Source organism: Notamacropus eugenii, chromosome 2 (genome assembly GCF_028372415.1).
Source record: "Notamacropus eugenii isolate mMacEug1 chromosome 2, mMacEug1.pri_v2, whole genome shotgun sequence".
Lineage (NCBI taxonomy): Eukaryota > Metazoa > Chordata > Mammalia > Diprotodontia > Macropodidae > Notamacropus > Notamacropus eugenii.
This window is the reverse complement of record NC_092873.1, coordinates 325779162-325830081: the sequence shown is the minus strand read 5'-3', so window position 1 is coordinate 325830081 and position 50920 is coordinate 325779162. Positions and strand designations below refer to the sequence as shown.

Genomic DNA, 50920 nt, shown 5'->3' with positions numbered 1-50920 from the left:
ATACAGAACCCTCTGAGGGGGTGGGGACTTTGAGGCTTGGAGTAACTCAGAGTTAAGGAAGGAATAAGAAAGGCCTGGAGAGGATAAAGTAGGTATAAAAGCAGGCTGTCCTTTATTAGGTAAATCTTTCTGAAGGTTGCATCTGAGAAATAGCTGGTGCAGAGAACCCTCGCCCTTCCATGGTTTCTGGGAGGTGGGACACTGACCTTGCTAGCCAGGGGCTTGATGGTGAAGCTCTTGTTTAGCAAAGGCAAATCTCTGGCTCTGAGATGGGGAAAGAGGGCCAGTTTGCCAGTTGGGAGCAAGTCAAGAACTACTTGGCTCTCAGATAGACATGAAAAGGACTGTCATAGAGTCCCGTGCTTGGCAAAACAAAACATCAAAGTCTGCATGCCAAGATTGGTAAGAAAATCTCTTAAAGTGTGCCATGCTCAAAACAACTTCAGCCTTGTTCTTTAGTTCAGAAGAGAGAAGGCATATGATGGATGTTGACATGCCCCTACAAACAACCATATATAGGAAAGGTGTTCTGGAATTCTGTTACTGATTCCTTCATGGCTCCTGAACCTAAAGGTGAGCACCTTTGATGGTTCAATCCTGTTCTTTCCAGCCCCCAAATCCTTTGGCCAGACCATGTCTAGGAATCAATGCAGATGAAGATCTTATCCCACTCTCCCTCAAGGCTTTTTCAAATCCTAGCCTTGGAAGAACAAAAGGTCAAGAGTTTAAAAGGAATTAACCTTAAAAAAAGTAAAGGAAGAAAGTTTAGCAGTACCAGATCTTAAACTATTATAAGGTGGTAATTGTCAAAACTATCTGGTACTGACCAAGAAATATAAAGGTAGATCAGTATAACAGAGTAAACATACCATACACAGTAGTAAATGATTAAAGTAACCTTGTATTTGACAAATATCACATGGATTTAAGCTTTTGGGATAAAAATTTACTATTTGGTAAAAAATTGTTGGAAAAACTTAGAAAGCAGTCTGGCAGAAACTAGGTGTAGACCAATATCTGACACCATTTATCAAGATAAGGTCAAAATGGATACATGACCTATATATGAAAGGAGATATCATAAATAAATTAAAACATAGAATATTTTGCCTATAAGACTTATGGATAGGAGAAGAATTTATGAATAAACAAGAGACACAGAGCATCATGAGATATAAAATGGATAATTCTGATTATATTAAGTTTAAAAAGTTTTGTACAAAGAAAATGTAGTCAAGATTAGAAAGAAAGCAGAAATTTAGGGGAAAAGTTATAGACATTTTCTTGGAAAAAAGTCTCATCTCAAATGTATAGGGAATTTTGTCAAATTTATAAGAATATGAGTCATTTCCCACTTGATGAATTGGGGATAGATTGCTAGATTTGGAGCAAGGAAAACCTGAGTTCAAATACTGCCTCAGATAATTACTAGCTGTGTAACAAATCACTCAGCCTCTCTCAGAATCAGTTTAAAAAATTTGATAAATGGTCAAAGGGTATGTTTTTTGATGAAGAAATCAAAGCTATATATGTAGTCATATGAAAAAAATGCTTCAAATCACTATCATATCTAAATCACTAGAGAAATGCAAATTAAAACATCTTTGAGATATTATCTCACACCCGTCAGATTGGCTAAAATGATAGAAAGGGAAAATGACAAATATTGAAGGGGATGTGGGAAAATTAGAACCCAAATATACTGTTGGTGGAATGGATCCAATAATTTTGGAAAGCAATCTGGAATTATGCCCGAAGAGTTATAAAACAGTGTACGTGTACCCTTTGACTCAGAAATACCACTATTAGGTCTGTTTCCCAAGGTGAGCAGAGAAAAGGGAAAAGAATCTGTATGTTCCAAAATATTTATAGCAGCTCTCTTTGTGATGGCAAAGAATGAAATTGAGGGGATATCCATCAATTGGGGAATGGCTAAACAAGTTGTGGTATATGACTGTGATGGAATACTAGTGAGCTATAAGAAATGATGAGCAGGTGAATTTTAGAAAAACATGGAAAGATATGTAAGAAATAATAAAGAGTGAAATGAGCAGAACTGAGAGAACATTGTATACAATAACAGCTGTATTATTCAAAGAATAACTATAAATGATGAAGCTATTCTGAGTATTATAAATATTCAAATTAACTACAAGAGACCTATGAAGGAAGATGCCCTCTATCTCCAGAGAAAGAACTGATAAATAGAATATAAAATATGACTTTACTACATATCTATATCTGTCTATGTATATTTGTATCAAATGGTGACTTTCTCTAGTGCAGGGTTGGGAGGGAGGGATGGAGACAGTTTGGAACTTAAAATATAACAAAGAGAATAAATAAAATTTAATTAAAAAAAAACCCCTAGCCTTGCAGCTTGTACCTTAGCTCATTAGGAGGACTTTCCAGGGTAAACCACATTACAGGATTAATGGTCACCAAAATTCAGTTGTATGTGCCTTTCTTATAGCAAGTAGAGCCATTGGGTGAACCAGGTAAAAAAATACTCTTCATACTTAAGACCAGCAGAAGAGACAGGGCATTAAGCCTAGGATGGGAGACTTCAGTTTCTGATAGAGTTTCAATCTGCTCCTGAAACAGTGCCTAATACTTAAGGTACCTGTACAAGCATGTTTTGACTGTACTAGTTCCATTAGATCATAGAAGCCTGCTGCACCCTACTCATCTTGTTAGAGGGACCATTACAACAAGCAGCTCTAGATGAAAGGTGTCATCCATTCGATGGCAATGAAGGCCCAGTAACAGTTGAACAATTGCTTTTCAAAAGTGGTACAGAGAGTGGCCACTTTGAAATGTTGCAGCTTTATAAACTTAATGGTCATTTGGCCTGGCCACCCTTAGATGCCTGCCGAAGGTTCTACTTATGCTTCTTTTTGTGAAGAGACTTCCACAAATGGGAACTTCATGGTATCGTAAGGTTGTAGGAGGAGAGACTGCTAGATGGTCCACTTTAGGTCTTCTGGGGCTGAAGACTATTCTAGGCCCCACTCAAAAAAAGCAAACTTGCAGTAGCTTGATCCATGGAGGCCATTAGGATACTCAGAGGAAGAATATTGGTTCTCTAAAACTCAAAGAGTTCAGTAAATCTCTGGACTTCCTTTTTAGACTATGGGGAAGTGATTGTCAGAACCTCTTTCTGGGCTGTGTCTAGAATATCTGGGTTTTCCATAATCTTGATTCTCTATTTTCTGAAGATTGTTCTTCTACCTCTTGCTGGAATAACTTCAGGTTTTAACTATGGGTCCCTACTCTACCAATTAATCTAGGTTCTCTGGCACCTTGACACAGCCAGCATTATGTCATCAATAAAGTGGGACATCAACATCCTCAGGAAGTTAGGTCTTTCTCAGGTCTTTAAGCCCTCTCACTTGATTTTATTCTAATCATTTTGGATAGCAATCTTTCTGAAATACATACCTGCTTTCTTACATAGATCATGTCCCAATCTTTAGTGATGATTGTTTAGTCATGTCCAACTCTTTGTGACCCAAATTGAGGTTTTCTTGGCAAAGATAACTGGAATGGCTTGCCATTTCCTTCTTCAGTCCATTTTACAGATGAGGAAACTAAGACAAACAGGGCTAAATGACTTGCCCAGGGTCACACAGCTAGTAAGTGTCTGAGGCTGGATTTTAACTCAGGAAGAGCAGTCTTCCTTATTCTGACTCTACTGCTTCTGACTTTTACCCAGGCTCCCAAGTCATTACCAACAACATGGACTCTTGTTATTGCCTCTAAGTTTCTTGTTTTTTTCTCCATCACTCTCTTCTTCTTCTAACCCATCCCTTGGATCACTGCCAGAAAAATCTTTCTTACACATAGATCTGAGTGTGTCACTCTTCTGTCCCAAAATTTTGAGGTATCTAATATGTTGTTGGTGGTCTTACCGAAACTGGTATATTAGTAATATATTGAATATCATGATTCTGTAAAAATAATAAATATGAAGGACATAAGGAAATATGAAAAAGCCCCAACCCTTTGTGAAGTGATGTAACGTGAGGTCAGTACAACTCTAACCATGTATAGTCAATCCTCAGCTTTTGTGGGGGTAGCATTTTTAGAAAATGGCATGAAAGTCAAACATGTAAATCCCAATACATCGCACCTGTGGTGCAATGGGGCTAGGTTCCTGTGACCACCAAAGACTGCAGCCTTTCACTAGAGATTGCTGAGAATATACTTTTCTGCATACAATTCTTTATAACAAAAAGCTAATTCTGATAATATGCACTTTTCCTAACATGAAATAACCCCTAACATGCAGCACACAAAATAAAACTGATAACATGCAAACATTTTTTCTCACTAGTAATTCCCTAGAATTTTGTGAACTTTTCCGCTAACATCTTTGTAAAGAAAACAAAAAACGAAAAAACCCCAAACCATTGATTTCAGACAATATTCACTTTTCATAATAGATGTACCATATGGCACCATAAATATTCTACAACAAATAAAATTCTTAAAACTGAAACATTTTTTGACCTGAATCTTACCTTCTCTGTGTCAGATGGTGGTGTATGTGTTATACTGCATACTATATTTCTTTTCTTTGTTTTTTGGGCTTTCCCCCCCACCCCAAGGCAATCGGGGTTAAGTGAGTTGCCCAGGATCACACAGTGTCAAGTGTCTGGGGTCAGATTTGAACTTAGGTCCTCCTGACTCCAGAGCAGGTACTCTATCTACTGCACCACCTAGCTACCCCCTTATACTATACTTCTGTAAATCTCTCTGTCTTGGTCACCCTCTGAAAACCAGTGAAGAGGTTGCTGGGATTTAAGTCTTGCTTTTGGAAGATGCCAAGATCGATGTGATCTCAGCATCACCTTAGAGTCCAAAGAACTTGAACTACGCTTTAGGGGGCAAAATTGCAACATAAAATTTGAATTTTAAAGGCAAATAATGAAAATATGCAATGAATGCAGGGAGAGCTCTTTACTGCAGCAGGATGAACAAGACCAGTGAAATGCCAAGTAGGATACCAGCTGCTCCATACACTTACCCACGTTGTGTTTCATTTTTCTCTATTGTGCAAAGCCAGGAAGGTGCATGGTTGCCAACTCAAAAATGAAAATGAGATTACTAATAAAATCACACAAATGTCTGAAATTTCAAAAGTTTAAAATGGGAATATTGAAGATTGACTGTACCTATCTCTTCTCTGTGGTTGGTTGGTTGGTTGGTTGTTGCTCTTCATTCTCAAAGAGGACCAAAATGGCATCACTATGTTAGAGTCAAGGTACAGGGTGTCTGACTGTGGCTGATCAGACCAATAAGAGCTCAGAAAGCTCTACCACAGGTTGGTCACAAAATTACAAAGAGAAACATTTTGGTTTGATGTCAGGAGAAACTTTTTCATGATTAGAACTCTCCAAAAGGAAAAGGTTGGGGAGGGACAAGTTGGAGATGTTTGAGTGGATGATGGATGACTTCTTGTCTTGGGTATGTTTCTGGATAAGGGTCAAACTAGACAGCCACTGAAGTTCATCACATTAAAATTCTGTGATTTGGACGTAGACAAAGATAAGAAAGTAGAAGCAACTGTGGTCAGGGAACAGAGAGTTGTCCAATTTGGCCAGAGTTGAATTACTAGGGGAGGAGAGGAGTAGTATGAGATATGGCTACTAGCTTTACTAAGGCATGATAATGCCATATTGTACAGGGCCTTCACTACCAGGCAAAGGAACCTGACCTTCAATAAATGAGATATAGAACCTCACAGAAGATTTTATTTTTAATATTGTATTGGAAATGTAATAACCGCTAATAAAGACATAATCAAATAAACATACAAAATGAACAAAATATTGCACAGAATCTTTAGCATTAAATGGGGTAGAACCAAATAGATTAACAGACAACAAACAAGAAATGCCCATGCTGCGTCCCCTTCAGCAGTTCTAAAGCTCTATTACCTTTAGCTTTATTTTCTTTTTAGCTATGAGAATTATGAACTATTTGTGGCCAACCTGTGGTAGAGCCTTCTGAGCTCATATTGGTCTGATCAGCCACAGTCAGACACCCTGTACCTTGACTCTAACGTAGTGATGCCATTTTGGTCTTCTTTGAGAATGAAGGGCAACAACCAACCAACTAACCAACTAACTAGACAGAAAAGATAGGTACAGTTAATCTTCAACATTCCCACTTTAAACTTTTGAAATTTCAGATATTTGTATGATTTTATTAGTAACCTCATTTTCACTTTTGAGTTGGTAACCATGAACCTTCCTGGCTTTGCACAATAAGGAAAAATGAGACACAAATGTGTCCAATGTGTGGAGTCACTGGTATCCTGCTTGATTGTAGTTTTATGTTCTGGGGCCAAACAGAACAATTTCCAATATGATGATCCCAGAAATACTTAAAGGGTGCTGTCAGATCCTTCCAGTCTTTTCTATTTTATGCTACACAGTCGCAATTCTCTCAACTTTTAGTTAGCCAGATTCTTGACCTCATTTTAATCCTCATCTCCTTGTAGAGAGGGACCTCATTTCTGGAGGATGATATACCTTACCTCATGTATTCAACTGGTTGCCAGTTCTTGTAATTTCTTCTCTACGTCTCTTGCATGTGTTTCTTCTCTCTACTTACATATAGTCCACCAGCCTAGTTCAGGCTTTCATTACCACTCCCCTTGACTATTGCAAAAGCTTCCTAATTGTTCTGCCAGCCTCAAGTCATCCCATTCCAGTTCTTCTTCTGTGCAACTGGCAAGTAATTTTCCTAAAGGAAGGGGTCTGCCTATGTCAATCTTCAACTCCTCCTCAATAAACTCTACAGGTGATTTATAACCTCTAGGATCAAATAACTAAAAACTCCTCTGATTGATATTTAAAGATCCCTTTCTATCTTTCCAATCTTCTACTCTTGACTACCAAACCTACTCTATGGTATGGTCTTATTGTATACTTCCTGCTCCTTGAATTTCCTATCTCTAGAACTTTGGGCTGGCTGTTCCCCCCACCCCCTGCACCTTCCCCTCATTCCTGAAATGTTCTGCCTCCTCATCTCCAGCTCTTAGAATACTTGTCTTCCTTCAAAACTCAAATTAAACACTTCCTTCCATGTAAGACCTTTCCTGGTGCCCCCTTCCCCTCCTCTAGCTTCTAGTGCCTTCACTACTAAGGCTGTCTTCTACTCTGTGTATATTTGATAAATACATATTTATGTACATATTATCTTCCCCATTAGAATGTAAGCTCCTTGAGAACAGGAACTATTTTTCCTTTTTCTTTTTATTACAGTTTTTAACATATGCCTGGAACATTGCAAAAATAAATGCTTGAAGACTGATTAATTGAACTTATCTTCTTGTGATGTAGACTCAAGGTCCCTCACTTTCTCATTGCTTTCATTTTATGACTATCCTTCTCAAACAACAGTGTCCTGAACTGAAAACAATATTCTAGATGACATCTGAGGAGGGCAGAGTACAGCGGAACTACCTAGAAACTATGTCTCTCTGAAGGCAGGCCAGGATTACATTAGTTTTTTCAGCTGCCACATCACACAGCTGACTTTCAGAAGGCTAAAAGCTCTAGATCTTTTTCAGGCAAACTGCAGTCTAACCTTGTCCCTACCTCACCCGGAGGCTTTACATTTATTCCTACTGAATTTCCTCTTATTAGATGCCGGTCAATGTGCTAGCTTGTCAAGCTCTCTTTGGAATCTGACTCTAAAATCCAGTGTGTTAGCTATCCTGCCCAACTTGGCTTTGGCATCATAGACAAGTTTAATCTTGCCTTTATCCAGGTTATTTTCCAGGTGAAAATGTGAAACAGCACAGGGCCAAGCACAGATCCCCAGGGTATTCCAATGGAGCTCTCCTGTCATGTTGACTTTGAATCATTATTGGATACTCTTTTGAGTCTAACCATCCAATCCATTCTGAATCTATAAAGCTGATTTATCATTGGGTCTGTATCTCTCTGTCTTTTCCATAAGAATAATATGAGATAGATCCTTTATCAAACCTTTTGCTAAAATCTAGGTAAACCATATCCACATCATTTGTTGTTGTCATTTTTCAGTTGTGTCCAACTCTGCATGACCCCATTTGGTGTTTTCTTGGCAGAGACTAGAGTAGTTTGCCATTTCCTTCTCCAGCTCATCTTACAGTTGAGGAAACTGAGGCAAACAAGTTGAGTGACTTGCCCAGGGTCACACAGCTAGTAAGTATCTGAGACTGGATTTGAACTCAGGAAGATGATTCTTGGTGACTCCAAGCCCAGTGCTCTATACACTATACAACCTAGCTGTCCCTATCCACAACATACTCCTCATCAGTCTATTTATTCACCCTGTCAAAAATGGAGTCTTTATGACATCTTTATGACCCCATATGGCAAAGATACTGGTGTGGTTTGTCATTTTTTTCTCCAGTTCATTTTACAGATGAAGAAACCAAGGCAAACTTGTCCAGGGTCACACAGCTAGTAAGGAAATGGAGTCCAAAAAGGAAATAGGGTTGGTTTGGTTATATCTTATTTTGATGAAGCCATGCTGGTTCTTATATTATAATCATTACCTCCCTTTCTAGATCTTCACCAGCTGTCTCTTAAATGATCTGGTTTAGAATTTTCCCATGATTTAAGTCAAGGCCAATGGCCTATAATTTGCTGATTCTAGTCTCTTCCCCCTCTCCCTTTTTAAAATTGGGACTTGCCCTTCTCCAGTCTTGGAGTACAGCTCTCATTTCCCATGCTCTTTCAAATATCAATGACGGTGTCTTAGTAATCACATCTGCCCATTATTTCAGCACCCAAAGATGACTTTCTGGGCCAGGTGGCTTAAATTCATCAAGGGTACCTAGCCACCTTCTTACTGTCTCCTGACTTACCTAGGGTCTCAATTGGCTATTTCTACTCTGCCATTTCTAGGCAAAGGTTATTTTCCTTGGAAGAGGAAATGGAAGCAAAAAATAAGAATTAAGTGTCTATTCTTTCTCTCTATCGATAGTTAACATCTTCCCATCCACCCAAGTCCTATTCCTTCTGGGTTCCTTCTCTTCTCACCATGGTTTAAAAATACCTTTTATGTTGATCTTGGCTTTTCTTGCTAATCTCAGCTCATTCTGAGTATTAGTACTCCAGATGCTATTTTTACAAGATTGTACTATGCTCATGTATTAATGCTCTGTTCGTTGCTCTGATGGTGCAATGGACAGAGCACAGGCTTGGAATCAGGAAGACCTGAATTCAGCCTTTGACGTTAAGGCTTTGAACCCAGTTGACAAGAAGAATGTTAGCACAGACAGTAACACTGGGTAAGTTAGGAAGGAAAGCTAATTTGGTGGAAAGAAGTTTAGTTTGGGGAGCAACTAAGTGGTGCAGTGGATAAAGCACTAGCCTTGGAATCAGGAAGACATCCTTATGAATTCAAATCCAACCTTAGATACTTACTAGCTGTGTGACCCTGGGCAAGCTTGCCTTGGTTTCTTCATCTGTAAAATGAGCTAGAGAAGAAAATGGCAAATCATACCAGTATCTTTGCCATGTGGAGTCATAAAGAGTCAGACAAAACTGAACAGCAGTGATAAAGCTCACCTTGCTTCCATTTTCTTTATAAATTTTTTAAAAAGCTAATTTGGTTGGTAGCTTCCTACGCACCCACATGTCTTCAGACAACTTCTGTTTCTCCTCCTCATTGGGATATTAGACTAGATTACTACTTTAGAGCTGAAGGGAACTTCATCTAGTTCAACTCTTTTCCTTTATTTTATATTATTTACTTGATACTGGGTCTTCCTCTCTCTCAGGATAGAAATGCAACAGCCACTCACAAGCCAGAGCCCGATACTGATTGACTTTAACCTGCTTTATTTTCCACTTCAGCTGGTTCATCTCTCCATACAAAACCTGCACCCCTCCAACATCTCAAGGCTTATCCTATTGGTGCCAGACTTAGTACAGACATCTGATCCACTTTGCCTGCTCTGGCTTAGAACTCGAGAGCTCAAACAATTCATCACCCTCAGCTCCTTCCCATTTTATGGGTAGCAGGCATTATATGCATAGGACACTGTACTTGGCTTTCCCTCATTTTACAGATGTAGAAACTGAGGCTCAGAGAAGTCAAGTGGCTTGGCCAACGTCAAAAAGGCAGGATTTGAATTTAGGTCTTCTGAGTCTAAGGTCAGCAACCTGACATTTTGCATTGTATCATCAGATTTCATTTCTGAGAATTTCTAATCTTTCCTGGGCTGAATTAACTTGAAGAATTGAAATTCATGGGCGTTCTATACTTCTATACTTTTCCTATACTTTCTCTAAACTCTGAAATTCATTTTTAAAAAAACTGAGGTACATATTAGACTATGCCTAGCTTTTCTTTTTCTTCTGTGTCACAAATTCTACAGTGGAGTGGTTCCCATCATTTCTATCCCATCAAAGAGTTTTTCTCATTTGGTGGAAATCATATCCAGTATGGAACTTCCTCTTACTGATTCCTCCACCTTTTAAAGAATAAAATTAACATGAAGGCAAGTCAAGATGTTTTTAGCTTCTCTCCTTTTTTTTAAGAAAATTCTACCAGATATCTGGATAAATCACAACAAGCCTTTATTAAGGACCTATTAAGTGCCAATCACTGTCTCTGTGTCTCTGTGTTAGGTATTGGGGGTGCAAAGACAAAACAGAAGCACCACCCCCTTCTCTTTACACTCTGTGGAGGGAACAAAATGTACACATATGCGTGCATAAACAATATACACATAATAAATACAAAATAATTTCTGTGGGGAGGCTGGAAGGGTCAGGAAAGAAGCATCTAGAAGGTGGCATTTGGTTAGAAGGAAACGAGAGTCTAAGAGACGGAGGTAAAAAGGGAGTTCCTCCAACATACAGTGAAAAGGCAAGGAGATGAGATACAAAATGTTGTAATTTGAGAAACAGCAAGAATACCAACTTGGTTGAACAGAAGAGTGCATGAAAAAGGAAGAGAGCCATTGGAGATTATTGAGCAGGGGAGTGACCTGGTTAGACCTATGCTCTAGGAATATCATTTTGACAGCTATGTGAAGAATGGCTTGGAGAGGCGAGAGCAGTTAGGAAGTTATTGAGTTAATCCAAGTGTGAGGTGATGAGTGGAGCTTGGAACAGTGTAGTGGCATTGTAAGCAGAAAAAAGGGGAACAGATGTGAGGGATGTAGTGAAGGTAGAACTGGCCAAACTTGGCAACTGATTAGATAACTAATCTAATAAGAAAAAGGGAGGAAGGAGTTGGGGATTACTCCAAAGCTGTCAACCTGAGAGACTCAAAGGATGGCAGTGCCCTGAACAGAAATGGAGAAGTTTTAAAGAAGGGGAAAGATAATGAAATTTGTTTTAGACATGTTGAATTTGGGATACCTATAGGAATCCAGTTTTAAAGATTCAATAGGCAGTTGATGATACAGAATTAGAACTCAGGAGAGAGATTAGGGCTGGATATGCTGATCTGAGAATAATTTTTGCAGAATTGATATCTAAGAGTGCTAATAAAATCATAGAGAAAGAGAGGATGTGGAGACATGTGAGAAGAGAGTCCAATATGAGAAATGCAGTCTATTTCCATTAGACATCCTTCTGTGATGTATGTGATCTGTTCATCCATCCATATAAACGCACATATGTATATGCATATACAGTTATGTATATGGCAAGACACACACAAAGATGCTGCTAATAGGTGAAGGGCATCCCTCTTATGTAAATCCTCCCCCACAAATAAGTTGCGGGGCATACTCAAAAAGGGGAGATTCTCATGTGATACCAGGAAAGTCCAAAAATGGGATCCACACGATCCATACGGTGATTTTCCTATTCCTACTTATCTTTGATATATTTACATATTTAAAAATTCACTTTAGTTTATTACTCTTTTCTTGCTTTCAATATATCCTGGAAATCAACTCGAGCTGGCTTCACGATACAATTGCAAAGGAAACCTGGTGTTTGTGACCTTCCGTGAGAGTTTACTACCTCCCCATTTAATATTGAGGAGGGATGTCTCATTTTCTATCCAGACTCACACATTTCCCCTCAAATCTCTACCCTAGCTACTATTGTTAATTACACAAGATGGATTGGTGGTTACCACTTTTCTTTATGTGAAGGGGAAATAGACGGTAGCAATGGAAAAAAAAAAAAGGAGTGCTAAGGAGATGGGGATACTGTTCACTGATATATGAGCAATCAAGAAAGTCAAGTCACCAGGCATTTATTAAGCACTTACTGTGTTCCATGCACTATGCTAAACAAAGAAAGGCAAAAAACAGTCCCTGCTCTCAAGAGTCTAATGGTGGAGACAACTTGCCAATAACTATGTACCAACAAGGTAAATTCAGGATAAACTGCAGATAATCTTAGGGGGAAGGCACTAGCATTAAGAGGGATTGGGAAAAGCTTCTTGCAGATGGTGGAATTTTAGATCAAACTTGAAAGAAGTCAAGAGGAGAAGATGAGGAGGGAGAGAATTCTGCAGGGAAATTACATGGAGTTCAGAGTTGGATTATAGGGAGAGGGAGCATCTCATTGGTGGAACAGCAAAGTCAGTGTCACTTGAATCTAGAGTGTGTGGAGGGAAGTAAGGTATGAGAAAGAAGACTGGGAGGACTGAAAGGAGTGAGATTACAAGGGCTCAGAAAAGCAAACAGGATTTTCTATTTGAGCCTGGAGCTAATAGGAAGCCACTGGCGTTTATTGAATTGAGGGAATGGGGGTGTGATATGATCCTACCTGAACTTTAGGAAGATCAGTTTGACAGATGAATGGAGGATGGGCTGGAGTGGGGAGAGCCTTCAACTCCAGGCCATACCACTAGTGGAGCAGAAATCAAGTTTTTCTGCTTGTTTCCTTCATAGGGAAGAGGGGGAGGCAAAAACTCAAAAGATTGGTCCAGAAAATAAATGGTTTGGTTCTTCCCCACTAGACTTTCCTTTCCCAATTTATTGTTGTCTTTTGTCCTTAGTTTTCAAACAATGACATCGCGGGCAATGTCTTGACTTCTACGTGGATTTGATTTAAGTGAGGCACAGTCAGAGTCATCGGGAAAGAAATTATCTCTGAAGGTGCTTGGGTTAGCTCACCAACCATGGTCTGCACCAGTCCAGCAACTCACTTAGTGGCTAAAGTAGCAGTAACAACAACCTTAGTTCCTGGTATCAGTGTCTCTGGAGGAGCAAATCAAGGGTGCACAAACTGGACCTTGCAACTCCTCTTTCAGACTCTGGATATTTCTGAAAGTTGGTGCATCTGTCTGCCAGTCCCTGAGGCCCTGAAGGCCTTTTCTATACCTTCCACATCCTCATTCAGCCCCTTTGGCCTACAGGGTCCCTCCATCCTTGATGTTCCTCCTTCCAGGTTCCTCAGTTCCAGCATTGTGAAAGGGGCTCTAATGAGGCAGGAGCTGGTGCCACCTCCTTGATACTTCAGTTGTTTCTCCTTTTCCCCAAATGATTCAGGGATGGGGAACCTGCAGCCTGAAGGCCACAGGTGGCCTTCTAGGTCCTTGGGTATGGTCTTTTGACTGAGTCCAAGTTTTACAGAACAAATCTCTTTACTAAGGGGATTTGTTCTGTGAAGTTTGGATTCAGTCAAAGGACTGTACTTGAGGACCTAAAGGGCTACATATGGCCTCGAGGCCACAGGTTCCTCACCCCTGACAGGCTATTGAGTGAAGCTTGGCATGAACCCCCATTGTCAGCCTCTGTTCTGCTCTTCTGAGCTTGGTATTGTTATAATGATACCAGTCTAACTTTAGCCTGAAATAGAGAGTGAAGATTCTTCTTTTCATCCGAAGTCACCATCCCTTATCCTCCTTCTACCCTCACCCCCAGGAAAGCAAGGAAAGTGCAGATCAGGAAGAACTGTGGGAGTTATTTATTTTGCAGCATACACAACCCACATGCATGCAGGAACATATACATGAAGACAACATACATGCATAAAAACATACACAGACATCATACACAACATATTGACTCTCCCCCTCCCTCATCCCCCCTCCACCATGGGCCTGGCTCTGATCCCTAAATGCTCATTGGAATCCAGGGCTTTCTTCTCCTTGTATGTATGCAAGGTCTATCTGTCATCTACTTTTCCCCAGATGACTGGTCGACATTCTCTGCTCAACTATACAGAGATCGATTGGATGATTCCTGGGATCTGGGGCACAGTTTGTCATGGCATCAGGGAAGGAGGAAGTAATGCAGATAAGGGAGTTGGTCTTTCACAGACTTAATCACAGAAAAAAGGGCCAGTGGTATTGAAACTAGGTGTAAAAATTTGGCCTTGCTGCGCAGTCCCTTTATGAGGTACAAATTGTGAGGTCCCTTGAATGAATCAGGAAGGAAGCAACATGATAGTATGAAGAATGATAGGCCACACCACTGGGTGACATTTAGAAGTCAGTTCATTGAGTCCGGAAAATAGTCTTGAAAGGCCCCATTTTGTGAAGGGACCAGGAGAAAACTCATGAAGCTGGAGAAAGAGAAGGTGTAAGAAACCATGTAGAGCTAGGGAGAGAAGAGTATGGGTAAAGGCAACCACCATGAAGAAAGGAACCAGAACTCTGGAAATGAAGCTTCTTGGGCAAGAGGTATGTCAGGACAGAGGCTGCATTGCTGAAACCTCCAGTTTCCCAAACCTCTCCCTTCACCATTACTGACTCCAAGGCAGTAATCCTATATTCCCTCGTGCTCTCTTGCATGAGCCCAGAGTTTTTCCACTGGGCATGAGGAAAATCTGTTTACTTTTCTTTGTTTTAAACCTTTATTTTTGTCTTTATAAAGACAACAAATTGTCTCTATATGTTAATTGCCTTAATTATGTTAATATATTGTCCTCTTATGTTAATCACCTCATCTGCTAGTCGAGGTACTGGGAATATAGCTGTGAGGAAGCTATTGAGGAGGAAATGTCCCCAGGAAAGATACGGAGGTAAATATAACACTGAGGTGCTTTGCCAGAAGTGCTGTCTTTGGCTGGGGACTTGGAGCTTAGCAAAAAGATACGGAGAGTTACAAATCCTTTGATGCTACTTCCCAGAATAGAAAGGAACATTTACACTAGAAAACCTGTCTGGGTAACAGGTCAGTAGCAGGGTAAGGGGGAAATAAGAGTGGTTAAATACCGCACTATCCCTTTCACGCTACTACACAGATATGGCTCCATGCAGAGAGTCCACATTCCCTGTGAGCCTGCTCTCTTCTGCCGGGAAGGGAGCAAACACTAGAGAAAGCACAGATAGCATTGCTTGGTCCCCAGGCAGGGGGGTACCAGGGCACATGTTCTGCTTTTCTTCTCCTACCACTCCTCACTCCATCTGCCAGGCTTTCTCTCAGTCTCAGACACTGATCTCCATATTCTGAGCTGCAGATTCTAGAATCTAGATTTATAAGATGTTAGAGCTGAAGGGAACCTTGGAAATCACTTAATCCATTTACAAATGTGGAAAACAAAATTCAGAGCGGGGAAAATATTTGTCTAAAGTCACAAAACTAGTTAACCAGAATGAGAACCTGAACTGAGTGGTCTTTTCACAGTGCCATGTTACCTCCCAGTCCTTTGGGTAATGTTCCCTCTCTCTAACTGAGCTACCTTGGCTTTCTAGGTTTCAGATGGTAGTATTCTCTTTTTCCTGACTTGCTGCTCCAGCTTCCAGGTTCCAGACTCTAGGTTCTAGGTTCTGGGTCCAGAAGCCTTTCCTGACAGAGAAGGCTCAGAAGTTGCTCTCTGCCACCCCAGGGAAGGTAAAACAGTGGATTCCCTTGCCCTCAGTGCCTGGATCACTAGGGCTGGCCCCAGTCTTCTCAAGGTAGGAGCTTTGGGTTAGAGCATTTGCCTGACTGCTGCCTGCCCCGTTGCTGGTGCTGCTACAGCTTACCAGCTGACGCTTCTCACCAGGGCAGGTGGACCCAGGCCGACCAGTGCTCATGTGGCTGCATGTGTGGCGATGCTCCTCTTCTAGGGCCCTCCCGAGTTGCCAACGGTGCCAGCTTTTCAGCAGCTCTGCCTGAACCTGCCAGACAGTGATTAGGCATACTCACATATATATATTCAGAGGCAAAAACATGTCATGCCACAACTATGGGACTGGAAGAGGATAATTTCAGCAGGAATACATATGAGCACAAGTATGTACATTGACATGTATTCAGTGCAATAGGAGTTTGTTTAGAAGAGAACAGCTGGCATGGGCAGAGGGAGGTTTGGGAGGGTGAGGTCAGGGTAAACCAGAGCTGGGATTTTATTGAAAGCCATTGTATGTTGGAGTACCACCTAAGTCTCTTTCCCTCTCTGGGTCTCTATTTCTTCCTCTGTACGAGGGGCCTGGGATAAGTTCTCTCTTCCATCTCTATGAGCTACTTGAACTTAAAAGATCTATGCTCATACACATCAGGACCAGCACCCAGACTCAGGGTGAGATGCCAAAACTGGCACTCAGCTTTATTCCTTTGGCTCTCCCTGACTCCTTACCCATCAGGGTGGATACAGACACTTAGACTGGCTTCACATAGGGGACATGGAAAGTGGGGAAGGTCTCCAGATTGAGACTATCACACTTACCTCCTTGTTGACAAAGCAATAGAGAATAGCCACTAACATGCCCTAGGGTAGAAGAGAGAGCCAGATCAGGGGAGAGAGGAGCAGCACCCACCTCCCTCCACTGTCACCAGCATCGATTCTCTGGAGAAAAGGACTCTAGCAGTTCCAGGACAGGAGAGAGAGCATCAGTCCTGAATTGGGCATGGTCCTCATGCTGGGGACATTAGGGCTCTGAGTGTCAAGAGGCATATTCACCTGAAATGAGCTCAGAAAAAGGTCAAAGAAGAGCTTGACTGAGCGTAAGGTACCCTGGGCATGCTCGTCTGTCACGAAGGCAAACACCACCTCGTGGATGCCCAGAAGAGGGATCAGTGTCAGCGTTGACTTGGCCAGCCTGCCAGAAGGGATACTAAGTTACTCCCAGGATGTAGCCACAGACACACTCTGTGGACAGTGGTGTAGAACAGGGCAGGCAGAAAAGATAGGAGTGGGATCCTAAGGGCTAAGTCAGATCTGGATCTCTCCACCTCCCCAACAGCTACCCCCCAACTCAATATCCTCACCTTGGGGTTGATTGAATGCTTTCCTGAGGCATTAATAAGTGTCTACTTATTGTCTAAATCCTTGGGCACCTCCCTAAACCTCTCTGAAAAAACTTAATTTTCTCACCTATAAAATGAGAATAATAAGATGTCCACTATCTACTTAATAGGATTTTTTTGAGGAAAGCACTATGAATAAACTGTAAAGTGCTACAAATGTGTGGAAGGTGGTAGTGGTGGTGGCTGAGAAGTAGGGTGCCATAGTATATAATTTGCCTCAACACCGGAAAGACCTGAGTTCAAGTTCCACCTTTGACATGTGATGGCTATGTGACCTGGAGGCAAATCACTTAACTTTTCATTACCCTAGTGTACCTCAGTGCTGTCCAACTCAAATAGAAATGGGCACCATTAATCCATTCACAAGCATCCCAGAGGTCACAGATTGATTTAGTTTTAAAATTTGATATTATCTACATTTTACTGAATTTTACTTAGTTTGCTAAGCATTTCCCAATTATACTTTTAAGGGTTGCTTTGTTTCATGTCTGATACCTCTAAGATCTATCACAAGCAGCAGAGAAGGTGTTGACCTGTATTGAATAAGGGAGTTTCCTCTCCCTGGAGTTCCCTAAACCAATGAAAGCAAAAGTCTACTCCCCATCCTTATCACCATCATCATCATTCTAATCAATTTCATTATCAGTGCTACTACATTAGCCCCTTGTCCATGTGGAAGGCAGGGAATGAGCAATGAGCTGGGGTCTAGTAAGTTATGGACATTCATATCTCCAGCCACATACTCACACATACCCACCCTCCACCAGCTACTCACCGAAACTTGTAGTCAGTGTATCGCATCTGATGTGCCTGAAGTTTGGAGACAAGGATTTGAATGATACGGATGAAGATGAAGAAATTGATCTGTAGAGAAGGGTAGTAGCAACTCAGAGGGGGAGAATGGGCTACAGCCCACTCTCAATTCTGATACTTGCAGGATTCTACAAGCTGGAAGGGGTAGTTGATACATCTGCTCCAGTGGATGGAGGCCTGGATCTAAAGTCAGGAAGACCTCAGTGCAAATCTGACCTCAGACACTAGCTATATGACCCCAGAGAAGTCATTTAACCCATTTTGCCTCATTTTCCTCACTTACCTTGCAGGGTTGTTATGAGGATAAAATGAGATCATATTTGTAAGAAGTGCTTATCATAGAGTAGGCCTCTATGGAAATGCATATTCCCTTCCTTTCCCTAGAAACTATAAATAATCATAGTTCTCTAACTTGACGGTTAACCTGTATCTTATGAAATTCCCCTCTCTATGCCTTAATCAGAACAGATTTCCACTCTATAAAACCAGTATAAGCATAAGAAGAGAGCATTAGGTAATTCTCCCTCACCTGAACCTGGGTGGGAATTCTTGAAGAACTTTACTAAAGGAACCACAAGAATGGGGCAAAAAGGTTGAATATAGCTTTGAAAAAATGACTAGAAAGGGACTCATCCAACATTAGTGGCAAGGCATTTTAAAATAATGTAAACATTAACCTAGCATTCTTTCCCATGATGCTGGCAGGCATCTATTTTAAGAGGATATTCACTTGTCATGATACATGTTTATGAATACCAACATTTAACTGATCATATGTGAGACTTAGCATTTGCATCTTGGAATCCATTAGTGCAAGAGTTAATGCACTTGTTTGTGTGCATGCATATTCTGCCCTTTAAAAGAAGGAAGTAAAATCTGAACCTAACCGGCTCTTAGGCTTATGGGTTGAGTATCTAAAGGACTGGTGTCTACAGTAATATATTCAAAGGAAGTTATATACAAGATAAATAGGAATAATTAACAGAAGCTAACAGTAATTAACGGAAGACGCTGGAATTAAGAGGGGTCAAGGGAGGTTTCCAGTAAAAGAAAGGATTTTAGTTGGGACTTCAAGGAAGCTAGGAAGGATGGTATGCAGAGCAGAGAAGGAGTGTTTCAGGCATGGGGGAAAGCCAGAGAAATGCCTGGAGTCAAGAGATAGAGTGTTTTGTCTGTGTAAAAGCCAGGAAACGGGTATCACTGGATCAAAAAAGTATTTGCAAGCGAGTAAGGTGTAAGAAGACTGGAAAGCTGAGTCAAATTTATAAGAATACAAGTCATTCCCCAATTGATAAATGGTCAAAGGATGTAAGCAGGCAGTTTTCAGAGGAAGAAATTAAAGCTATCTATAGTCATATGAAAAAATGCTCTAAATCACTGTTGATTAGGGAGATGCAAATCAAAACAACTCTGAGATATCATGTCACACCTTTCAGATTGGCTAACATGACGAAATAGGAAGATGATAAATGTTGGAGAAGATGAGGGAGAGTTGGAACACTAATTCATTGTTGTAGGAGCTGTGAACTGATCCAACCATTCTGGAGAGCAATTTGGAACTATGCCCAAAGGGCTACAAAAATGTGCATACCCTTTGACCCAGCAATATTGCTTCTCCGACTATATCCCAAAGAGATCATAAAAATGGGAAAGGGTCCCACATGCACAAAAATGTTTATAGTAGCTCTCTTTGTGGTGACCAAAAACTGAAAATCAAAGGGATACTCATCAAATGGCTGAATAAATTATGGTATATGAATTTAATGGAATGCTATTGTGCTACAAGAAATGACGAGCAGAAAGACTTCAGAGAGGCCTGGAAGGACTTATATGAACTGATGTTGTGTGAAAGGAGCAGAACCAGGAGAACTTTGCACACAGCAACAACCACAGGTGTGTGAGGAATTTTTCTGGTAGACTTAGTCCTTCATAGCAATCCAAGAACCTAAAACATTCCCAATGGACTCTTGAGGCAAAATGCCTTCCACATCCAGGGAAAGAACTATGGAACTGGATCGCAGAATGAAGCAGAATGTTTTATGTTTTGGTTTGTTTTATGATTTCTCCCATTCATTTTAATTCTTCTATGCAACATGACTAAGGTGCAGATGTATTTAATAGGAATGTTTGTGTAGAACGTATATAAGACCCTGTCTTGGGGAGGGAGGGGGGAGGAGAGAAGGCAAGGGAGAGAGGGGGAACAATCTAAGATACAAGGAAGTGATTGTAGAAAACCGAAAACAAATAAAATAATTTTTAAAAAAAGAAGACTGGAAAGGTATGTACATATGTGGGGAGGAGCAGGTTATGAAGAACTTTGAATGCCAAACAGAAAGTTTTGTATTTGATCCTGGAGGTAAGAGGGAGTCACTGGAGTTTACTAAGTAGGGAGTGACATGGTTGGACCTGTACTTTAAGAAAATCACTTTGGTGACTGCATGGAGGATGAATTGGAGTGGGGAGAGACTTGAGGCAAACAGACATACCAGAGATTTACAATTAGACTTACAATAAGTAACAGTCCGGACATGAAGTGATGAGGGCCTGCATTAGAATGGGGGGCAGTGTCAAAGGAGAGAAGGTGGTGTAGTCAAAACATTTTGCAAAGGTATAATCGAAAAATCTTGGCAACAAGTTGGATATGGGGGTGAGAGATAAACCAGATAGTCAATTGCCTTTGACTAACTAAGTGCCTCGGAGTAACTGATCAACTGACTGATCATAAACTAAGAGCCAAATGATCAGCCAAACAAATGGATTGTTTCTAACGAGGAATAAAGAGGTTAAGTCAATAGGAAGTGTAAGATGGATCTCTTTAAAGCATACCACTGGAATGGTGAAATGAGAGGAACTAAAAAAGAGCGGACTACTTGTATATATAAGTTAGTAGGGACTTCTTTATAGCATTTGAGCTTAAGCTAATCAGCTGACTGATAGATCAACTAATCAACTAATGAACTCAATTGTCAAACAATTGGTTGGTTGTCTGGTCAACCAACTGATGGACTAACCAACTGACCCATCAACCAACTTGACTGACCAGTTTATTAACTGATCAAAAATTCAACTGATAAGTTAACCTACTAACTAACTAAAATGATTAACCATCTGAAAACCTGACCAAACAATCAGCTTAATGATTACTTGGCCACATGACTGCTTGGCCAACCAATTAACTGACTGACTGACTGTCAGATAGTATGTGATTCAGATGGTAGGTGTTGACAAATTCAGACAAGATCAGTTGGGAATGGGGTAGTCATGAGTTTTATATAGAAGTAAGACCTTTAATGATAAGGAAGATTTGAACAGGGATAGTGCAAGCAGTAGTATAAGGTTGGGAAACAGAATGAAAAAAGATTGTAAAGAATGAACACGAGGAATTTGACCTGTAATCTTTAAGTAATGGGGAGCTGGCATGAGTATAGTCTTGAGTAAGGATGTGATAAGCAAAAATAACTGTCAAATGAATTTGAGATTGGGCAAGGATGTAGTGGAGATGAGAGGCTAATGGTGAGAAAGTCAGTCAGGACAGTATTCATTTCAGTAGTCCAGGAGTGGGACAAAGGCATGACAGTTAAAATAGAAAGGGACAGACTTGAAAGACATCTTGAAGGAAGAATTGATAGGACTGAGTGATTGTATATAAGGAGGGAAGGGGAAGGAGTGAAATATTATTCTGTAGTGTCAAGCCTTGATGGCTGATGGCACCATTGATGGAAATAGGGAAGTTGGGAATAGGTTTGATACAATCGCTTCTCTCTGCCCTAATTTTCTCATCAATATTTTAGGAGCTTAGACTAGATGATCTATAAATTTTCATCTAACTCTAACATTCTATGATCTTATGATTAGTTGACCAAAATGATTGAACAAACCATTGATTGACCAACTAACAAAAGTGATGGAGGAAAAGCACAGAATCAGTTAGAGGGTTTGGTAGTTGGAGGATGTTATCACTCACCAGGATAGCTAGGAAGACAGGGAATCGGAGGATCCACCAGAAACCCATGTTATTATTGCTGGTCCAGCACCTGAGAAAAGGGATAAGTATCTCTGGGGTGACATATATCTATTTTAAGCCCTGTCCCTCTTCAACCCAGCAATGAATAAACATGGATCCAATTCATTTCACAGGACAATAACAAATCATAACCTACTTTCCCCCTCCCATAGCTACAGGACCCAGGGACACACATCCTATGGCCAGACCATCTAAGAAGCACATAGCTGGAGGGGAGGGTTAAAGGAGAAATCAAGACTAAATGTTACACATGCATGCAGAAACCAGTTCTTTTTGGGGACTGAAACAGACAATATATTTGCTGTCACTGGATGACCAACGAGACACCAACACAGTTACATACCTAATCACAAATAAACTCAGTCACACATACTTAGAGCCTGAGGTTAAGGTGCCCCCACACAAATACACACACACAGAAACTTTCACTACCAGAGACACCAGCTAAAGTCTTACTAACCACACTTCAACATTCCTAGAGTTATAGGATGCAGACACTATACAAACACAAAAGCATATACCCAGAGTAAAGTAGATAAAGAAAAGCAGTCTAGAAATTGGAGGGGTGGAGAGATTCCTACAGGATGGTAGGTAAAAAGCCCTGGCACCCTACCCAAGAGGCCTCCCAAGGCAGAGCTCATTGTGGGGATCCCCTTCTGGAGACATATCTCCTGAATTTATCTTTACCCCTCACCATTCCAGGATAAAATCTTACCCTATCCTCTATCTCCCAGAAGTCTTATGGTCCCTCTCCCTCTGCTCTCCACCTCTATCCCCCATTAGTTTCTGGTACTTACTGGATATTCTCATAGAAAAATTTCACCACGACCCAGGGGATGACAAATAGGATGGGGGCTCCTGTGGAGAGAGTTGATAAGACAAGATTTGCACCCCTCCACCCCACCCACAGAAGCCAGGGCTCAACAACAGTAGAACCCTCACCATAACCTCCCAGCCCCCGGCTCCTGGCCCCTTGCCCCATTTTCTATCCACCTCCCTCAAGTGACCCCTGGCTTGCTCACCCCAGCCAATGCCCAGGTAGAGCTTGAAGTAACTCTTCTCTGAGAAGACAGCCAGCACCAGCAGGTTGTGCAGGTAGACACCTTCCACCAGTAGCCAACAGTAATTGGCCACGATGCCGTACTGCATGAACACTGTGGCCACTCGGCACCCCGCCACCGCCTGGCACATATACGGACATGGGAGTGGGCCCCAGGGATCCCCCAAACCACCCTCTGGGCTGGAGTTTCCTGGGTGAGAGGGATACTCACTTGGGGACCAGACTGGGGGCAGGTCTCAGAGAAGAGAGGTGATTGTGGAAGTTGGTGTAGGACAAAAGAGAAAATGGGAGCTTGGGGAAATGGAGAATCTGAAAGGCCAAGTTGATCCCTTAGCTGGAGCTTCTTATATGATGGGGAGGATGGGAGAGATTCTTAAGGTAGGAATTCCTGATTTGCATCAAGGAAAGGAAGCAATTCTAATGGAATGTAAGGTCCATGAGAGCAGGGACTGTTTCCTTTGTATCCCCAGCATCTAATACGGCATTTGGCTTACAGTAGGTGCTTAATAATTGCTTGCTGATTGAATAGTTTGTATTTGGATTGAAGGAATTCTGGGGTTAAGCTGACCAGAGGAGAAGGGAAAGGCTTGGGAGAGTACATAACTTATTAAGCAACTACTATGGGTTATGTACTAGGTTTATAAAGGCAAAATTGAAATATTCCCTGGCTTTATGGTGCTTACAGCCTAGTGAATAAGACAACATAAGACATATTGTCTCTCCTCTCTCTCTCTCTTTCCTCTCTCTTTCTCTCTCTCTCTCTCTCTTTCTCATCTGTGTCCGTGTGTGTGTGTGTGTGTGTGTATGTGTGTGTGTGTGTGTATGTGTATGTATTTGAAACATATAAAGTAGATCCAAGGTAACCTTGGAAGGGAAGGCACTCGCAGCTATAAGGACCAGTAAAGGCCTCATGCAGAAGTCGGTGTTTGAGCTGAATCTTGTAGGAAACTGAGGATTCCAAGAAAAAGGAAAACATTCCAGTTATGAGGGACAGGCAATGCAAAGGCAAATGAGAGATGGGGTGACATGTGTGAACAAGAAGAGGTAGGGGGTATATTTGGAAGATGTTGTGGAGAAAGAAATGATGAAATTTGGCAAATGATTGGCTATGTAGGGTGAAGACTAAGGAGCATGATATCTAAGTGCAAACCTAGCATGCAAACCTGGATGAATGGAAGGATAGTCGTGCCTTGTTTCTAACAGGGAAACTTGGTAGAGGGATGGGTTTGGGGAAAGGATAATGAGTTCTGTTTTGGGCATGTGGAGTCTGAGACATCTCCAGGACATCTGATTGCAGATGTCTAATAGGCAAGTGGTGACACAAGACTGGAACTCCACAAAAGAGACTAGCTGGTTATGTAGATATGGGAGTCATCTGCGTAGAGATGATAAATGAACCTGGAAGAGCCAATGAGGTCACCAAGGGAAAGAGAACAGAGGGGAAAGAGAAGGGCAGAGCCTCGGGTCACATTCACAAGTAGGGATCATGACACAGATCATAATCCACCAAACAAGACTGAACAGAAGTGATCAGAAGAAGAGAGAGAAAGGCTGGTGTGGGCTGCTCTAGGCTCGGCTGGGCTGGGCTGGGCCAGAGATACTGACCTCATCACTTAACCAGATGCTCACACTGAGGTCATCTCCGATCTTCTGACTGTATCGAGTCTTGAGCAGGGCATCAATGACCAGCACAGAGCTGGCCTTGAGAATGAAGGAGACAAACAGGTTCATGTGTATATAGTTCCGAGTACAGTGCAGCTTGCTGTGGGGGAAGAACAAGAATGAAAGAACCCTACCCACCCCTGCAAACTGGATGCCCAGCCATTCTCCAGGACACTCAATGCTCACCCCTCCTAACATCTGCTCCATCTTCCTTGCTCTGCACTCCGTCCCTACAAACATGCCTCCAAATGCAGAAACTCCTCTGTTGGCTTTTCCACCCTATGATTCCCACAGAGGACAGCTAGGTGGCACAGTGGGTAGAGTGCCAGGCCTGGAGTCAGGAAGACTTGAGTTCAAATCTGGCCTCAGACACTTACTAGCTGTGTAACCTTGGGCAAGTCATTTCACCCTCTTTGCCTCAGTTTGCTCATCTGTAAAATGAGCTGGAGAAGGAAAAGGCAAACCAGTCCAGCATCTCTGCCAAGAAAATCTCAAATAGGGTCACAAAGAGTGGGATACAACCGAAAAAGGACTGAACGACAACAATGACAAACTCCCATAGAATCATAGTTAGAGCCAGAAAAGGTCTTAGTGGTCATTTAAGTTCCTAAATTCACAGGAAAGGAAACTGAGACCTACAGAGACCTGGAAAGTGACCAACTTTGAACCCCGGTCTAGATTTGAACTTCAGAACCATGGTTTTCCCTGATACTGTTGGCATTTCCCCCCCAATCCTCCCATTGTCTCGATCTCCCCACCCCTAGAACTTCTATGACAACCAGAAAACCCAAGACTACTCCTTGGAAACTTCCTATAGGTCCTGAGACCTCATAGAGATGCAAGTCACTTAACAGTTCTGTGCCTCAGTTTCCCCACCTGTACGTGGGGTGTGATAGTAGTATCATTAGCACTATTTACAATGTTTGTTTGAGCTTTTAGTAATATATGTAAAGTGTTTTGCAAATCTGAAGCTGTCACTTATTTATCCCAGCCTCCTGGGATTTCCCAGGCTCTCATACCATTTCCCATATGGGCCCCTGAGAGCCCTTGCCCTCTCCACCCCATGTTCCCAGGTCATCTTTCCCTAGGTACCTGAAGCCCAGCAGGATGAGGAGGGCAAGGAGAAGGGCTCCCAGGGACATCGAGTAGCCCACAGTGTACATCATCTGGAAACTGTTGTACATCTGAGCAGACTTGTTCTGGGAAGTAAGAATGTCATCAAGAACCTGTCTCATCTGGGCTGATCACCTTGCCCAACCAAGACTCCCCACTGACCTGTGACCAGATCTCATTGGTGTCCATCTGGCACTGAGAGGCATTGCGCCAGGCCTGGCCTTGGGGCCCCTTGACCCATTGCCCATCAGGTCCACATTTCTTGAAGACAAATCGGTGCTGCACTAGAAGAGGGAGGGCACACCAGCAAGGTAAAGCCCCTTTCGACTGAGACCTTTCACCCAACATATCCATGCCCCCTCAGCCCCTCAATCCCCTTGTCCCTCCCTAGGTTCCTAAAGTTTACCTTTATGATGCCAAGGTAGGTACCAAGGGCAGGAGATGTTGGCTGTGGTGTTGGGGAGGGTGTCCGGCCAGCAGGAGTATTTGTCAAAGGTCCTATTACAGACCAGCTCTGCTTGTGGGGCAGGGCAGAGAAAGAGGAGGAGAAAGGGGGTGGCTCTGGCCCTGCACCCCCCTTATTCTTAAGCCACCCAGTTGTCCTGCTTTGATGCTGTTAACCTTCTTCATCTGAGACATGGCCCAGCCCTGACCCCAAAGCCCCCAACACTGCTTTCTTCTAAGACCAGGAACCTGGATGAAGAAGGTGAGTATGGAGAAGGTGGGGGTCTTTCTTTTTTTTCTTTAATTTCTTGTAGTGCTATTGGGGATTTCATACTTAGCCCTAATTTGTGTGGTAAATATTTGTGTCCATATCTTATCTCCTCTACTAGATGATACTCCTTGAAGGTAGAGACTGAGTCCATTTTCATTTTTTGTACCACAGCCAAGCCCTAAGCATGATTCCTTGCCCATAGCAAGTGCTAAATAAATGTTTTTCCTATTTTATTTTTAAATATTATTTGTGTTGCTGTCCTTTCACATTGGGGGCAGCTAAGCGGTTCAGTGGATACAGTGCCAGGCCTGGAGTCAGGAAGACTCTACTTCCTCAATTCAAACATAGCCTCAGACACTTACTAGCTGTGTGACCCTGGGCAAGTCACTTAACCTTATTTGCCTTAGTTTCCTCATCTGTAAAATGAGCTAGAGAAAGAAATGGCTAACCACTCCAGTACCTTTGCCAAGAAAAACTCAAATGAGGTCATGAAGAATTAGACATGATTAAAAAAAGACTGAAACCTTTAATATCATCTTTATCCAGTTATATTCTTCCCCATCCCCTTACCTAGGGAACTATCCCTTGTAATGCTGATCTTTAAAAGAAAATAAATATATGTTGCCTTGCCAAGTGGCTTTCTGAAGGGGCTGGCAGGGCAGAAAGCTTGAGAATCAGGGAAGGCCCGGGGTCATGCTGGAGAGATGGCCCTGGAGCAGGGGTGCCTCACCCGTGGGAGGGGGCAGTAGGCTCAGGTTGTAATGGCACTCATCACTGTAACTCTTCCATTTTTCAAAGAGGAAATCCATCACCTGGGCAGAAGGAGCCTGCAGCTGAGGGGCAGGAACAGAGAGAGAGATGAATGGTAAAGGAAACCAGACTAGGAATCAAGAGAAAGGGGTCCAGGGTATGGAGGGAGGGCAGGGGGAGGGCAGGGCTCACCTGACAGGAGATCAATAGTAGTAGCAGTGAGACATGAATGAGACACATGCCTCTGGACAGCTGTCCCCCACATCTGGATGGGGGTCAGAGGTCTTGTGGGCACTATTCACTGAAATTCCCCAAGGGTGTCTAGGCTCCTGTTGGGGACTAGAGGAAATAGTTTTTAGGGGAAAGATCACAGGTTTATCAGAACCTGTGTTTATATAATAACAAAAAACTTATATAATAAAAATATTGTAAAGACAAACAACTTTTGAAACCCTTTGGAATCTGTCCAACAACACAGTGGCCATCTACAATTCCAGTGAACTCATGATGAAACGTGTTACTCACCTCCAGATAGAAGGGGAACGAACTCAGAGTGCAGGCTGAGAGACTGAGGTATATATGTAGACCTGAAAATAAAATTGAATTAAAATGAAAAAAAATAATCATAGGTTCCGAGTCAGAAGACTTGTCTTAATCCCTGCTTTGCTACTGGATAAGCTGTGTATGCCCTGATCTTTCAGGGATTCTTTTTTATTTTAAAAATGTATTTAATTTTTAATTTATAGGGTAAAACAAGCATTTCCATAACCCAGTATAATAAAAAAAAGATGAATATACAAAAAACTGCAAACTTATTATGTACAACTTACCATTTCTTTTAAATGTGGTTATCATGTAAATATTATATAATATATGTAAAATTATTCTACACATATTTCTATTTATCAGTTCTTTCTCTAGGTATAGATAGTGTCTTTCTGTAATTGTCCTTTATTTTTAATTTGTGTATTTGTAATAGTCAGAATGACTTAGTCACTCAAAGTCATTCTTTAAAACAATATTGCTGTTACGATATCCAATGTTCTCTTGGTTCTGCTGACTTTGTCCTTCACCATTTTGGGCAGCCTGGGGTCTGCACGCTATTTAGTCTGTGGGTGGATTTCAAGGAGTCTGTGAACTTAAATTAGGGGGAAAATGCACCTTTATTCTCATTTACCTCTGACAGAAATTTAGCCTTTCTTTCAATGATAAATGTAGCTAACAAACCCCAGTTAGTTATCACCGGTGTCGACAGCTTTGTCATCAATAGAAATTGCAGCTCTTTTCACATCTTTTCTTATCAAATTATGGTTGTTGCAGTTCCCAAAATATCATTTATGTTCATTACTACTTCAAAATTCCTGTAATTATATTAGGCAGAAACCTAAATATATCACAAATTGGATTTTAAAAAATATTTTAATAATTATATTTCAATATAACTGGCTTCCTTTGTGATTCTATGTATTTTATGTATTTGGAAACAATATTCTGAGAAGGGGTCTACAGGCTTCCCCAGACTGCCAGAGGGGTCTGTGTTACAAACAAGACTAAGAATCCCTGCTTTAAGACACAGTCTAAACTTGCACTCCCTAACTCTCCTCATTCATAAAAGAGAAGAGCACTTTCCCTACCTATCTTGTGGGGTTACTGTGAATGAGCAAAGACAAATTAAAAATACTTTCTACATGCTGCTATTATTATATTGGAGAGGCACTTCTGTCTCTCCCAGGTCTCTCTTCTTGCCTTCAGTACCTCCCTAGAGATGGAAGTCACTTCATGTTTTGTGCCTCAGTTTCTCCCTCTGTAAATGGGATAGGTCTGGATGACCAGTGGGAAGTTACTGAGCTTTCCCTATCGTCTTCCAATGCCTGACCTATTCACTAGATGTCAGTACTTGGTGGGTCACCTACACTCTTTGGGATCTGCCAAGGAAAGCACAAATCCCCACCTCAAAAAACCAGTTAATTCCGTTACAGCTGGTTCAGGCCTTGGGATTTGTCTTTTAACTAACAAAGAGTCCATTCAGTTCACAGTTTCCCCCTACCTCCCACCCCCTAGGCTGAAACATAGCTCTGAATGCCCTCCTCAGGCTCTGACTTCCCCTTGGCAGGGGGAAAGAAGGTTTCAGAAGCTGTTGCTAGTCTTCCCTCCCATTTTCTCCACACATACCTCAAAGGAGAGCTATCCCTGTGCTAAATGCCTCTCAGGCTGGTCTCATCTGCTATGGCAGGGACTGGGAGGTATCAACCATACTCCTGAATTCCTTATCAAGGGCTCCTATGTTATTCTGAAAGGACTGTGCCACCCCCCCCCCCCTTCCCTTGTCTAGGACAGCAGCAGAAACAGTTTCTTCTCTGATGCCCCAAACACAGACACTCCCTTCCAATCTCCTCTTTGAAGTCAGAGAGGGCACCAGGACAATTTTCTCTCCTTGCTCCTGTCCCTTAGGGTGATGCCAGGGTCTGGGTGCCTGACTGGAAGCTTCCCTCTCCCTGTTCCTTCCCTTCCTATTTTTAGCCCTTGGTTAGATGACTATGCCCTCCAGGAGCAAGCAGCCATAGGAGGCCTCCCAGGGAGGATGTCTCATTGATCACAGAATCCTAGCTGTCTTTCAGGGCCTGCAGTTGGACAGCCACTTCTCCCTTCACTGCCAAGGTAGAAGCTAGAGTCTGTGTTGGGACTTCCCAGTCAGGAGCAGAGGAACTCCAAAACTGCACTTTTTGTCCTCCCTGGCTATAGAAGGGATATGGGCAACCAAGTCGTCAGGTATGGAAACAGGAGGAGAGCTATTGTTTCTATGTATCCCCAGAACAGGCAACTAGGTGACTGAATGGATAGAGCACCAGGCCTGGAGTCAGGAAGACCTGAGTTCAAATCTGGCCTCAGATACTTCCTAGCTGTGTGACCCTGGGCAAGTCACTTAACTCTGTTTGCCTCAGTTTCTTCATCTATTAAATGAGCTGGAGAAGAAAATGGCAAACCATCTCCAGTATCTTTGCCAAGAAAACCCCAAATGGGGTCACATGATTGAAAACAACTGAGCAAGAACAAAAATCCCCATGTTAGCATACACACACGCACACACATACACACATACATACATACATATACACACACATACACACACACAGAGTGTATTGTATTCTAAGTACAGAGACCCTCTCTCTCCAACTCATCACACCCTGCTAACTAGGGGAGAACCCACAGGGCAGGACATGAATGCCAGGGCTGCCAGGATGGCATAGAAGTCCAAACCCTCTCCATCCCATAAGGGAAGAGAAGAGGCAAAGGAGAAGGAAAAAGAGAAAAATGAAAAAAGACTCTTTTTTCTTTTCGGGACAGGAGAGTCCTGTGTTTAGCCAAAGGCTGTGAATCATTCCCAGAGGAACCTCTGGTCTGGGGCTGGCCCAGCCTAAGCCCCATCAGCCCTCCCCTCAGAAGACAGCATCTGTGGGATGCCAGTGCATCTGAACCATAATTGTCAACAGCCACCCTGGGAGGTGCTGCACCAGCTAGATTTGGTGCCACGTTGTTTTCTAGTCGAAGCAACGTGACACAGGGAAAAGAGTTCTAGATCGGAAGATATGTGACCTGGATTAAATCTTTGTTCTCCTACTTACTACTGATGGGAAGTGATTTAGTTGCTTTCTCTGGGTTTCAGTTTCCTCATCTGTAAAGTGATCAATCAGTCCACAAATAAACTAATGAAATTTTTAAAAATTTTAATCAATTTTAATATTAAAAATATTTAGTATTAAAATTTATTAAAATGATAAAAATAGCTAGCATTTATAAGGGCCGCAAAGTGCTTTGCAAATATCTCATTCTATTTACAACAACCACAGGAGGGAAATAATTAGTTTCTCTCTAAATCTATGATCCTTTATAGTCATGAACCCTTCATCCCCGTGGCCCCAGGGACCTCTCATTTCCCTAGGAACTCTGCCCCTATGCCCCAACTAGCAGAGCTGAGTGAGAAACAGGACCCAAGCATCCTTAGTTCCAGTCCTAAACACCAAAGATGTGTGTGTTCGTCCTTCATTGCTGAAGAAGACCATGCCATCAGAGAAATGATGACATGACTTGCTCTTGACTTTTTTCTGAGTGAGGGAGGGCTGTGCAGGTCTCCAGCCTCACTTCTCCTCCAAAGCTCTCTGAATCTAGTGACCAGATATTCATCAGGATGACTGGAGATGAGCCAGGATGAGGCAATTGGGGTTAAGTGACTTGCCCAAGGTCACACAGCTAGTGAGTGTCAAGTGTCTGAGGTGAGATTTGAACTCAGGTCCTCCTGACTCCTGCACTGGTGCTCTATCCACTGAACCACCTAGTTGCCAAACATCAAAGATATTTCCATAGAGAATGCAGAGGGTTGATGGGGGAAGGATATTAAGAAGACTCCCCAATGGAACAGGTTGGGAAGTTGAGGGCAGTGGGGAAAGCAAGGCTGAGATGAAAGTAATGGGAGGTCCCTAGGGACAGAAAAAGAAGACGAGAGAACAAGTCAGGGTTGGGGAACAGATACATAGAAGCAACAAGGTTACCAGAATCTGGTTCTTCCATCTAATTTGTCCTCAATGTCCATTTACCTATTCAGATCCCAGTCTGAATCCCCTAGGCTCTGGGGAGAGAAGGGCCAAGCTGGCAGGTGGGCATAGAGAGGACCAGTGGGCACCTGAGCTCATCCAGATATCTGATCAAACAGCTCCACCTGCTCTGGTTTCTTAGGCCAATAAATGCCTGACTTTATTGGGATTCTGAAAACTAGAATCAATGAGGGATGGGGAACTGACTGTCTTGGTTCTCTCAGTCCCCTGAGTTGGGAATAACCTCTTCACAGGAATGTCCCTATGGTAATTCTCCAGTGCATATAGCTGGGGTGATGCTCAGGTTGTTGTAGAGCTGGGTTCTTATAATTAGACCAGTCCCTTCACTATCTATTCCATCAAAGCCCTAACCCCAATCTCTACCTGTGCAAAGGTACAGACGTTAGGGATCTGCTACAGAGCTCTTGGTACGGGAAGGGTGGAGTATTGGGTATTGGGCAGAATAGGCAGGGCCATCTGGCTAAGGTTCTTAGCCTGAATCCCATATTACCTAATCATTCTATCTTATCTTTTTCCTCCTATTGTAATCTTTGCTAATCTAAGGCAAATAGAGCCAAATAGGTGAAGGTGGGGTTTGGAATGGATGGAGTGAATAAACTAGGCAGGGAGAAAGGAGCTGAGAGTAGGACTGACAATAGAGTGAGAGGAGTGGGAATAGGAGGCTGGGGACAACAGCTAAAGAGAAACTTGGCTAGACATCTCAGGCCCAGCACTGGAAAGACCCAGAGAGGGATAGGAAGAGAAAGAAGGGGAAAGAAGAAAGAGAAGCCTCTTTAGCTTGCTGGAGAGAAGCACAGAGCCTCCTGGACATCATGGGGAAAAGTTCTTAAGTCAAATTAAAGGGAGTTACTGGTACCATAGAGCTCTCAGTTATGTGACCAGCCCTGGCATGGGTAGCCAGGCAGGCCAAGGAGGACCAGGCTGGTCTCTGGAGTTCTCATTTTGAAATGGATCTTAGGGGTATGTGGGCATGTTGGGGAATAAGGAAAGGAAGAAAAGTCACCCTCAGTCCTTTGCAAAGAATAACTCAAGCAGCAATTATTTATTTCAATTTGGGGTCAAAAGAGGGAGAAAAATGCCTGGCAAGAGGGGTTGAGTTCAAAGAGCATGGCACTGGGAATCAGGAAATCTGAGTTCTGGTCTTTTCTCTGCTACTAATACACTGTGCAGCCTTGGGTTGCCCCAGAGCATCTCAAGTTAGGTAGTTTGATTAGGGCCAGAAGGCTTGAAGTTGGAGAAGAGACACTTTGGGTACCCACTTCTGCCTTACTGCCTAACCCTAGCCAGGGAAGGGAAGCGAGTCTGGACCAGATGGCCTGAAATCACAGAAAACACTACTGTGGCCACACCTTCTTGGGTGGCATCCCTCCTTACTAAGGCCCATAGGTACCATGCCAAGGCCGCCAGTGTATCTGGCAGAGGAACATGCCAGCTAATGGCCATTGCCAGGAGGAGAGGTTCCCTCTTCTTTAGCAGAACATATGTGGTTCTGGCTGAGCTTCTTGGCATTGAAGTCAGAGAAGCCCCTAGGCAGAAGGGGGAGCATGGCAAGGGCACAGCTCTGGCCCATCCAGACTGGCACAAATACTCATCTCAGATTCCAAGGAACCTGACGTTAAGGTCTTGGCAGCACCAGTCCCAAGTTCATGCCAGGTCCTGGCAAGATTCTCTAGAGCCACTTAACCCAAGGGAATGGGAATGGAGTAAATAGGAGGAAGAAATGTAGCTGGAAGGAGAAATCTGGCTCAGGATGGTTGGATCATAAGATTGTTGATTTAAAACTGGAGGGGACCTTACAGGCCACTGAATCCAGACCCATCATTTTACAGATGAGGAAACTGAGGTACAAGTAAGTGACTTGCCCAAATTCATCCAGAAGTCACTCATGCCTCATTTATTCTGCTAGCAGTTAATTTTTTGAATGGTCACAAGGGTGGGAAAGTTGAATAATGAGATTTTTGTCTGGTCTGAAAAAAATGTGGCAAAATTATCATCATAGTGACAACTAATTCCATTGGCTGACATTGACCACATTGGAACCAATCATGCAAATAACTCCAAGGTCATTGTGTATTGAGTGGTCAAATTTCCAGGAATATCATTATCCCACCTTATTTACCCCTTTTCCTAGTCCCTTTAAAGACAGAGGCATAGCTCCCTTTCTGTATTTCTTGCCAAGGTATTGAACTCCTTCTTCTGTAGGTAAACTGACCTCAGGGATAATTTTGAGGTACAACTTTCAGCTGAACGTTTTGGATGAAGATCTATAAGGAACTGATTCAAACTTATGAGACTAAGAGCCCTTCTCCAATAAATAGCCAAAAGATAGGGGCTGTTTTCAAAACAACAAACCCAAGTTATCAATACCATATTAAAAATGCTCCAGATCTCTAAAGATATGAAAACCAAGGCAACTCTGAGTTTCCACTTCCTATCCATAAGATTTGCAAAGATGACAAAAGAGGATAATGATAAATATTGGAGGGGCTATATATTTGTACACTGTTGTGAACTAGTCCAACCATTCTGGAAAGCAATTTGGAACTACACCTCCAAAGTTATTCAACTGTATACCCCTTGACTCAACTCTACTACCCCTAAGTCTATCCCCTAAAGAGATCAAAACAGGAGAAAAAAGACCCATATGTATAAAAATACTTATAGCAATTCTTTTCATAGTAGCCAAAATTGGCAGTTAATTTGGTCACCTATCGGGGAATGGCTAAACAAACTGTGGGATAGGAATGTAATGGAATAAATATACTCATGTCATAAGAAATTATGAAATAGACAGTTTGGGAAGATATTATTCGTAGACCTCTATGGACTGGTGCAGGGTGAAATAGGCAGAACTATCATTTACACAGTGATAGCAACACTATTGAGAAAAACAACTTTGAAAGACCTTAAAACCCTGATCAGTGTAATGATAAACCACGAGTTCAGAGACCTACAGATGGAATATCATCCACCTCCTGTCAGAGAGGTGATAGACTTAAAAGGCAGAATAAGACACAATTTTTGGACAAAGTCAATTTGGGGGGAATTTGTTTTGCTGGGATGTGCATATTTATCATGAGAGGTTTTTTTTTTAATTATTCAATTGAGGAGGCAGAGGGAGAGAGTGATAAGGAATGCTTATAAAAATAAATAAATTAATGAATTACCAAACAAAATACAGTTTTTGGGATGGAGGCTCAGGATGTTTGAGGGTTATAAGGTAGCTCATGGTTAACCTTGGTGGGCTGTACAGTAAGCTGACCTATGACCCCAGAGTGCTTTATTCTTTCTGTCCACAAGAAGGATCCGTAATACTGACAAAAAGGTGCCAGGCATTGAGGGCATTATTAGAACAAAAAAGTGTATGTGTGTGTGTGTGTGTGTGTGTGTGTGTGTGTGATGCATGTGTGTTTTTTTATATGTGCCGTTTGTCTAGGGTAGGGAATTTTTCACTTTTTCTCTTTGTCTCCCTAGCCATTCATTTATTAAGGCTGCCAAGGCACCTTATTAAATGCTTGTCGATTGAATGTATGCATGTATTTGTATATGGGAGTGAGTAGGGCAAGGAAGAGCATAGATGGTCAGGGTGCAGTGTCACAAAGGAGAGAATAGGGACCACTGCTTTTTTTTTGTTCAGTGGTTTCAGTCACGTCCTACTCTCCGTGACCCCATTTGGGGTTTTCTTGGCAGAGATACTAGAGTGGTTTTGCCGTTCCTTCTCCAGCTCATTTTACAGATGAGGCAATGAGACAATCAGGTTGAGTGACTTGCCCAGAGGCACACACCTAGGAAGTGTCTGAGGCCAGATTTGAACTCAGGAAGATTCATTTTCCTGATTCCTAGCCCAGTGCTTTAGCCATTGTGCCATCTAGCTTTCCTGAGCTCCCTCCAATCACTAGCCTTTAAGGATTGGGCTGAGAAAAAAACCAAGGAAGGCAAGATGGGGGATACCTTCAGTGCATTTTCATTCCCACCTGATTTTTAGTACAGAAGAGGCACCAGTCACAAGCATACATGTGATTGGCCATGTGCCCAGCTTTTCACACTCACACCCCCTGCACACAGTTGCATGCACACGCCCATGTCCATGCTTGGCCGAACAGGTTCATGCATGGTTGCTCCTAGAGTCTCTCTGGGCTGGCCAGTGCCCAGGCCTACCACTGGGTGCTCAGGCCCAGCTGAACTAAAGTAACTAAGGTATCAGAGCTCAGAGGGGCTGTCATCACACTGATTTCCTGAAAGATGCTGCAGAAGACTGGGAAGAGCAGCAGCGAGACCTTCGAGGCGACTGGGGGGGTTAGAGGGAGGGAACAGTGGAGGACAGCAGGGGTGGGAGACAGGAGGCACAAGTAAGGTAGACAAGTATTAGAAGTTTCCCACCCCAAGGTAGGCACCCAGAGCCCTTTCCTAGGGGCTCCTAGAAGGGAAGATGAAGTTCAAGGGGTGTGTGGGGGGGGGGGGTGGAGGGGGGTGTTGTTTATGTGAAACCCAGTAGGCAGCAGAAGGTCATAGCCCTGAGGGCACTAGAACACAGGCTCATGCAGTGTTGACACAACTAGATTCCTGGAGCCTACATAAGGTTCCAAATAAGGGCTTTGAGGCAGCCAGGGGACTGGGGCATGACTCCCACCCTGGGTTCATCTCCCTTTCCTCTGGAAAAGAGGTTTATTTCAGGCTACCTTGTCCCCCAGAGTGGAGAAACCTGGGCACTGAGGGCCAGAGGTCAAATACAATTTAAGGAAAGGAAAATTTTGCCTAAGGAGACTAGATGTCACCTTCCCCTTCCACCGGGCTATGGAAAGGCTCCAAGATGGCAGAGGGCAATGACCTTTTTTCTCTGGGGGGTGAAATGACATTTGGTTCCCAGCAACTGAGGTGGTTGCCCCCAACCAAGCTTTACCCCCACACACATACTCACTAAAGCAAGGGGGGGTCCCAGTGGAATCTATCTCAGGTCCCTGAATGGGAGATGGGAGAGATGGGAAGGAAGAGAAACATTTACTACTGGGGTCTGTTCACCCCCACCTCACCACCTCTAGAGATGGACAGAGAAAAGGAGGGTTCTAGGCACTGAGGTTATTAGGGCAAAAACCTCTGTGTGTGTATATGGGTGAGTGTGAATGTGTATGCGTAGCAGGAAAGGCCAGATGGTGTTTTAAAATAGTGTTTTCTGAGTGTGTGTGTTTCTGTGTGTGTAAACATGTATATGTATGTGTATGAGGGTGAGTCAGGCAAAAAAAACGGGCAAAGGCCTAGAACTGAGACTGCGAGAGACTAGAGCGTAGTCGTGGCTGGAAATAGAAAATAGTGGCTATTGGCAGTGCCCCCTCCCCACTTATCCATCCACCCCAAACCCCACCTAGATCAGGCAGCAACCTCCAAGAACTAGGTAAGAGAAAAGAAAAAAAGTCCCAGGAAAGCAAGGGATAGAGGGGGAGCCCAGGCTCTTGGAGAAACCCAGCAGCTTCCCAGAAAGATGAGAGCATTATCTCCCCCAGTCTTGGCAGGAGTTAGAGGGGTACTATCATTCCCAGGGGGAGGTTTAGGGGCTGGAGCTTATTAAAAAACGTATGGAACTGGTTGAAGAGGTCAGCCCGAACGCCCCTGAGATTTAGGGGGAGAGACAACCTCAGCCCTGGGACTTAGAAGAAAATGGTTGGAATGGAAAAATATTGACTGTAGTTCCTTGTGGGAGGACATCTCCTCGCCAGCAGACCCCTCCATCTCCGCAGTTACCTCCTTTGCCCCTCCCGTCCCCACCTTAACCTCTGTCTCCTCCTCTCTGTCCCCCGCTACCACTCCCTTCCTTCCTCTCCTCCTTTCTCTTCCCTAGCTTTATTTCCCTTTCTTCTCACTTCTCTTCCTTCTTTATTATCATCTCCCTTCTCTATTTTCCTCTCCATCTTCTCTCTGCTATTTTCTCCCCTTCCATGTCTATCTCTTCTCCTGTCTTCTCTGCCTCTGTCCACCGTCTCTTAGAGTCCCTTCTCTGTCTCCCCTATTCTCTGCCTCCCCTCTCCTCTGCTCCTTTCCCCCCTTTCACCCCTTTGTCTGCCTCCCCACCGTGGCTCCCTTCTTTGCCCCTTTCCCCCGCTCACCCTAGCAGCCGCCGGCAGGTGTTCACCGTGCGCCTCCCGGCTCCCGAGGCCCCTGCGCTTGGTCCTCTTCCCCGAAGTCCTAGGGCTGGGGCTGGATCTCAGCTTCCCCGGCCACCCAACCTCGAGATCGGGCTTCGGGATCCCTGCTCCCGACTCCCAGGCGCTCGGCACAAACTTTCCAGACCGCGACAACCGGTGGCTGCAGAAGTGGGGGGAGGAGGAGGAGGAGACGTCCCCAGGGGCCGCCTCCCCCTACTCCACCCGGATAGCGTCACCCGCCTGGCGGCTCCTGGAGTCCGAGACCCCGGGTCCAGACCCTCTGCTGCCAGAGCCCTCCAGTCTCCGGGAGCAAACGCTTAAGTTCGTCCTCTAACCAGAGCCAGGAGTGATGGAAATGTGGGTGCGAGAGCGCCTGGGGAGGAAGAATGATATGTTTGGGGGATTATCAATCACTCATTCAGTCACCCCCTCCCGGGCCGTCTTCCTAGCCCTGCTTCTCTGATCATCAGCTCTTCCCAGGGGGTCCGGCCTGATTTGCTGTTTGAAATTCTGGAAGAAGCTGCCCCATTCTTAGTCACCAGCCACTAGTAATGAATGACGAGGAGTAATTATGAACCCCCGCTGACCACAACAAAGCTCAAACAGAGGTGATGGAGAACGAATGGGGTGGGGGTGGGAGAGAAGCAGAGGTGGGACCAGAGTCCAGCCTGGACCCTGCTGGATGGTGGTGAAGGGAACAGGATGGCCCGTGAGTGGGCATAAACCCCCGGATACCTAGGAAAAGGAGCCTCTTCCCTGGCTTGGGGAAGTCCTGGGCTGGCCCCAAGTCTAATTAGGAAAGAGGCAAAATTTGTCCTAAAACCTCTCTCCCTTCCCAACATCCTCCCTCCTCCAGCTCTGCGTCTTTTTAACCCTCTCCATACTGCATTCGACTCCAAGTGACCAAAGGTCTCAGCATCATCACAATGACAAGGGATCACATGGATTCAGTCCTTTAAGATTTACCACTTTCATGAGTGTTATTTCATTTACTTCTCACAAGACTTTCGGAAGGAAAACAGGATAGATACTATTAAGTCCATTTTCACTAAGGGATCATGATAGAAGCGGATCTTTAGAGGTCCTTATTTTACAGATAAGGAAACTGAGTCCCAGACAAGATAGATGCTTTGCCCAAGGTCACACAGGCAATAAGAAGCTGATCTGAGACAGGACCTAGTGATGCAAGTATCATTAATTTCATTTCATCAAGGCGAAGAATGAAGGTATTACTATTTTCACTCTACAAAGGGAGAAACTGAGGCTCAGATAAGTGAAATGACAAGCCCAGGTTTGTCATTAGCAGAGCCAAAGCTAGAATCCAGGTCTTCTGGTTCTAGGTCTAGCAGGGGATTTGCTCTGTGAAATTTGGATTCAGTCAAAGGGCTGTACTTGAGGACCTAGAGGGCCACATGTGGCCACAAGGCCCACCCCTGCTCTAGCTTTTTCTCTACCCTGGATCCTCCTGGAAGTAAAGCCCCTCCATTGCACCTTTTATTTCACTGATTTCTAAGGTTACTTTCCCCTCTTGTGATACCTGATTCAAAGCAAAGAGAAGCTCTTGGTTGCCAGGTCATGGATATACTCCACTCTCTATCCCTCCCTCCTCTACTACCCATCCTTGCCCCCTTTATTTGCCTACTGTTGATCTAATAACCTTCCAGTGCATGTTAGTCTTTGGGATCTCCTTTCCTTCTGCATCACTGGTCCATTTCCAGAATGTGGAATGGAACCAGGCAAGAGAATGGAGATGTCTGGGAAAGGTTGGGAGGAGATCACGGTGCCCCTTCGTCAACTTTATGGGAGATACCTTAAGTCACTTAACTTCTCTGAGTCTCAATGTCCTCATCTGTAAAATAAGGTTGGACTCAATGACTTCTAAGGAACCTTCTAATTCTGACATCCTCCAAGTCTACGATCTACTCTCACGAATGACCTACTCTGACCAATGGCGGTGCCTGAGTCTCGTGGACACATTCCTCTGCTTTTCACAGGGTCTAAGATCTGTGTATCTTGGCCTAAAAGCTATTCAGCAGTCATAGGTCAGAGAGTAAAGGTCAGAAAATCCTGCCTGCATAAGAGTAGATATTTTGGCATGATAGGGAGGTGAGGCCAAGTTTGTTTGATTCAATTCAATTCATTAGATCAACTCAATTGAAGAAATTTTTAAAACAAATCTTATTTTTATTAATATATTTTGTTTCTACATCACCTTCTTTTCCATATGTATCTTCCTTCTCAATGAGCTATCCCTTGGAACAAAGAGTGAAAAAAAAGAAAGAAAGAAAGTGGTTTGGCAAAACTAACCAGGAGAAACAATGTATACAGTGTCCCACATCAATAGTCCCTCACCTCTGGGAGGAGGGAAGGTGAGAGGGAAGTCCGTGCAGCAGCAGCATCCCACTCCAGGCATTGCTTCACTCATGGACTGAGTGAAGAGGTTGGCACAGCAAAAAAGAAGGATGGGCTAACATCTACAAAGGAGATAACAAAGAAATTGGTTGAGGAGCTCAGACCTGGTACTGTAGAAGTCTTAACACCCATGAGGGACAGAGAGAATACAGAAGGAATAAATCAAGGGATAGACCATAAATCAGAAAATAAAATTCAGAATAGACTGGAAGAGAAGAGAAATAATGAAAAGACTAACAAAGGAAAACCTAGAAAAAGGTGCAATAACTTTGAAAGACTTACCTCTGAGCAGTGTAACCAGCAACTGCTATAGCAGGGGATAGATGAAGAAGTTTCTATTCACCTATTATCCTAGAGGTAAAGGACTCAAAATGCAGAATAAAACTTGTTTTTAGTCATGGACAATGTGAGAATTTGTTTTGCTTGAATATGCAAATATATTTGTTATAAGAGTTTTATTTTTCTTTTTTTCAAGTTTGGGAGGACAGGAAGGAAAAAGGGCTAAGTTGTCTTCCCCCCTCTCAAAAAAGAAAAGACAACAAGGAAGGGCATCACTGGAGCATTTTTAAAAAATTGATAGAAACTAATAGAAGGAAAGACAAAATGCAAAAGCAGAACAGTTTTGAGAGGTATATGTTGAATTTATGGTATTGAAAAGAAAAGGAAGCTGTACATAATAGAGATTCACATTTTCATTTACAATTTTCATTTTCTGTTATACTATGGATATGGAAATGCTAATTGTATTTGGTGTTTGTTAAGTTCGGAATTTTAGAAGGATTTTTTTTTTAAGAAAGAGAAAATTAATAAACATAAGAAGTTGGAAGGGAAATTCTGAAGTAACCATTTGCCTGAGTGGGAAAATAGATGGAACAAAAGAGGGGGAGAAATAGATTATTAAATAAAGAAAAAAATGAACAATTTAAGTAAAATCCAAGAAAGAGTGGGTAAATCATAGTGGGGGAGTAGAAGAAAGCCTGTGGAAATAGATTAGAGCCAAAGCAGTTTAAATACAACTAATCCAGGGACAAAGTACTGTTTTAAAAGAGGAAGGAGATTTTTTTTTAAAGCAAAACTAAAAAAAAAAAAACGAATGGAAGAGAACACAAGCATTACTTTAAATGTGAATGGATTAAACAACCATTAAAAGGGAATAGTGACAGAATGTATGAGAAAAATCCATGTAAATCCATGTAAACATGAAACACATCTAAAAAAACTAAAGACATATACAGAATGAAAATGAGAGGCTAGACCAAAATTTTCCCTGCATCAGATGAATTTCTTTTTTCAAAAGCAAGAACTATCCTCTTGCAATCAGACCAAAATAAAAATAAAAAAATCACGACTTTACTCCACGGCCAATCTTGGTCATTGTAATTTTAACAACATTCATTTTCCTCTCCTTCTCTTCCCTTCCCTCCCCTTCCCTTCCTTTCCCTTTCCTTTTCCTTTCCTTCTTACTATTTCTTTGATAAGAGGTCTTTTCTTCATATTGTATTAATAGGATTCTTTACAAACTTTGCTACAAATTTTCTTCCCGGAACCCTGTGGGCAAACAAGCACAAGAATATGTCAAATCTGCCTAGATATATCTAGCTGCCAAGTGTTCTCATCACTTTCCGCTTTTGATTCTCCTTACCTTTTAGAACTGCCTCCTACTGTAACAACCAGCTTTTTGTTTCCTCCAGTCACAGAAACATTGAGCCATAGAAGTCCTATCTCCTCAGTATGCGGCAACTAGGTGATGCAGTGGATAGAGCACCAGTGCAAGAGTCAGGAGGACCTGAGTTCAAATCTCACCTCAGACACTTGACACTCACTAGCTGTGTGACCTTGGGCAAGTCACTTCACCCCAATTGCCTCATCCTGGGTCATCTCCAGTCATCCTGATGAATATCTGGTCCCTGGATTCAGATGGCTCTGGAGGAGAAGTGAGGCTGGTGACCTGCACAGCCTTCCCTCACTCCAAACAAAGTCAAGTGCAAGTCATGTCACCATTTCTCTGACGGCATGGTCTTCTTCAGCAACGAAGGACGAACACACCTCATCTCCTCAGTGGAATGTAAGGCTGCTTTGTTTTGTCTTTATACCTCCATGGTCTAGCACAGTGCTTTGGCATAATAGACACTTAATAAACATTTGTTGAATTGGACTGAAACACAGAACTATATAAAAAGACCCTTGAGAGTTAGAAGGGCTATAACAACTAGTCAGTTCATCTGTCTTTTCTCACAGGTGAGGAGAGAGAAGTAATGCATCAGTGAGACTGGGAATATAGGTAGGAAGCAGGTTTTAAAGAGATTTAAAAGCTAAACAGAGGCATTTACATATTATAATAGAAGCCATAGGAAGCCATTGAAGTTTGTCAAGTAGAGAAGTGACCTAGTCAGATCAGTGCATAAGGAAAATCATTTTGGCAGCTTTGTGAAAGATGGATTGGAGTGGGGAGAGACTTGAGGCAGGAAGATGAGCTAGGAAGCCATTTCAATATTCTAAGTGAGAGGGGGTGAGCGTCTGAACTAGAGTGGTGGTTGTGTGAGTGCAGAGAAGAGATCTGATTGAAAGAAGTTGTAGAGGTAGAAACAACAAGGTGGCGATATATTGGTCATATGGGTAAGGAAGAGTAAGGAGCTGAGACTGATGCTGAGGTAACAAACCTTAGGGACTGGAAGAAGGGTGGTGCCTTTGACAGAATAGAAAAGTTTAGAAGAGTGATAGGATTTGGTGGGTAGAGAATGAATGAATGAAAAAAACTTACTAAGTGCTTTCTATGTATGAAGCTCTATGCTTTGTAAAGAGGATAAAAAATAAAAGGAGGACAGCACCTCCTTTCAAGGAGCTTACATTCTAATGGGAGGAGACTCATATAGGAAGTTTCAGCTGCAAATCAGAGGAAAAGGTTCAGTGGACCTTAGATGGCAACTCAGATGTTAATTCTCCTCCTTCTTCTTCTCCTCCTTCTCTTTTTAGAATTCATTTTATTTTCAATTCATGGAACAAAACAAACATTTCCATAGCATAGTACAATAAAAAAAGGTTACTGCACATGAAACTGCAGATCTACTGTGTAAAACTTACTATTTCCTCCAAATACCCAACAAAGTCATCGTGTAAATTTCTTCCCTTCCTCCCCAGTCCTAGAGATGGCTACCATTAGACACAAATAGGTATATATGTATAAAATTATTCTACACATACTTTTTAAAGCAGTTTTCTCTGAATGTTTCTTCTTTTATGATATTTCTTTCCTTTAATTTAATTTTTAAAAATTTTAAACTACAACACTCCAAAAAAGAGTATTTCCACATATACAGCAGAGTATAAAAAAGAGGATTTTTATAAGGAACAGTAAATTCACTTATTTAATATTATTTTCATTGTTCAAGTTGATGTTTAAGTATTTGGAAGTGCCAAGTGCCAAGTGGTGGTGGGAACTTTCTTTTCTGGGTCTTCAGCTACTGAAGTCCTGGAACTACTGAGACAGAGGCTATAACATCTGGAGAAGTAATTGCCAGGTCATATCTCCATAAGGGTTGTTCCTCTTTATGACAGTGTGAGGCTGGTGATCTGGGGAGCACTGCTGTTCCTGGGACTCGAGCTCTGGGTCCTGGACTGTCTCCATCAGGGTTTGGGGGAAGTGGCAGTCAAGGTGGTGACAGTGGCTTGACCCACTTGACCCAGTTTTCCTCCCTTCCATCCCTTAGGATGCCTTCTTGCCTCACCGATGTTAGTTTGTCTGCCCTATTGGACAGGTTAAGTCTCTAGGAGATCTAGTTTGAAATGTTCAGTTGGCAATGGGTAATGTGGAATTGGAGCTCAGGAGAGGGACTGAGACTGGATCTATACATGAGTGAACAGAGGTGTACTGGAGCAAGCTCCTACCAGCTCTTGAGAGCTAATTTCTCAATTTCCAACAAAAGCATTTACACCTTAGAAACTGTCAAATACTATAACTGGAGGACTGGTTTATTATTTTGTAGATTGTCTACACTGAGGAAAATGATGGAGAAAATGCTAATAATGTAGATTAAGCTTAAAGTGTATACTGCTTGCATTTTTTTTCTTCCTTTTTCCCTTCCTCCTTCTCTCTCTCTTTCTTCCTTCCTTCCTTTCTTCCTTTCTTGACAGCCGGTTGTTAAACATTTACCACCACATCATTTATGTACACGTCATTGTCTGTGAATTATCTTCATAGAGGTGATAATTAAACTTTTGTAACTGATGAGATCTTCTAGGGAGAGTACAGGGAGAGAAAAGGGCCCAGAACAAAGCCTTGGAGAACAGGCAGAGTTATGAGTGTAACATGTATGTGGTATATGTATAAAAAGAGATTGAAAAGAACAGTCAGAAAGGTATGAGGAGAACCAGAAGAGAGGTGAGAGCATCTAGGAGGAAAGGGTGAACAACAGAGATGTCAAAACAGATAAGGACTAAGAAAAGAGCATCAAATTTGGTAATTAAGAAATCAATGGGGGGGGGGGGGCAGCTAGGTGGTACATTGGATAGAACACTACCAGCCCTGGAGTCAGGAGGACCTGAGTTCAAATGTGGCTTCAGACTAGCTGTGTGACCTTGGGCAATTCACTTAACCCTGACTGCTGAAAGGAAGAAAGAAAGAGAAAGAAAGAAAGAAAGGGAAGGAAGGAGGGAGGAAAGGAAGGAAAAGAAACTTGGGAGAAAGCAGTTTCAATTGAGTGACCAAATTGCAAAGGCTTGAAGACTGAATGAGAGGAGGGGATGTAGAGACAGCGGATGTGAACAATTTTCTCTAGGAGTTGGACAGAGAAAGAGAAGAGAGACATAGATGGCTTGAGAGGACAATAGGCTCTAGAGAAAGTTGTTTTTTTTTTTTAAGATGGAGAAAAGAGCAGGCTTGAAGCAGTAGGGAAGAACTTATTATGACTGAAGATTAGAGGTGGGGGGGAGTGTCATTGGATGGAAATCTGCTGGAGAAGATGAGAGGATGAGATCAATGGTATACTAGAAGGGTTGACCTTGCCAAGGAGAAAGGTCCCCTCACTGTAAAAGACTGAAGGAAAGGAGAAGAGAGTGGAGGATAATGTCAATGTTTTGGGTTGTTTTTTTTTTTTTCAAATAAAGGGAAGTAGAGAAGAAAGAGCCTCAGGGTCCATGGCCTCAATTTTCTTAGGAAAGAAAAAAATTATACATACACATATGCATATGTACACATATATATACACACATATATATTTCTTGGGAAATCCAGAATTTTGGGAAGTGAAGGTTAAAATGAGAAGTGAAGAGGAAAGAGGGATGGAGAGAAAGAGAAATGGAAAAAAGAATGGAGAGGAAGGGAGAAAATGATAGGTGGAGAAGTAGAGACATATAGGGAGAGAAGGGGAGCAAAGGGTAGGAGGAGAGAATGTGAGCAAGAGAGAGAAGAGAAAGGAAAGAGGGAAGGGAAAGCAACTGAACCAGACATATATATTTCTTTCTGCCCTTCTGTTAACGATGACAACTCCATTTACATAACTGAATCCGTAAGATATAAACAGATTCTGAGCTAGAGAGCGAGGTCCTGAACTGAGACACAGAGGAGACCCCTAAATGTCTCTCTAGGGTAGGAAAAGCTGCTTTCTCCCCACTGTCCAGAGCTAAGCAAGGTGGGGGGGGGGGAGGTTGTAGAGATTTCTAAGCCCTACTAAGGGCTGGATCCCAGGGATACAAGAGATCTTTAAAGATTCTGCTGTACCTGAAATTCAAAGAGCTCGTCAACATTGTTCTGGGTTTAAAGGACCTAAGAACTTTGTGTGTACCAGGGTTTGTAATCAGTGTGGTCATAGTGAATTCCTCCCCCCTGCCTTTTCCAATACTTCCTATACTCCATACCCCTATGTCCATTCATCCCTGAGATAAGAGATTGTTGCAATTCCTGCTCAGAATGAAGAGTCTTGGTATTAATACTACACAGATGGCTCCAGGGCAGAGGTTCCCAAACTTATTTGGCCTACCACCCCTTTTAAAAAAATTACTCAACACCCTCCTGGAAATCTACTTTCTTTAATTCTTTAAAGATTTTTTTTTTTGAAATTTGTGTCACTTAAATATACATATACATATATATATATATATATATATATATATATATATATATATATAACATGATGCATCTTAAATTTAACAATTTATTATAAATTTGTGGGGTTTTTCCTGCATTGAAATTTGATGACACAATATTATGTCACATAACTAGGGCCTATATAACTCACACTAGGATTGTACTGTAAACAAGTCATTACATGCACATATTCCTGCCAATGTATGCTGACAATGACATACTTGCCTGTCAACACTTGCTTGCTAAGACCTGTTGGCACCCTTGACCACTGATTGGTTATATAACTTTCATTTGTGTATTTATTTGGAAAATAATGTAATGACTATTACTTTAACTCTATTACACAACAGATGAAACATACGAACAGTTTTTCAAAATTTTCTTCTCTTCTTTCCCTATGCTTCCACTATCCCCTTATTTTAATTCAATGCCCCCCAACTTCACTCAAGGACACTACTGCCCTCCTAGATCATTCTAGCATCCCCCAGGGGTGATATTGCCCACTTTGGGAACCTACGCTTCAGAGCAAGAATGGGGCTCTATCTTCCTATCCTCCTGAGGGGAATTCATGAGACAAAAATAGAGGCAGAGGCAAAAACATTACACCTCTCCTGAATTTAGACTAGGAATCCTTAGGATATCTTACAGGGGCTAGCTCACCCCAACTCTCACTCCTAAGTTGGGTGCCCCAGGAAGAAGACTACCCTACATTCAAGATACTCTGTGAATACACATTCCTAAAACTGTAGCTTACAAGCCCCTGTTGGTACACTTGCCTTTGATAGTCAGCCAATAGATACAATTAGCTCAAAACAGAGAAAGGCATTTACTGAAATGGCATTGTAAGAAAAACAGAAAAAAAAAATTTCTCCCATAACTTGGGACACATTCTCCTATAACTATGGTGTCAGTAGATAGAATGAACAGAAATGGAGTATACAAGTAGAGAAGTGTACTCTTAGAGAACATATACGACCCAGGCAACTCACCATTTTATCTCATCATCATTTCTTATAGTCTAGTAATATTACATTACATTCATGTGCCACAATTTGTCCACCTTTTCTCTAATCAGTGAAAGCCTTTTTTTTTTTTGTATACACTAATTCTGCTGTATGGCTGTTATAGCACTGGATCACAATCTTTACAAGAAACAAAGCTGTGGGGTAACTTAAACAGCAACAGAAAGACATACATGAGTGTAGGTAGTCTGCAGTCTATTTCCAATGAGAATGGAAAAAACATGTTGAGATTCCCATGTGCCTAGAGTTTGTCCAGAAGGGAAATTGGCATCATGTGTGTTTCTTAAAGTTCCATTTAACCAAATTACATCAGTTTTCTTTTGCAAAGATTTATTGTGATGCTATAATAAGAATAGAAGTACAAATATTTTCCCCAACAGTTTGGGGACACACTTTCCCTTTTACTGCCCCAGTCTCTGGAAAGTATGGGCTCAATCTTACAGCAGTTTCTATATATCATTCACCCTATCAAGTTCACTTCCAAATGTGGTCCAGATTCTGGATAAGTCTTCATGTCAGCTACTGCTGGTACATATATATCCTGTTCTTGGGTTGGGTTCTGCTCAGGGACTTGCTGATGGGCTAGTTGACTGCCAAATCAGCATGAATATTAGCTCCTGGACCTCTGTTAGCTCATCATTCTAACCTTTCAAAGCTCACAGGGTTGCAGCTGTCTCCAATACTCTTTCCCTAAAAATGGGAAAAGAGCAAATGCAAAGTGGAAAAGAATAGACACCTATATTCATAGGCCATGTGTTGGATTCACATGGGGAAGAGCAGAAGACTTTTCTCAAGCAGAGCTGTGTAATGTATCTCTCTCCTCAAATACTATTAGGGAAAGAAAAGAGCAAAACCCAGAGACTCTGACTGATCAGTGCCTTTTTAAAAAGGCACCCTAATTCTAGCTCCAAGGACAATCAAAGTGACTCCCCTTTTCTATGTGGTTAGCAGACTATAAAGTTATACATGCTCCAATTTTAGGGACAGGGTCCTTTCATTATATATCATCATGACTTTCTAGAAGTGGTCTCTACAGACTCTTCTAGCATAGCTTTCTCTCATTCAAATCAAAGTCACTTGCAAGTCATGTCATCATCAACCTGATGTCATGGTCCTCCTCCAGAATGAAGGACAAACCACTGCCTGTGAGTAGTCTGATCTGCCTGAATGGGACCCAGCTGGCCTGTTCCAGTTGGGCAGTTCAGCTCATCCTCTCCTTTCTTCTCTCCTCTCCTTTCCTGTCTTCTCCCCTTCCCTCCCCTCCCTTCCTCACCTTTCCTCTCTTCTTACCTGAGGGTGTGAGGCCATCTCCAGTCATACTGATGAATATCTGGTCACTGGACCCCGATGGCTCAAGAGGAGAAAGTGAGGTTAGTGACCTTGTACAACCCTCCCTCACTCAAAACAAAGTCAAGTGCAAGTCATGTCATCATTTCTCTGATGGCATGATCTTCTTCTAAAATGAAGGACGAACACAGACAGACCTGAGGGTGTTCTGTCCAAAGGAAGGTAAATTTTGATGACTGAAAGCTACCTACTTAACTTGGGGCTAGATTTCTTTCTCAAAAACCAAGCCTTAAACCCAATTCACTCCAATTCTCAGGGATTGGACCACAATAGGTCCCTCCGCAAGCATCACTGAAATGGTTATTTTTTGGGTCCTCCTGGATCAGAGTGCATGCAAAATAGTAACTGTTTCTCTTTTGGCCAGCAATCCTGAGGGTCTTTCCCTCCGAATTTGATTTTTTTTAATTAAAGGGACCATCTCTTGACTCATTTCTTAAAGAGGCCTATTCACAGAATGGGCATTGCTTCGTTCAAAATGAGAATCTGAAAAGACCTTAGCTTAAAAGGACCAAGAATGCATCCTGGGCTGTCTGCAGTCATCCTGATGAATATCTGGCCACTGGACCCAGATGACTCTGGAGGAGAAAATGAGGCCAGTGACTGTACAGCCCTCCCTCCCTCAAATCAAAGTCAGTTGCAAATCAAGTCATCTCCCTAATGTCATGGTCCCCTTCAAGAATGAAGGACAAATCACATGGGGATTGCATCTCACTAGCCTCCCTTTACAAAAGTTTAAAAAAAAAAAGGAAAATGGTGGGCTTTCAGGGTTGTCAGGTTGGGATCACCAGCTTGTTTGAACAAGTCAGATTGAAGCTACTGCAGTTATGTTTACTGTCTTCTCATCATTATCCTTTCCTCTAATTTGATATGGATTTTGACCTTTAACTAGTCACTGTTCTGATGTACACAGACAACTGATTCCACTATGACCATCACATCAGTAACTAGTCATTTCCTGCTGCCATAATATTCTATGGTTCTATTTTAGGAGGAGAGAAGGAAAGGCTTGGGGAGGAGGGAGGAAGGTGATCCTGGCCACCCCTTCTTAGCTCCCCTCTGTTCTAACAAAGCAAGACAGATGGAGTCTGATCCATTTGGATCGCCCTCAAACCAGGAGAAGGCGATCCATAATCCTGCTTTGGGAACAGGGGCACATTTACTAGAATAGACTTCATGGGGGAGTTAGAATCTGAGGTTAGAAGGAGGAGGGGTTATTGATAAGGACTGGAAAATTCTCTCTATTTAGATCAGAAGGTAATGGAGCAGAGGCAAGTATAGGAAGGAAAGACTGAAAGAATAGGCGAAACCATGAAGAATGATGGAAGGAAGGTCTTGGGAAGAGAAGGGATAAGATGCAAGATTTTTTGTCTCTATGACTGGTTCTGAAAAGGTGCTATAATACATGAGAGAATCAAGATTCAAAATTATTTCAACAGCGAACTGAGGCCAATAAGATAAAATTTAATAGAGGTAAATATAAAGTCTTATATTTAGTTTTTTAAAGTTAGTTGCACACATGTAGGATGTAGAAGAGACCTGACTAGGCAACAGTTTGTATGGAAAAGATCTAAGGGTCTTAGATAATTATTACAATAAAGCAGCAGCATGAGGTGGCTGCTTAAAAATGCCAAGGTGATCTCAGGTTACGTTCAGAGGAGGCTGGTGTACTAGTCACGGAGAATCATGGTTCCACTATGAATTTTGGGAGAACATACAATTCCCATGGTAACTGGCTGGCACAGTGGATAGAATACCATGCCTAGAGTCAGAAAGACTCCTCTTCCTGGGTTCAAATATGGCCTCAGACACTTACTAGCTGTGTGACCCTGGACAAGTCACTTAACCCTGTTTGCCTCAGTTTCCTTATCTGTAAAATGAGCTGGAGAAGGAAATGGCAGATCTCTGTAGTATTTTTGCCAACAAAGCTCCAAATGAAGTCACAAAGAGTTGGGCACAACTGACAATCCCCCTTATGAGAAGGTCTCCTAAGTCTTCCCATCCCTCTCCCTGTATTT

At 42.4% G+C, this 50920-nt stretch overlaps 1 protein-coding gene across 3 annotated transcripts; it reads right to left on the bottom strand.

The window, feature by feature from the left end:
* Positions 1-13866: 13866 nt before the first annotated feature.
* GCGR (glucagon receptor) lies at positions 13867-38836 on the bottom strand. Of its 3 annotated transcripts, XM_072645341.1 has the most exons (16): positions 38778-38836; positions 38004-38415; positions 27821-27882; positions 27488-27634; positions 27276-27378; positions 26237-26344; positions 25993-26114; positions 25810-25916; positions 24661-24817; positions 23018-23177; positions 22793-22853; positions 21936-22005; positions 17934-18022; positions 16812-16950; positions 16578-16619; positions 13867-16029 (listed from the first exon to the last, which is right to left on the bottom strand). In XM_072645341.1, exons 4-16 carry the CDS (start codon positions 27533-27535, stop codon positions 15730-15732), a joined length of 1506 nt encoding a protein of 501 aa, XP_072501442.1. In that variant the 5' UTR covers positions 27536-27634; positions 27821-27882; positions 38004-38415; positions 38778-38836; the 3' UTR covers positions 13867-15729. The 3 variants fall into 3 exon arrangements, with proteins under 3 accessions (XP_072501442.1, XP_072501441.1, XP_072501443.1); XM_072645340.1 differs by lacking the exon at positions 38778-38836 and having other exon boundaries at positions 38004-38572; XM_072645342.1 differs by lacking the exons at positions 27488-27634; positions 38778-38836 and having other exon boundaries at positions 38004-38571.
* Between the last annotated feature and the right edge of the window lie 12084 nt (positions 38837-50920).

Bases quoted from the DNA above. Each gene is read 5' to 3' on its own strand.
- GCGR (XM_072645341.1), bottom strand. From the start codon at position 27,535: ATGTGTCTCATTCATGTCTCACTGCTACTACTATTGATCTCCTGTCAG. The intron at 16,951-17,933 runs GTGAGTAGCTGG...CCCTTCTGGCAG, and splicing joins TACACTGACTACAAGTTTCG to GCTGGCCAAGTCAACGCTGA. The intron at 16,030-16,577 runs GTAAGTGTGATA...ACTGTCTGGCAG, and splicing joins ATTGCTTTGTCAACAAGGAG to GTTCAGGCAGAGCTGCTGAA.